This window comes from Dufourea novaeangliae, unplaced genomic scaffold (assembly GCF_001272555.1).
Source record: "Dufourea novaeangliae isolate 0120121106 unplaced genomic scaffold, ASM127255v1 scaffold60, whole genome shotgun sequence".
Taxonomy (NCBI): Eukaryota; Metazoa; Arthropoda; class Insecta; order Hymenoptera; family Halictidae; genus Dufourea; species Dufourea novaeangliae.
In genome coordinates this window covers 2059461-2124050 of record NW_015373935.1, presented here as the reverse complement: position 1 = coordinate 2124050, position 64590 = coordinate 2059461, and the positions used below count along the sequence as shown (strand labels likewise).

The 64590-nt window shown below is 41.7% G+C and overlaps 2 long non-coding RNA genes across 2 annotated transcripts; both read right to left on the bottom strand.

Moving 5' to 3' along the window:
- Nucleotides 1-9213: 9213 nt before the first annotated feature.
- LOC107185336 lies at nt 9214-9691 on the bottom strand. The gene is made up of 3 exons (XR_001516161.1): nt 9586-9691; nt 9455-9505; nt 9214-9355 (listed from the first exon to the last, which is right to left on the bottom strand). It is a non-coding gene; the product is annotated as an uncharacterized LOC107185336 (long non-coding RNA).
- Nucleotides 9692-11828: 2137 nt separating this feature from the next.
- LOC107185335 lies at nt 11829-12582 on the bottom strand. The gene is made up of 3 exons (XR_001516160.1): nt 12461-12582; nt 12325-12375; nt 11829-12224 (listed from the first exon to the last, which is right to left on the bottom strand). It is a non-coding gene; the product is annotated as an uncharacterized LOC107185335 (long non-coding RNA).
- Nucleotides 12583-64590: the final 52008 nt, after the last annotated feature.

The following is a 64590-nucleotide window of genomic DNA, read 5'->3' as shown; positions in this document are numbered from 1 at the left end:
GGCACTCTGTCGAGTTTCCACCGCCGGCGCTCTCTCCTTTTTCGCTTCTCTCCTCCAGTGTTCTCCGTGGCGTGTCTCTGTTGTTACTGCTGTCCTCTTTCGCCTTGGCGCCGCGGGCAAGGGGGAGGGGGCTTCCCGGATAGGGTCCGCACCGAGCAAGACCAGGCGACGGCGTTCACGAGTCGCGGGAACCGGGGACGCGCGCGGGAGAGAGAATCACGTGACCCCGGCGCGGAGCAGCGGCACGGGGCTCGACCAATGACGGGACGGTATCGCGACGACGGCGGAGGCACAGCCCTCCGGGCGTCGTAGGCGGGCTGCGGGGTGGCCTGTGAACGGCGATCGACACGGAGGGCCACGGGGACCAGCAGGGTACAACACACAACCGAACCGTTTTGCACAGCCCGTTCCTCGCCGCGACAGCGCGACCGGCCGACTCTCTCCACTTTCCGTGGCCGGTGTGCCACGAGGCCGACTTGGGCGGTCATGGATCCCGACGGCGCAACTGTGGGCGGGGACGCGCGAGCGCGCCGCTACCGTCGCCGAGCCACTCTGGAGAGGGAAACTTCTCACGTGCTCGGCCACGCGGTATGTACACCACATTCAAGCTACGTGCACGGGGGGAACGGCCGATGAAAGAGGTAAAAATCTTATTCTTTCGATCTTGCGTACGGAGGCGACCCTGTCGCGGGTAGGTATGCGTTTATGGCCGGGGATGGATAACAATGATCGAGCTGGTTGACGGCGATTCGAAGAACTGGGAATTTTTTTGTGGAAGCGGTCGTGTAGACTTGCTTGGCTGACTCGACGTTTGTAATTGGGTGTAGTAGGGGTGGGCGAGTTCTTTGGCAATGAGAGCCACGTGGAATATTTTTCATACATTTTTTTAATGGTCAAGAGCAGGAATAAAATATTCTGATATTGGTACATACTATACTACTATAGGTTATTAATATAAATGTTTGGGGAAAGTGGCAACGAAAGGCAATATTCTGTCGGGACGACACAGAGTAGCTTTAGAAGCGCAGTTTACCCACCATTGGGATATACAGACTCGTCTCGATTATTGTCCCGAACTCGGGTCCGCGCCAGGACAATAATCTTATAGGAAGAAATGCTTCAGATTCTCGTAAATTCGTTTTTTGCCCGAAGCCCGAAGTCGATCGAAGGAAAACTTGATTTATACTCATTGTAATTATTTCTTACCGAATGGTAGTGAAACATATTTTCAGGGTGGATAAAAAATCCGCCTTAACTTCATTACAGAATCAATTACGAAAGCATTGGAATTTAAGAATATAAAATTGTAGTTATGGTCCGTCCAACGAGACGAGTCAGTATAAATAACCAAATCATTCGTGTGCTAAACCCAGCTGTTACCTAGTAACTGTCACTGTCCTTGTCCCACCTAAATTGTCATCACCTACCTTTGTTTATAGAAATTGACACGACCCATTGAATAAAGCATAGAATGATACAAATGTATATTTACGCGGTTTTAAATATTCCCGTGATGGTCGCGGGAATCGTTCGAATTTTCACGGACGTGACGGAACGATGCAGTAAGTCCGTTAGCAGTTCGAGTGTGCCGGTGGGATGCGCGTCGAATGCACCGATGTGACGTCGTCGCAACGGTTTTCGGCTGCTGGGGGCGCCGGCTGGTGCTACGACGACTTGCCATGGGGCAGTTTTGATGACAGATTACCCTGATCCGCTTTGTGGAGAAGCTCTCATTTAGACAGCCGGTTTGATTGAAAAGTTCGACGATCGCTTAGCGGGACAGGAAAAAAAAGAAATCTATTCTCGCGCCACTACCCTCGTTCTGCGACCTACGCCCCGGAATGGAAATGAACCGTTTCTTATTCTTCCCTCGGTCTCCCGTGTGATGGAAAGCTTTCAAATTCCCGCTGAAAAAGAACAATTGTGTTATATAATTCTTCATGGAATCTTGACAGCGACGAAAAATTGTATTCTTTTTTTGGTTGGGTATCCTTATTGTAATTTTATTCTGTAATGTCGTGTGTAAGGTTCAGTTCATGAGGAAAGAATAGTGGCTGGTCAAGTTTACCGCTGTCTTTAATTTGAAATTTTGAGTCAGACTATATGGAACTTTATTTTAAGTGGATTATTCTATAAAATTAATTGTCAGAAAATTTAGAGGTGCATCAGAAACATTGAGAAGAGTTTCGTGTAAGCTTTTATTCACGCAGGAAAAACAAATTGCAATTCTTTTTCTGACAGCCACATACACAATGAAACTTCATAATTTCCTTCTCGATTTCAAGGGTGACAAAACAATTTTAATAACCCAGTCAATTTTCAAAAGTCACAAAACCCAATTACAGTAATGTCTCGATGAGTACGACATACTCGGGTCCGTTTCGGAGCATTCATGGCAAGGGTGAAGATTTTTCAGCCCCACATAAATTTGTTTTTTGAACGAAGTCGAGTCTCTGTTTACCTCCTCTTTACCCAGTGGTGGGAAAAACGTGTTGTTCATGTCGCAATCATCGAGGGAACACTGTACCACGTCGCCTATAACTCAAAGCCTCACAACTTCCTTCTCAATTTCAACGATGCAGAACAATTACCTACTAAATTTTTCGCAATTCTCCATTAATCCTATACACTCCACAGTTACATTTTTAACGGAAATAATGAATTTTTGTATGGCTCGGTGTCGCGAACGGATGGTCCGTTCCGTCAGATTGAATCGCGGCGCGCAGGGTTAGAGCGAAAATTTCGAGTGCCAGCGGCTGGAAGGGCGGCGACACCGGCTCGCAAACGGGAACGAGGGCGCGCGCGGATGGCTCGGAGCGAAGAGAGCAGTGGCGAGAGAGCGAGAGATCGCGAGAGGGGTTTGGGAGGCAGAGCTGCCGCCACATCTGCCGCCAGATTTAACTATACATTACAGACACACGATATGTCAAAGTCCTATACTTCATATCGACTCCGCCATTTATTAAAAGTTTCATCGCGCGCGCACCACCGTTCCCGCCCCCGCAACCCGCCGCGACCCCCTTCTTTCCGCCAGGCCGTGAAAGAATATAGGAAGGATCCACGAAATATACGAACGAAAACTTCCACGGAAGAATATGTCGATGGGGTGGAGGAGGGTGGGTGGTGTCGCGTTCCGATCGACGATTTTCCCGCGCCTCCTGTGACACCGAGCTCTCGTCCGATCATGATTTCGTCTCGACTTGAAATATTCAATAAATTTTACTACGGTTTCTCTATGAGCCGGCGTGTTACACGTTTAAAAAGACGTATGGTAGTACAGTTGTTACGGTATATGAATATTTGTTGATAACGTAAAGACTTGATCGTAGATCTTGAAATTGGAGCAAGTTGATCTTTTCCGGTTTATGGATTTAATTCTTGTTCGAACCGTCGTGTTCCTTATTGAAAAACACATAGGATAGCTACTTTAACGCGAGTCTACTGTACTTATGACCAGTAGCGTATATTCCCAGTCGTGAAGTATCTCGAGCTAAAAGTGTTAATAGACACGATAGCATAAAATAGTAAAAATCAAACAAGATCTGAAATCTCCACGAAACCCCCACTTTGTTAAGGTAAAACAAATGTCCTACGTGTCTAGAACCATGTTGAACGCATTACAAGACATTCACGGAACAGCCATTGTCATTTCCCTCGTGTTCACGAATTCTGTTCTGAATTTCCCTCGTCCTCTTAAATTTCTGTTTCTCGCAGGCTGGTATGCTGACACTTCGCAGCCGCCTCTTATCTTATCTCGGTGTAAGCTTAATACTAGAAAAATGGGACCCCGTCGGGTTGGGGGTGGTGGTGGTGGTACCGTTTCCCGCGACGAAACTGGAATTTTCTGTCTGTCAGTTCTCTCCTTTTCCACTCCGGCTGCCACCGATTGCGAAATGAAGTTTTATATTAAGCTTCCAGTTTCCTCTCTCCTTTACCCGCTCGTCCCCCGCCCTTCACCCTTCGCCAGCCTCCCTTTCTCGCCACCCCACCCTTCGCTTTTTTGTCGACGCCCTCCTCCGATCCACCGCCGTCCTCCTTCCCCCTTATATATTTACGTACCGATAGATCGTTATGTCGGCGTTTGCATATATATTGACATCGCCACCCCCTACCGCGGAAGATGCCTAATATATAGGCTATCGTGTGGCGTAAGGAAACTCGTGTACAGAACCGTCGAGTACTCTTTTTCAATACGTTCGATGCTCATTTTTCGTCATTCCATCCCTAACTTGGGCACATATTTTCTATTTTTTTTTTGTTATATAATTTTATAATATTCCTGTATTTACCTTTTAACGCATGCTTTAATACTAGAGCTACTAACGGGGGTGTACATTCGTAAGATCTTACAGAAATTATCGAAATGTTGTTATAGCGCATTTCCCAAGATTTCTAATGACGTTCATGGCAGTAACGTAAGGGAAGGAGTCTAATTTGTAAATTTGTAGATTTTCAAAATACTGTCGGTTTTACGATCTAATCAAATTCTACCGTTTATCATTGTTCGTGTACTTAAAGCTTTGCTTTCTTATGTGGTCGATGTGCTATTTGAATGAAAGTTTGAAGTCGAAATATATTCCGACGAATTTAACACAGTTATTATTAGATTGCGCAAATATCCCTTACTTTGAATGTAATCTGGAGACTGGGAAATCTGTTTATTATAAATTGTATCAATACTTTGTTCAATGGATGCCTTGGCTTTGCTTAATGAAGTCTAGTAATAATTTGATAAAACTACAGAGCGTCAGAGATGAAACTTCAAAGTTTTATCGGTCAAAATTGTTCACCCCCAACTGTTATCCACCCACGAAACCGGAAGTGGTGGCGTCGAGCTTGACCTCGTCGAACGAAAAAGGAAAAAACACACGTATCGCCAGGTCTGTGGTGAACATCCGCCATTAAAAATAAACCATCTCTCGTCGCCATTTTAGCATGCCACCGTCCCCCGGCGAGTGGGGCTCGATCTGTCAATCACCGGTACGAACTTTTTTCTCCTTCGACGTCTGTGAGGTAAAAGCGAACTCGTTAAAGACTCCAAATAAAATCGCCCCCACCCCTCCGATGGTCGCAGGAAGCGTCCGAGTCGCTTTCTTCGGTCGAGTTGCGGGGGGGTTCATCCCTCCTTGTCGAAATGCGACGCCGTCGACGCATTTTAATTGCCCCTGGAAAAAGTGGCTGGAATTTGTCGAGATTTCTTCGAGGTTGCATTTATTTAACACTTCGATTATTAATGTACATTTTCGGTGGTTATGCGTGTAATATCTTCGGTGGCTGAAGAAATGAAAACATGAACGTGGGATTGGGCATTTCGAACTGAAAGAATGTTCAATTGTCCTGGGCCACTTTCATAACTTTATATTGGTAATCTTGTATTACTATATAGGTACGTGTTGTTCATCAAGCTTCAATATCCCCTAAACTGTGCCCATTTCAAAACTTCATTAATTCCATAATCACTTCGTATGTTTACCGAATATTTAATAACTGTCCCAATATTTAGTCTCCAATATCTATTACCTCCTTTGTGATATTTTTATCATATTTACAATTTGCAAATCAATTACCTTTCTGACATTTCATTCGAGTAATCTCATACATACCCTTTAAATTTCTTCATTTCCAAAGATTTCGCCCCTTCGAGATACCTCCGCGTGAGGACTTCGTCTTAAAAACCGGGTATTACATTGCGCGACGGTGGCTTATTCCTCAATATGTTCCGATCTGAAAGATCCCGAATCAACGTGGAACAAGTATAGGGGAAGGGGGTGGCGGTAACGGTGACGGAAAGGACGGAGAGGCAGACAGAAAGACGGAGAAAGCGGCCGTTGAACGGGAGTGGCAGTTCTTGCGATTAGCGAGCGACTAGGGGAAGCTCCGGTTGCCGGAGTCTGAGGTTTTAATTAAGCATTCACTGCGGATGATATCGCATGCCTCTTTATACTTCATAGCAGCCAGATGTTGCTACGAGGTCCTTCCTCGCCTTAGGTCCTACGAACCGCACCAGCGCGACGGAAGGAACGTCGCTATTTCGTTTTAATTATGCATGTTTAATTTGCTTATATCCTCGCCCCTCCCTCAACCCCCCTGCGCTCTGATACGCGCCGCGAGTAGACGTTTCTGGTAGAGTCACTCGTTTCCTTGCAAACCCGGTTTACTCGTATGAAATTTGTCGTTGAGGAATCCTATCGAACGCCCTGATAGTTCACGATGATCTGTAGAAGGCATAGGTCATCTTGAATCTTGATGTAGAATAGAATAAAATGATAATGTGTACTTCGAATTTGAGAAAGTTATTGTTACTTTGTGTACTTGTTCCATTAATCAAGAATTGGGAGCTACATTTTCACCATAACTGAAACTGATCCATTATTGCTGGAATCATTACGTATCCAAGGATTAAGGATTCCGTCAGATTCCAAATAAATTTTATCATTCTAACATTTAAACGAAAATGGGAATGTATGAATATGAAATTGTTGCTAAGACAGTACACTTTATACTAATATTATTTAAAATTATGACACTGGCAAGGTGTAAAATGAAATTCACTTGAAATAGCACGAAAAATAATGATCACGCACCACATACAAATTAATTACCTGTTTCACTGTTCTCGAATCTTTTATTTCCGCTCCTTAAATCAATATACCCAACGAAAAATCTGTAAATATATTTCTTTACAGAGATATACAAATGGTACAATATAGGCAACTCTCCTTACTTACACAAGATCGTCGTTTGGACGTCACAAACACCGTTTACCACAGTTTTCTGGGCTTGCGATCCACAGACGAGTCGGACCCAGCCCCTGTCCCAGCCTTCATCACCCCGAGTCCGTCGTTTCGTTGCCCAGGAATAGACTCTCTTCGGGATCCTCTCGCGTAGAGGGGAGGTAGTGGTGACTGTTACAAAAGAGAGGGATCTCCCTGCGAGAACGCTCCTCTGGAACAAATCTACCCCGAGGACCGGAGGTATACAGGGCAGGTCTAGGGGGCCGACACTTGGCGCAAATTGCCCCAGTAAGTGTAGTGCATTAATCTTTGGTTTGGTTTGCTCTCTCGGCCACCGCGTGTGTTGCGGTGGCCGCGTTTCTCGTAAACCCTCGACACGCCGCACATCCCGAAAACCTTTTCGGGGTATTCAGCTACCCCCGGCGGACGCCACCGCCACCGCCGCGTTTGTTTCCCGGGCGCAACGTGGAATCTGATGGGACATCCATGGTCTCTTCGGTATTTCAACTGTATTCGATTCTCCCTGGATAATTATTATTTATCTGACAATATTTATTTACCTTCCCTTTCGTTGGAAATGGTTCGTATGAAATTTTGCATTTGGACCTTGAGATGAATTCTGATTTCCTAGGGTACACTTATAATTAGACTGCAGATTTTATGCATTTATAGCCTGTACCAGTTTTCGATTTTATTCTGAATGCAATAAGATACTCGAGAGGGAAAATAAATTTCTGCATTTGTTCCTGTCTTTGAAAATTACTTTAGAAAATGTTATTTTGCATAAAAATCTGCAGTCTACTTTTAATACTTAGAAGCATTTAAGTGAACATTTATTTGTAAAGTAGGTACATTAGGGATAACAGAATACAATAGTACTCTAGAGTATACGTCGAAAGATGCCTGGCGACACCCAAGAAAAGACGATCGAGAAGAGGAACTCTTGATCGTCATTCGTGTGACATTGTAGACGATTGTACCGAATGTCTAAATTAACTGAATATTTGTAGTTTGTTAATTATCACATCGACACCACTGAGTTGTTTCCAATATTAAGCACCTTTAGACGATGTAACACTTGGTCTGCTATAGAGTCTAAACAATAGAGCCTAGTCTAGAGGCAGACAAGGCTATAGAGCCTAGACTAAAGGAACACTAGACTCTAGAGTACTATTGTATTCTGTTATCCCTAATGTACCTACTTCACAAATAAATGATAACTTAAATGCTTCTAAGTATTACAAGTAGACTGCAGATTTTTATGCAAAATAACATTTTCTAAAGTAATTTATAAAGACAGGAGCAAATGTAGAAAATTTTCCCTAAAGGAACACTAGACTCTAGAATATACCAATAAAAAATAAAAACCAAGCCTCTCAAAATCGTTTTCTCGTTAGAACATCTGAACCAGTGTAGTATAATCTACACTTTCAACAAACTATAGCTCCAAATTTGAATTTTCGTGTCCAAGTCCGAGACCAGTGGTGTCGTACTGTCACGAAAGATCCAGAAGCAAAGGGCTCCCGTGGAATCAGAGTGTCGGCCCCCAGCCCTCGAGACCACCCCTCTTCAAGTTCCACGCCGGTTCTCCAGTGGTCACCGAATCCCTCGAACCCTTTTGTCCTTAACCGGTCACCTTAACCGTAACGCCCGTAGCCAGCACGGAAGAGGCCAGGAGGAGACTCGGCGGTGGTCTTGCGTAATGCGAATACCGTGTCGCATTCCAGGAACTCAGGGTCCCGTGGAAACCCTTCTTTATTCGATTAAATAAATTGGTAGCGATTACGTCGACGAGCCTCCGGCTAATGGAACTCGATAGCCGGGTGATGAGCCAGGGGGTAATTAATGATGGCCGATCCGGGGCCAGTTTCCTGTTTATTCCCAAGGATTGTCTCGTACCTTTTTTTTATTCTTCTTCCAAACATGATTACAACGAAGCTCGTCGTTAGAACAAGAAAACAGTGTTCAGAAGGTATGTAATTCGAAGTTTCTCCGAAGATCAGGGATCTCGAATAGGAACCTCGAGATTGTTAATAAATGAATTTTCTTCTTCGATTGGTAAATCACGATTGTCTATGGAAATTCTATAGAGGGTGATGGAAAATGATCTCTGCAGAGGGAATTACGAAGTATCGCGATAGTAAAATAATAGGACGAGATAAACAATATTGGTGCTATACAGTTTGTAAATTTCTTTCGCTGGAATGTTCTTATCAGAACTCACACTTCTGTGTTTACATTGATACTGAGCAAGGTAACGCATGTTTCATGTACAGTTCGTTAGCTTGCAACGAACTTGTGTCCTCGAAAATTATAAACTCGACATGTCCCAGGTTCGTAGGATTTAAAAATAATGGGTAACATTTACTGCACAATGTAACTCGAATTTGTAAAATATAATTGGATATATTTCAGTAGAATATTTATATTTTTAATGATATTATTGTCGTTAGTATCACGTTTTATAATTATTCCTTGTTTATACTTAATACTGCGTTTTCGTAGAAGGATCAAGAATTTTGTAATAATCCAGTCTTAATATAAAATGTGCAGTACTTCCACGTTGACGTCAATGACGTAAACTTTCAAGCCTCTTCAAATCATTTTCCTGAACATACAGTCTAAAAAGCAAGAAGCAAAAAGGTACAAATAAATCGACTAAATCAAAATACTAAAATCATTATACCACTACGTGATACGAAATGTCTATGTTATTATACCGGGCAGAGCACTCTCATCAAGGGGAAATCACAGTTTACTTCACGAGCACACTGAAATAGGAAATAGAACAAGTTATGCAAACATTCTAACAAATTCGAAAAATCTGACAGTCTGACAATCTGTTACTTACTGCTTCAGCGGGTGTTATAATCCATCCTGACATGCAAATGACAGTAATAAGAAGGAAGAAGAACTCAGCTACTCGAGACATGTCTACTTCGATTCTCTTTGTGGTCTGTTTGGTTTTAAGTTTTGTCTACAGTGTCCACTTCAGCTCTTAAATACAACTGCTGTACAAATTTAGTCTTCGTATCTGAAAACGTGAGTACTTAAAAACTTAATGTGCATTCGATATGACTATCGAAAGTATTAAACCTTTCTTTGAGATGTTATTTTTATGTTAATAAGAAACTTAAAACAAAGTACGATAAAATTATTTTCACTATTTTACTATATTATTTATAAGTAGTTCAGGAAATACTAACAAGGTGCATTTGATTACATATTGCATTCACTGAGGGAAAAATCCCTAAAACTAGCTTAACTGTTTCGACCGTCAAAGTAGAATGACCCCTTAAGTTCCTCAGGGTGAAATTGGTATTTGTAACCAACAGTTGAGGTTTTTCAAGAGCAGAGTCCCGATGGTTAGGTCATTCAGGATGGAGTCAGAGGGCAAGTGATTAAAGAATTCATGATATCGCGGTTGGCATGATGCGGTTCACGATCTCCATGAATCGCAACGTCCCGAGTGAATTCGAAGCACCGCTGCAAGCGAGTATCGCAAAGTGCGGTCAGGGTTAGATATTAGGCGAAAATCGCTCCACGGTCTATCCACGTTGCTGTTCCCCAGATTGCAATATAATGACGTCGTAAGTCGACAAATAATTGCGGAAATTTGTATATCCAGCCTAGGCGTGACCCGCAGTGGCCTCGATAACACGTTCCTCGAATCCAATGGAACCCTCATGTTATACCTACCACGTCTGAAGCTTGATCCTTCCATGCGAATGGAAAATTTGTGTACTTCTCTCGTAATTACATTACATTCTATTTATCGAACTAAAATTTCACCCCATTCATTTATCGAATTTTAAGTAACTAGGAATTTCAGTTTCTTGAACTACTGTCGAGCGTCGTTCTTTGGTAAGCTTCGTAACGTAATGTATGATTTTCTGTTATTAATGATTGTTATATGTGGTATTTTACTTTTGGACGATAACCTACTCTCACAACGTTAGTGCAGGTCTGAGTTTAAGTTAGTAATCTAACCCAGCCCATATGAAATCTGAATTTAATATTAGGTCCAAAATCACACTGAAATATGAACTTCATAGATCTAACTTTTATGTCTATGATTATTATTATTGAGCGTTGGGTGTTTATACGAATATAGACGGTCAGACTAATTTACAATACAAAGACTGGAATTTACTTCTTAATAGTTTTATCAGATATCCCAAATACAGTAAAAAATCTGCAGCCCAGTTTAGGCACATCTTATTAAGCTATACACCTCTTCACGTTTGCAATTCTTTATGTACAATAATATGGTGCTAACAAATTGCCCAAAATATAATTTGTCCCTAACAAAAAAATTTCGGATCGAAACTTCGAGGGGTGGTTTCACCCCTTGAAGTCGCGTCTCAGCCGATAAAAAAAATACGTATCCTTTATTTTTTACTACTTAACAGAAATACGAAGTTTCATAAAAATCGAAGGGGGACACTTTCAAAAACTTAATATTAGCAACATCATAGCAATCATCCTCCAAAGCTTCTGATCGCTAGAATTTTCTAATAAAAAATGGTCCAAAGACACCCCTTAAGTTGACCACATCACTTTAGCCCATCGTGATTAATAGAACACCGGGGTAGTAATGACGACACCTTCGATCGCATGATTTTATTTTGTAAACGTTGGATAAATGGACCTGTGATCCTGTCCGACAACGAGGTCGGGGATGAAGCGCAAACCGGGCGACGTTGGCGCGCATCCACCGCAGGGGTGCGATGTATCGGGGCCGCCCTAGATGCCGAGTCACGAACGTGCAAGTCACCGACCCCCAATGAAGGGGGATGATGAGATGACTAAAGTTAGAACACTGTCGGTCTAGTGTACGCGGATAACTTGATACACCTAACGTATACGGCCCATGATTGCGCGTATATCTGCCCATCGATCCGGGGAAAGCGTTGCTGTTCATTGCCTCGGGGGTGTCCGGCCCGTGATGTTTCAGGGAAAGAATCTTCGGCCTCTTTCATTGTCCGTTATGTATTTTTCATGTGTGACGAAGACTTGGTCATCAACTGCAGGTATTTAAGTACGTAGAGCAAAGTAGCCGAATATGAGACCCATTTTTTTATGCACGCATAATTCTCGATTAAAAATACTTTTATTGGAATACGATACACGTTTTAAATGTAAGTGTACATTTTTACGATATATCAGAAATTATGAGAAAACAGATAAAGTTCCATCGTAATAAAATAAAAATTAAAAGTATGCAGAAATATGATTCCAAAACTGGTCGCCTATTATGAGACCTAGGTTTCATCTTGTCAAAAGTTATTTTTACTGTCAAATTAATTGCGTCTGTACCTGAACATGTTGTTATGTTATTATATTGAATATGTATTATTATTATTCGTTGTTTTCACATTATACAGCGTTTTTGTAAAAAGATCAAATATTCTGCAATAATCCAGTGGTAATATAGAATTTGCAGGGCCTACTTGCACGCTCTTCAAATCATTTTCCTGCACATTGTTTCTAAAAAGCAAGAAGCAAAAAAATTACAGATAAACTAACATAATGAAAATACTAAAGTCATTATACTACGACGTGGTACTAAATGGCTATGTTACTATACCGAGCAGAAGAGTTTCATTAAGGAGTCACGACAGATTCCTTTTCTAAGACACTGAAATAAGAAAGAGAATAAGTTATGCAAACATTTTAGTGACGAATTCGAAATATCTGACAATACCATCGAATCCGTTACTCACCCCTGTAGTCGATGCCATAATCAACGCTGGCATACAAATAGCAGCAATAGCAAGGAGGAAGAGCCCGACAACTTGAGACATGTTGTTTACTTTGACTTCCTTTTGGATCCGTTTGATTTTAAGTTTTGTCTACGATGTCCGCCTCAGCTCTTTATATGCAACTGCTGTTAAAAATTTATATCTACTTCCTACCGAAAACGTGAGTACCTAAAAACATAACGCGTACTCGATATAACTATGGATAATACAAAAACTATCTTTTCGTGACTGATATAAATTTACGAGGGTAACGTTTTATTTTCCTTACTGACACGTCGTAAAATATTTAAACGTTCTAAAATATTGCAAATATTTTCCAACAATACATACCAAGATAAATCGACCGAAGTACGACAGAACCTTAAGGGTTCGTTCCTTCGGAATTAGGTCAAAGGAAAGGTCTGTCGGTGAGACAAGCTCGGACTCAAGGTGTACAGAAGTTTCGGGGCGTCCCGGTCGATCGTTTCTGGCACAAATTACTTCTTTAACGAAAGGTTACCTATTCCTCACGGTGGATCGAGCTCAAGAGGAAAGATGGAACGGTCCCAGGGGTGGTGGGTGGAAGAACGCCTCGAGTAGAGGGTGTCTGCTCTGGCCGCAGAGCGTCGGGACGCCCTTATACCGTCTCCTAACGGAGAGACGTCCACGAAGCGGACCAAGTGACAAATAGATGTACGCCGGCGATCGCACGATTTACTCCTCGCGTAGGGATAAAAGCTTCCTGACAAAATCCTGCTGTGACAGCGGATCTTGGCATTCTGACCGTGTTGCTTCTCCCGCGACTAATCGTCTCGCCGAAAAAACAAACCTGCGACTCGATCCCCGCATACCAACTAAAAACCGTCCTTCGTCTCTGTGACCGGACTTCTTCTTGTAGTTCAAGTTTTTAGACGGAATTCCGCTGATTTCGGCGGCATAGAAACTTTGAATACAGTCGATTTTGTATTTATATGATTGTTTTTTATTCTGATTTATGATTTCATTCTAAAAAATTCTCTTGAACCTTTGGAGGACGGGCTGGATTTTTCATGACTTTTTATATTTTTGAATTAGAACTTTTATACATTTTTCATAATATATTTCTTTCTTTTACATGGTTATTTTTTGGAAATGGACCTATCCCGTAAAAAGTAGATTCTCATAAAGTTTCGTCTACAGTGTCCACTTCTGCTTTTTATACACAACTGCTGTTCAAATTTATAACTTTCGTATCTGAAAACGTGAGTACTTAAAAAACGTAACGTGTATTTCATATTGACTATCGATGATACCAAACAACTTTTGTTATTGATATGCATTTACGAGGTACACAGTTAAAAAATCGCAATAATAATTCCATAATAAAAAGATAGGACAGAAAAACACAGTAATGTTGTCTGACTGGCGCAACAAACAATGTCGATCATATTTCATTTACTAGACTGCCGAGTTTTATGCAAAATAACATTTTCTAAAGTAATGTATAAAGACAGGCGAAAATGTAGAAATTTATTTTTTCTTTCGAATATCTTATTGGGTTCAGACTAAAATGGAAAACTCATTAAATTCGATGAAAGTTTCGCCTTTATTTTATTTCACAGATTATTAAGTATATTCTAATAATGGCGATGGCATGTAATATAACCTAATACTAAAGAGAAAATTGATATTAAAAATACAAGTATACCCTAACACTCATAATTATGTGGACACATTGCCTGTGTGATAATTTCATTCCCAAACAATATTCATTCCAAACTTTTAATAATTTCATAATACCTCGTAATATTTACTGCATATTCGATAGATGTACTCATACTTATGAACGGAAGTGTACAATTCAATAAGAGATTTTTCCAGTGAAATTTTATCGATCGTAGGCTGAAGTAATCATTCCAAGTCTGTATAATTCACGTCCAAGATTGTTTAAAGAGCCACGTTCCAAGCGTTGAACAGGAACGGGGAACGATTAACAGGAACGTTTTCCATTTTCTAAATAAGTCTCCCTGGGCGGATTCCTTCGCGGCGATAAGTTTGACGTTCTCTCTCTCTCTCTCTCTCTCTCTCTTTCGGGCCGACTACGGCCACGAAGGACCGGGCGTCTCCTTCCGGCACTCCTATCGGTTATATCACGGCCGCTCACCCTTCCCCGAAACCCACTCTCATTATTCCGAGGAAATTAAATATGTCGTCTGATTCTTAAAGTTAATTGAACTTCGGCCGCTGTCTCGGACGCACGCTGGATCTCCAATTCATTACGATAATGCGCTTGGGATCGGCTGGCGAACGGTTTCGATAAGTTCGGATCAAGTTGATCTTAGCAGTTCGGTGTGTTTTAATATTTTGTGCAGTGCTCTGTGTGATAAAGTGGTGTGGTTAATTTGTATTAACAAAGTGAAAGGGTGGTGAAGATACGGGAGGACATCGAAGTGTAAGTAACTTATTTTGATTGATAAGTATTTATTTTCGTTAGTTCGGGCTTTGGAAGTTCAGTTATTTGTTTATATGATAGGAGGATTGTTAAGAAATAAGAATATTGTGAATTAGTAATTCAACAAGAGAACGGTTTTTTAAATAATAATGTCACAACACCTCTTCAACCATGAATGTCTGAAGAGGTCTGGAATCAAGCTTGATCTACATTTTCATGGATTCCATTAGCTAATTGATCAATCGACGAATTCATTACCTGATATTCTGAAAGGAAGTATGTGTTCATATCTTCAGTTTGTTCCCAGAAACTGTCACTAATGCAGTACTTTATTGAAATACCAATTACTTCAATGTCGCATCAACTGCTTGAATTAGTTATCAGTGTCTGCCACTTGTAGACTATTTATTAATTAAGTTATTTTGTCAATTAGTTTCGTTTCTTCGAGAAATTTTACTCTCAAATTCATTACTTGGTAGATCTAAATCGAAAATGTAAGATTCATCTCAATTCGCTAATCAGATATATAATTCCATGCTTCTTGGATCCTCCGTTCACCAATTTCAAAATGGCTGAACTGAAGTGCGTTGAAGAACGACCTTTCCTATACAACCATCAAATATACAATTTCAAAACAAAATCTCCAGGATACTTAATATTTTTAAGATGCAACAACTCAATATGATTCCATTGGCAATACAAAATTCGATCAGTTTCGAAATCTTAATTCGTTAATCCCCATCCGGAGAACACAGATCTCCGATCCTGATTCACGTTCGGATCACTGGAAACGATTTACCGAACCGCTGATTTATGGCATCGAAACCGGAGTACCGGCTCGCAATAAACTGGAGCTGCGTCTAAATCCCTATTTTACTTACCGGTCGCGCGACGGTGAGTCGAGCGTCGAGGAGGTTGGGGAGGGGGAGAGAGTCAGCCGTGTACTAAATTTAAAAGTAAAACCTCCGCCTTTGTTGCCGAATCCCCGCGCTGAAAGAGAAGGTTGCTCTGCTCCTTCGAGCCATTCAACAGATTTAAATGGGCCCAGGGCTCCGCGACCGCTTCTTTTGGTTGTTTTAAAATACAGAGCCTGCGGGTTCAACGATACCGCGGCCTGGATTTATTTCGTTCGACGCTTCCTTCTGCACGGTTTTCAACTCCATTTTCATTTTTTTTTTTGTCTTACAACTTCATTTGATTTTCTCGCTATTGTTTCTCGTAGCAAAAATATTCTGATGTTATTAGTTTTTTCGTCAGTGGACGCTTAAAGGTCATATAAAGGTCAACTTTGTTTTTTTTAAACATAATGAGGTATTTTTTAATACATCAATCGATGCAGCTGGACATTTATGTATGTCGAAAAGTTAGTAGTTCAGGAGATATTTCAATTTAAATAATTCTAAAACACCATTACTGTCGTACTAAGACGTCAGCGTTTATTTACGAGAATGGTAATAAAGTACGACAGTAATGATATTTTAGAATTATATAAAATTGAACTATTTCCTGAACTACTAAAGTTTCGACATATATAGGTTAGTACTTTTTTATAAAGAAAAAAATACCTTATTCTATTTAAAAAAAAAACAAAGTTGACCTTTATATGACGTTTACACATCTACTCACGAAAAAACTAATAACATCAGAATATGCTACATTCGATACCAGTCCAGCCTCCGGTGAAACATTTTCTGCTACGAGTAACAATAGCGAGAAAATCAAGATGTCAAGATGTATAGATAGTACCTACCTTCACCTTAAATATGCTTGCAAAAGCTATAAATTTAAAAAATTCTATCACGATATTTCCGCAACATTCAGCGACCAGTTCATCTTCCTTCGACTCCGAACGAATCCTCCCCCTGCAATGTCGACAAGCATGGCTCCGTTATTCTTTCGAATTAATCCCTCGTTTATGATTATAAATCTACATCCGGCCGCGAGGGATCGCGGGGCAGGGTCACCGGGGTCCGAGGTATTAGTCAAAATTAGCGGGGGCCAGCGAAAGTCGGAAATGCCAATTTGGCCGGTGAAGTGAGGATTTAATTATGATTCTTTTATGATTCGATTTAACCGATCCCCGGGGCCGAGCCAACCACCGGAGGGGCCCCCGCGGAATATCGCACAATGTACGCCCGGGGAATTAACGGACTATTAGCGCCGGAACAATGGAAGCCTTTTTCTTGCTTCGTCGGCCCGTCTTTCGGCGACAATGGGATCGATGTTACGCCGGATCGTTGGAAATCTCGCGGTGTTCCCCGTTTGATTGTTACGAAACAGACTTCGATTCGCCTGACTTTGGAGCTTGAGTTGGGTTTAGACATTTTTTCTTTTTGCATTTGTTTACTGGTACGTGGATCATCCGTCTTTAGATCTAACTTTTGAGGAAGTTGAATTTTGAGACGAGGTAGGGGAGAGTTGCCTATTTTGGATCATTTTTTTATTTTTCTCTCTTACACATGCAAGAGAGAGGGTTTTTTTCTTCTCTCTACAGCATGCGTGTAATACTGTGAAACCCCAGTATATATTTGAAAGAATGGCTAAAATTATCTATTGTATCCCAGTTGATCTCGATTTGCCTTTGTTCCATTTTTTCGTAAGTCTTCAGTGAACGTCAGATTTCTCCTATTACGATTTCTCCTGTTGCATTTTAATTTTCGTTTCGTCGTCTTCTGGGGCAGTTGCACGGTTCCCGGGTTTTATTGCCGGTCGCACGGGTAGCGCGCGGTCATCTTGCAATTAATTTCAATTATAAAAATATCATTGCCCTTTATGGCGTCGGCAGGTGGTTCGCGGTCAGGGGTGGTTAGCGTTTTTGCTCGGTGTACTCGCGTAAGTTTCACGTAAGTGTGGCTTGGATTCCTGGGGCTCGTTGCCTAGATTAATTCTACACGCCTCGTTTCTGAAAAAAGTGGCACACTCGTGGGCACGTTTGATCGTTCCTGGGAAAGAAAGAAAATTTCCGTGTGTGACGGTAATTTCTACCTAGGAAATAATTTGAAGCTCTCATATTTGGCAAAGGAAGAATTTGTGTTTAATAGACATCGATATTTTTCAAGTGTCATTAAGCTGTACAGTCAACATGTATTAAATGAATTATAATACTGACAGTGTATTCTTTATAATGATGGAAAAATGTTTGAAGAAATTCTACAGTTTTCGTTATAGCAATAGTGCAATCATAATGTGAATAATGTTTCAAACGACCACTTTTTGGTCGATTAATACATTGGAAATGTTGGATATATCTGTCAAGTAATAATGATCATTCGTTGAGTCAAAAAGGAGGTGTCATTTTTTAAACGATGATCTAACGTTCAAAATTTTATACATAGAAATGGTCAAACTACATAAGTATCTCAATGCACAAAATTTCGAATGACGAAGAAAAAGTAGGAAACTATTTGAATACTCATAAGAATTTCAATTATAAGAAGATGATATTCCTTGAAACGTCAGTACGAAATTCTTAGAGATTCTATCTACCGACTTCTGGCCTTTCATAATAAACAAAACTAGAGCGACGATCCCATCGTCTCCAAGGACAAGTGTACCGAAAATAATAAAAGCACTACTGTCTCGAAGCAAACACAAGTCTCCTCAAAGCCATGAAATAAATATATACCAGCATCGAACCACACCGATCCCCGATTAAATTACCAATCAAATTCCTCCAAAGTGAGAATCATCCAAAAAAACCTTCCCAGCAACTGGAACCACATCCAACAAGAAAAAGCACTCCAAAAAATGTTCTCCAAGATCTCCAAGCATCAACTGTGCGAACGACAGCGATCGTCGGTCAGATCGGTGATAAAATTCCTGAAAAAAGAAAAAGCAATGGCGCATCATGGCGGGAACGTGTAACCAGAGAAAGAAAAAAAAAAGGAGAGAAAGAGCCACGGTTAGGAGTCCGTCGTGCACCCAATCATCAAAGTCGCATTTTCAGTGTAATGGGTGTGTTTAGCTCGTGGAAGACCGACGGAGAGGGACGCAGGAATGGTGGAACGATCGGCTCCGTGGCCGGGGATCCAGGGTCTCGATCGTGATCGGCCCCCTCCGCCGCCAATAATCATCGTACGGCCGCAATTACGGGCCTCGGGGCGTCCAATCGGGGCCTTCTCTTCTTCCACGACAACGCGTTCTCTACCTTCTTTCTTCCTCTCTCTTTCCGTCTACTTCGTTGCTTTTTCTCTCTTTCTCTCACGGTGGCCACTCTATTATTAGGGTGTATTATCGTAATGCGGCGTCCAGCATGTCCGCTTGGCCGGGGCCCAAGCGAAATGGCTTCCATAATAGGGACAGACGCCGTAGAATATCCGGCGTTTACCTCGCAGCATCCTCTACACGCGCGATGATCGTGGGATGACGACGGGGCTTGTGAAAAGACGGCTCGATGCGTGACCTTTAGAAATTTTGCGGAGCTTTGGTATTATTCGCTGTGGTGTTTAGAATACACATTTTATGCGTTTATTGGGCCTTGTGAAATACAACGAATGATAAAACTTTTGACAGGTGCAACGAATTTGATATTTTATTCGGAACTAAATAAGATACTTAACCACTTGCCTTACGAGTTTTTTAACGACTGTACGATCAAAAATTACTTTATCGTTAATAATTTCCCAGACGCAGAAGGAATTTTATTCTCAGGACAAGTGTAACATTTACTCTAAATCTTAAATATTAATACCAATGAAATAGAATTTCACTTCGACTCAGAGAAAATAGTATACATGTTTATTAAATCCAGTTTGAAATCGTCATCACGTGTCTGACTCGATGTTACAAGGCAAGGGGTTAAGAGGAGACAGATATTTCTGCATTTACTCTTGTCTTTGTGAATAACTTTAGGAAATGTAATTTTGCAGAAAATTTTGCTGTCTAGCTATGGTAGATGAATGTGAGGATATCTGGAGACGGGAGGGAGGAAATAGCTCTACATCCTCGTGTGCCATTTGAGGTTCAAACGACACCTTCTAAAATTATTTTTTCATATTGTATTGGATCGTAGAAGAATTCTTGATAAATCAGTTCTGTTAATTGGTCTCTGTTTCCATTCTACGAAACTCTGTATTTCTTCTTCTAATTCGTTGCCTCTATACAGAGAATATGTCTCTAAACAATCAATAAATGAAAGCATAGATTTTGTTAAATTCAAGTATATAGAATTGTTTTCAAAAATCGAGATCCTCATAGTAATTATAAATGCAGTTTCATTTCGTTTAAATTTAAATAATCGAATATCAGTGTATTAAGTACGCTGTAATGTTAAAAGAATTTTGTAAGACGACTCTGGAGTAGAGATTTAAGAGAAATCTGGGAATGGGATCGCGCTACCCCCGAGTTGCCAATAAATGGCTGCGAAGGACTTCAAAGACACATCGCGATTCTTCCTCCGCTATCCACGGTTTTCAATATGGATCGAGCGATAAACGCTCCCCAGGCAAACTCGGAAGACGTATCTTCTCCGGGAGATAGGGGAACTTTATAACTTCGGTGGAAGCAACAGCGGGACAAATCGCGGGACTGGATCTCGCGAGACATCCGGTCCTCTCGCTCGACACCCTCCAGCCTTCTCCCTGAAATTCGTCAAACTGGTAACCGCTGGTAATACAGTCGCCACAGAACTTGCTTTTTTCCCTTTGTTTTTTCTCATTGCTATCGTGATCGTGTTCGTAGGTGAAATATTGTCAGTTGAATGACAAAAGAATGACAGGTCTCGAATGCACTGTCGATAGTATGATTCTCTTTGAATCGAATAAAGGAGGATCTAGGCCACCGAGCACCGTTACACGGTTTTCCACAATGCCCGAAAGACCTTCCCTTTCTACTTTGCAATATCTTCGGTAAAAACTCGAATCCTCCCTATCGATTCCCTGGTAACGACGCTAGATTCCACTGCAACGATGATAAGGGGATGATATTTCGACGCTTTCCTCTTGCACGTTTCGACGAATACTTTTGTACGGATCATGGGATAAGGTGAAGAAAAATGAAGTGTCGACGTTAGAGAGTAGAATGACAAATTTTGCAATTAGATCGAACTTTTCGTGCATGTATCGATTTTACTTCTATGTAAAATATTTTTTAGGTGCTCATGTGTGGTCAAGTTAGTCATCGAGTACTAGAGCCTCTATTATTTTTTGTTTCTACAAAATCCCTCTTTCATTAGTTCGTCACAAGGTACTAATAAGCGCAACATTAACAAAATAAAAGAAATGTAAGTAGATATGTCTGCCTAAAAAAGATTTGCTTATATTGGTTCCTATCAAGCAACTGTCTTTCGAAGTACATTTAAAATGAAACACCTAAAATATTAGAAAGCTATTGAAAACAAAATTAAAAAGAATTGGGAGTTTAAAGGGTTAACAAAATTATCTCTATTAATTACATAGTAAAACTACAATCGAAGGGTTTCAATCTTATCGGGCTTGAGACACACCGTCCCAGCCAACTGATCTCAAAGCGTCCAATGTAGAAACATAATAACATCCATTATTAATAAAATCATCCTCAAATAATAATATTCACCCTAGAAAAAGTAAGACAAAAATTCCCTCAATAATAAAAGCGTTCTCACGAAACGCTTAATTTTTCACCAAGACCCATCAATGTCCGCCAAAGCGAACGGACCACCACAGGCAGAGACGATTCCCACCCCTGTCTGCTCAATAAACAAACGAAAAACATTCGGACTGTTTCACCGGAATCGAGGGGGTGGGTTCGAGGCTCTTGCTCCACGTCTGTCACGCGGACAAGAGAGAGAAAAGGTGAACGGTTGGGCAAGAGGAACCGTGTCCCCTTTCCCTCGACGGTGCTGGCTGGCAGAAACTTGGGGGTTGGGGGAGGCGAGAGTATCGAGGGCGCTAATGTTCCTTGGGCAGGAAACGCCGTCTCCATCCTGCACCCTCTATCTCGCCGCTCGCTCGCCTATTTTTATTCGTCTTTATCTGAGACTTGAGTCGGTTCCTCTCCATTTCCTCTTGAGGAGTTCTTCCTCCTCATCCTACCAACCACCCTTCCTCCCCCTTCCTCCACCTCTTCTTCTTCTTCTTCTTCTTCTCTTCCACAACGGTTCCCGCGTGTCCCCTCCGGGTACCAATGCGGTGACAACAACATGCAAACATTCTGGTATTTGCAATTCGAATGCCGCGAAACGGGGAAGCCGCGACGAAGAATACCCAGACCGCAGCCGGTTCTCGCCGGCCGTGTTCGTCGACTTTCTCCCCGAAGGCACACAGCAGCCTCCGTCAAAACCTAGCTATTCTATTAACCCGCCGAGAGATAAGTTCCTTTTCGGGTACCGTGGAGCCTGGTCCAACTCCGAGGAACGTGTCGTCCTTTGAATTTTTGTCGGTTCGAATCGCGATTGCGTCGTATGGAACTTTATTGTTGGACCTCAGTTTAGTGTGGCAGGGGTGAGACTTTTTTCGCGTTATTGTTGGATGGTCGTGGAGTGCACGTTTGGTATAGTGGTTTCTGGTTGGAGATAGGTGAGCTTTGAGGATGGTTCTTTCGATATGAAAACAGTTTTGTAGGACTTTTGCAATTGGTGTTTATGGAGAATGGTGAAGAATTCGGAGGGTAGGCTGTTTTTTTATGAGTTTAAAGTGTAGGAGACTAAACTAGGTGGAAGATATGTGTTTCTTTTTGGCATGTTGGTTGTTGGGTAGTTATTAGTGACACGTATACAATGCCTTCAAAGAGGATGAAGATGTTTCTTAAGGTAGAACCGATGAGATAGGTCTAATCTTTTCAGAATGCATCGATGAACGATTGGAGATTAATTATTTACTTTTTTTTAAGTTTGGGGTTCTTCTGCATTCAATACTATCAGCGGATTTGATTGAATCTTAAGTGGATCGATAGCTTAAGGAAATGAAGTTTATTTTTACAATCCTCTGAATTATATCCTTGGGCAGAACTTGTTCTGCGGTAAATAGATTGTGATAGGAACTATTTCATTAAATTATAAATGTCCATTGAATTGATAATGCTATATCTACGAATGACTTGAACAGTTGGATATACCGATAAATAAATGTATGTACGATGGCAGAATTCGTCGAGAGGAATGTTTTACAGAATTTCTTGTTTTATTTTTTCCACGAAAAAGCGCTTTGAAAGGTCATGATTCTATTAATGCCTATACAAGATTATCTGCCATTTATCAGGCTGACGTTAATACGCGGAGAAAATCACGCGAAACTTGGGATACGCGGAATTTCTAACGACGTGCAGGCTTAAATTGCGATGATACGTGCCCGGGAACGATTACAACCGCACGATTATGCAATCAGGCAGGCAGATGCTCGGCATTAAAAATTCATAGGTCGATTAACGACGGGAATCTGTACTTATAACGTCGATATAAAGATAGCCCTTGGCCAGAAAAATGAAGACATCTGCGCTGATGGGGATCGCTCAGGGCCGGCGCCGCGTTGAAGGGAGCGAACCTTTACCTTCCTCGGCGTGGATTCTGCAAAAAAAAGAAAAAAGACGCGTACGCTGCAGCTAGGATCATTAAAAGCACGGTCTATATTTTGTCGACCTCACAATAAAAACCAGTGAGTTCTTTATTGCTAATGAATTTACATTCGAAACGATAAAAGATTACGTAACGAATACAGAAACTACAAAAATCGCATAAGACGCTCAGATACACAGAATAAACGATAATCGAACTAGTAAAGTATTTCTTCAAATTTTAAGTGATTTACGAAATCTATCGGGATAAGTTTCGAAACGTTTTATTCTATTTAACCCCAGGATACAAATAATCAATTGTCCTGTATAACAAATTACACACGATCTAACTGAATTATAGACCATTTACAACCGATAGGACTTCCAAGTACAGTAAAGCATCGATGAGTGTTCGGAGGCTCCTCGACACTGAGTGTCCAGTCGTTACCTCACCGCTAGAAGGTCCTCCGTGGAATTCAGTGCCAAGGAGCCTTCGAACACTCATCGATAATTTACTCTACTCAGAAAAACAGAAGAATAAGAAAGTCCACAGACAAAATGGGTCTCATCGACCTTTCATGATAGAGTGTTCTACACACTACTCTACTCCAGCATCGCAAGAACATAGCCTGAATAACTAACCGTAATTATTCCGCTGGAAAACTGGAAATTATAGGTGGTATCTATAACGCGTATTTTCGGGGGTGGCGGTTCACAAGGGCTGCCGGCTGAAAAATACCTACCAACTTCGTGTGTAGATCGCCCCTCTCCGCCGAGTGCAATATGTTCGGGCGGAACCTTGTTATTAGGTCGTATCGCTATCACGTGATCGACTGTGCTGGTTGGTTCTCCTCACGGGGACTGAAATTACACGAATAATAAGCAGCGCTCGCTTCCGCGGGCAACGATGGCGACCCCTCCGATCGCCTCCTACCGAACGGGAACAACCCCACGACGATACTCGCGGTAATTATAGAGGTAGCACAAGGTTCCCACCCTCTGGCCCTCGCCACGAATACGTATTACGCGGCCACGATCCCGAAAAAGAGATTATTCCGGAACACGACTCGTTGCCGATTCGAGAGATAACGGCCAAGTAGAGATGGACGTGGCCGGGTCTTAACGAGCCGACACCGCTGACAGCTTGACCTTGTCTAGCTGATCTAAGTCCATGCATTGTTGGAGTCGCGAATATTAGGTAGGTTTCAATGACTGGGAAACTTGCACGGAGTCTATCCTTAACTGGACTGCGAATTTTGTGCATTTATAATTTCGTTTAAAATATATTTTGAATGAGCTATTAATTAAGGGTATTTTTAATCAGATTAAATTAGTAGGGAACAATTTACTCTTGGAAATACAATAAAATACAGAAGCTTCCGTCGGATGGAACGAGTTTTCGATTTTATTCTTAAGCCAATGAGATACTTGAGGATAGTGTAAAATTCCTGTTCTAGCCCCCCCCCCCAGGCTAGATATGATATTCTATACATAATCGGTATTTTGAAAGAGAGTTCAATTTGGACCCACTTTTGACATAGTATTTCGGAATGAATATTTGTTAGACACTGTTGAAGAGAAACATTTTCACGAACTTAGAGAACTGATAATGATGGCCGAAAGCATAAGGAACCAGTGTTACTTTTTGTATGTTGCCTTTTGGTACTTTTCGATATACACTCCCGAGCCATAAGTATTAGGACTCTTCAAAATTTTTGTACATTGTAGAAACATATTGTTTAAGGAATGTTTAATACATAATCTCTATGAAATACCACATTTTCTATAATCAGAACTGGTGTCCTAATACTTCCAGACGAAAATGTGTATAAATAGCTCCATAATGGCGTGCAATTTTGTCGCCCCTAGGACCCATGTCAACGATCAATCTGGAACACAAAGTCTACCATTATTGTACTTCAGCATATGTCATCCGACACATTTTTACCCTTTTATCAAAAATTCTCTACCTTCTCGTTAAACCAACAATAGAATCAAAATCTCCAACAGATTTAATACACGCGAACCTCCTCCACGTATCCAGGATTTCAACGAGGGAATAACGGAACCAGCCAAGAGAATTCAACCCCTTCACGAACCGCGGAGACAAAGACGAGTGGCGTGACCAGAAGGCGTGCCAGGTGAAACGGTACGTGTATCGCCACCTCGACCAATCGGCTTCGAGGGGGCCAGTTTCGCCACCCGCGTGTACACGGTTTCTGCATAGAGGTGCTTTGATGTATCCAGTCACGTGACCCGATATCAATTCGCGGCGCTAAGTACGGGTTCGCGTGCAGGCCTCCAGAGTTCCATTCGCGGCTCGTACGACCTAAGGGCACCTAAGGACACCGTTTCCGACCGTCCCCTTTGGACTCCACCGCTCACGCCGAAAATGTCGCACCGAGCGGTACGTTAACGAGCTTCTCGCGGTGTAATCGTCGAGACAGAATTTTCGGTAGATCTCGGCCAGATAGCAGTACGGACGGTCGTTCTGCATGGTTTCTTATCGGTTTTCCTTGCCCCGACGAATCGCAGGGAATTTCAAATATTCGTACCCAATTCGATGGAGTAAAAGAGATTGTTGATTCTGGTTGAATGGAGGGTGAAACAGTGGGTCTCTAAATGTGAACAGTGGATGAGTTTTTCATTTGAATAGGTAAATTTATAATGTACCTTGCGAGGACAGCGAGGCTTTTGTTCAGTGTGAATATTTAAAGCTTGATACCGAGGAAATAGTTTCATTTGGTGATTACTCGTGTGGATAGGAAAATACGCTGTCGGTGGACGATGTTAATTATAATGCTTTTGTTGCCTCTGTGTGGGAACGATAGCGGTTTTAAACAGCTCTATTAAATTAATTATGTACAAGCTTTCATTACTGTTTCCGAGGGTGTACTAGAAAAGCATCGTTGTTAAGGGTGGTTTTTTGCTGCACGAGGTTCAAGGAAATATTCTTTATAAAGTTTTAACCAGAAAGACAACAGATTTATAGTTTTTTAAATTGAGTACTTAACAATGAATATATTTAAAAATTCAAATTAAATATTCGTGTCTTTACGACCTCTAGGCTGCGTGGCATAACTATAAAACCACCCTAAAATTTTCAGTCCTTATGTATTGAGGTTAAAATAAAAACGGACCACTTTTTTCCTAGGGAAGCATTATTTCTCAACACGATTTCAGACATGGCATACTTGGTTCCTCTTTATTTTTACCAGAATATATAAGAATTCAAAATTTTAGGGTAGTTTTATAGTTATGCTACGGTGTATATTAATTGTAAAAAATTTATTCACGGAGGATCGAAAGTTAAACGAGATTAAAATAATAATATTAGAATCGTCAGAAATTAGTTTTTCGCAACTTCGACATATTTCATAATTTTTAACCGAATTCCTCAAAGACCTATATAATTCCAAGTCTTACGTGCGTCGGACGGAGGATCGATTCGAAAGGTTTTCTTCCGATTCCTGGCCGGCGATCCCCGCGGATAATCGCGATCATTCGCAAGATAAATCGTGCATGATCATCCATAAGTGGTTACGCTCTCGATAGTGTCAACAGGAACAAGTTGTTAGCTCGGAAGGGCAGCCTCGCGTCAGGCCCACCCCAGGATTCCGGAGCGTTCGTGATGGATGATCGGAGATATGCTGAAAAATGGTGATGGATGAAATCTCGCCGGCCTATAAACATTGACGGAATCTGTTACGTGAATTGTAATAAGTTATCCCGCTGCGCGTCTTAATAAAACAGACATTTCGCAAACGGTATCGCCGTGGTTTGATCCTTGCGCGCTGTTCGACGCGATGATTCGTTTAAAATTAATTTATGAACGGTCCACGCAAATGCAAGTCACACGCGATTAGAACAGTTCGCGCGTTTATACGCTGCAAAGGTTAACGATGTTATAAAATCGTGGCGCAACGAAGAAAACTGAACGACGAGGAATTAGCCGCTAGCTGTCTGACTATTGTAGTTTTAAACAGCGTTACAACCGTTTTTTATTGTTGATTATTTGATTGATGAGAGATCCACACCTTTATTTTCCGCGAAAAGAAATCATTAAATACTTTAGAATTGCTAACCATCTATCCTATGTTAGTTTCTCTACAATTCTTCTTACAGAGAACAGAATTACACCTAAAGATTCGACAATTTCTAAAATTTAAAGGTGAACCCATTCTTATATTTATTGAAAAACTGCTTCATCAATCTTACTGTCCCCATATGTAACATCTGAAGACTAAAATTAGACAATTTTTCATTAGAAGATAATACCTTAGTCCCTTGCAAAAGACCAAAATGGCGTCCGAGTACCTAACCTCGTTAATTGGAACTCAACACTAGAACTACTAGCATCGAATCTATATTCAATTGTGTAATATATTAATATGTTCAATATACAATGCAATACAGCTCAGTAACTGTAATATAAAGTGCATAAGAAACTACAGGTTAACATAAATTCCGATGAAAGTATCTCTAGGATTTCAATAATTGTAAAATAAGAAATCTGGAATCCGTCATTTTGACAGGTGCAGTAGTTCTGGTGTTAAATATATAACTCCCTTAATTCAAAATGGTATGGTATATAGCTCACGATCAGAACTCGGATAATCATCAGCCCACTGTATGTATTTCTTCTTGATTCTTCGTTATCATTAATCATCTTAGTTTACACGTATAAATTTCATACGTGACAGTTAAACCTCCATTGCTATTGCGACGCTATAATTTCAATATTCAATAATTCGGTATTTCAGATTAGAGTCTAGCACTGTAATGTTATTACAACCGCGTCGAGATCACTCTAACGAGATCACCGGGCCCGATCGAACGGAATCCTCGCCGCGGAATTCTCGCAGGTTCGGGGAGCGTGAACGATGCGTGCGCTGGATGGCCGCAAAAAATCGGCGCTGGGCGGACGAGATTTGATTCCCGGTTGACGTATTAAATGTGTAGTAGCAGCCAGTGGTGTCAGGGGGATTGCTTTAATCAGTGGATTAATTCGTCATGGCCTCCGCCGCGTAGCAGCGTCCTTTGTCGGTCGCTGGTAAAATATGAGCCAACGTACATAATCAACTATTTGTGGTAATGAATATTATGCGGCTTGGCCTCGCGTCATTAATAACGCCCAGCCTGTACCGAGTAATCTGTTTCTTTTCTTTTTTTTTTACTTATCACAACGCTCTGAACGCGCGTTATGTACGCGCGTCGTTGTCTATTACCGAAAATCTGGTGAAAAAACGGACACACTTTGCCTGCGCGTGGCGTATAAACTCTGTTTCTTTTGATAATGTGCTAGGCGATGTCGTTCAATAGCACTTGAATCATATAATATACTATGTTCTTTTTTAAAAGATTTAGACAAGAATAATTGAAAGTAGAGTGTCACTATGGCATGATTTGTTATAGTTGGTGTCCTGTTACATATGAAACGAAGACCAGATGATGCATTTGACAATTGTACACGATTAACCTTCAGAGGACGGGATAGTATTTTCATGACTTTGTGTATTATCTAGCTAGTACTTTTACATAATTGTCATACAGTAAAACATCGATGAGTGTCCTCTGCACTGAGTGTTCAGACGTCATCCCCACCACTGGGGGGTCCCTCGTGGAATCAGTTAGGCGTCCAGTAGTGGGGATGACGTCTGAACACTCATAAAAGCAACATACTTTGTATATAAAATACGTTTTCAGTAATTTCTTCCCAGTTTTAAGCCCCTTAATCGAGATCTTACTGTACGCCTATAATACTTTACAGAGTTACTAGTCCCCCAATTACCCAAATTACAATTCATCAAAACTCATTTTCCCGACCCATAAACCATATCCATCCTCACAATTTCTATCACAATTACTCGATGGAAATAATTCTTCAAAAAATCCCACATATCTAGTCCCCGCGACAACGTTTCGTCCGGCGAGTGGAGCGACGTGAATCAGCCGTCACTTCCGGCGAACCGACTCCCCCCTTCCTAACACGCTGGAAGTTGCAAGTGAATAGCGGACAAGCGGTTACCGAAGCGAGTGGCTGAAACGATAGTCGGAGAGGTTGGTTGGGCCGAGAGCTTTCGGTACCTCTCTACGGAATAGTCTCTCTCTGCTCTCTTTTCCTTCTATGGGCTCTCACCTCTCTCTCGGTTGAACCCCTCACCGGACAACACCCCGCGGCGAAAAGACAAATGAGCCTGAGGTGAGAACTTGCCCGATAAATACCAAAGGCGACACAGTGTTTGACCAGGGAGCATACAGCGTGGACCGGGCAAGAAATACTGCTACGACGGAGGGTCCTTTCGCCCTTTCGGATCACGCAGCCCGTGTCCACGCGCCCATGCCCGCTTCCGTCCTTCACCCTTTTGCTCGACGAACCCCTCCGCCCCTCCACTTGGCCCAGTCTAGGCAATGTTTCGAGTACCGTCGATCGTTTAGCCGCGTGATTTGTTCGTGTATCTTCAATTCACTTTTTCCCCGCTGACCCTTCGACTATTTAGCTACATCGTTCTCGCGATCGCCACGATATTGATGGATTTTTAATTAGATTTGTTTCACGGGGCTGAGAAGGGGTTCTTTCGTGTATTGGAGACCTGCCTAACTAACCACTGGGGTAGTTGGGTTTCGACAAGTAATGAAGGAGCTGGTAATTTCAGTTGGATGCTAGGATTTGATGTTCTTTATGAGTAAATTTTATCTAGTTTCTTTTATGTTATTTTTTATACTTGTAACATCACAAATTCATAGGGCACAAGTTTCGAAGAGTTCCTTCTTCCACGAAAGTAAATTCACTGCCGGGGTCTGTTCCGCAGATATGGGCAAATTCATTATCTAGATAAAAAGTTTCGAATAACGAATAAAAGATGAAAAAAATATTTCGTTATTTTTACTTGATTGAACGTGGTAATTCCAATTTTTATCATAAAATAGTATTTCTTCTTGATTGAGTAGACACTTTGCAAACAATTGTTTAATCTCATGAACTGTTTAAAAGTCAGGATGACGATCTTAGATATTGCTGTTTCTCACTATGTATTATTCGAATAAAATTTTGCCCATCTCTGCTGTCCCGCGGCCAAGCAAGAAGATTCATGTACCCTCCTCCATCCATGAAAGCTTCCACGAAGTGCGTGCCACGGGGATCTCTTTTCTTCCGGGGCAAACCGTGTCGGGGCGCCGCATTAATTTCGTGTATTTAACGGGAATGAGTTAAATGTCTGTCCGGAAGGGTTCCCCGTACACCCGAGAGTCATTTGCGGCCTCGCGACTGAACCAGAAGCCCGACGGAGGAGCCAACCCTCTTCTCGTCTTTGTTTCCATTCGGCCCAGTCAATTTAAAATCAGCTTAACCCACTTGCAACCGTAAGCAGAGTATTCTGCAGCGTGATGTCCCTGAATCAATGTAAATGGGTCAATTAGCTGGCGAAAATACAAGTGACAATTGTCGATTAGACGGACCAATCTCCGACCATGTGTTTATGACGTATTTATATGGTTAGTTTGAGATGTTTGGACTCGTTCATCGTGATGACGGTTACCAGTGACCGACACTGAACTTTCTGTTCAGATCTTGACGGTTACTGATGACTGACAAGTTTTCCTTTTACGCCTTGACGGTCACTGATGAGTTTTTGACACTGAATTTTCACTTTACACGTCGACGGTCACTGGTGACTGACGCTGAGCTTTCCGTTCACAACTAATCGGTCACCGGTGACCGTCATTTTAATGTACAATAATCTTTGGTTAGTATAAAAGAATTCTTGAAACGTCATCTTTAGAGATACATACTATTGTACACTCCAAAGAAAAGAATAAACCTGACCTAACTTAATCTTTTTGGCGTAAATGGATGGTCATGTGAAATACATCCAGCGATGAATACGTTGAACTGTTCGATTGAACGGGATTAAAATCGTAAACATCGCGAACCTTTTTCTAACATTTATCATTTACATTTCCATTCCGATTTTAGAATAGATTTTGTAAGATTGGAAAAAGTGGGGGGTTAGAAAGTGACGAAATTTCGCCACGATTCGAGAATACCCGGAGAAAAATGAAGTGAACGATCTCACCGGGCAGATTCAGGGTCGTCGATGCCCGACAAAAAGCTGTGTTTTTCCCGTGAGTGAAAAACTATTTCGTGCTTTTAGCCGAGCCACGGACAGCGGCGCATCATTTTTCAACGGCGCCCCTGTCAGAGGATTGGAACAGGAACACTGTCAGCGGCCGCTGGCGACGTCGAACGTCAACGCGGCCTCGACCCTCCTCGCGCACTATAGCCTTTTAATCTTTTCATTATTCTTCGTTCAATCTTTGACCATCGTTCGCGGTGCATATCTGAAAGTGTACATTACTTTCATACGTACAGTATATGTCTAATGTACAGTGACTAAAAAATCCGAGCGACTCAAAATATTCAACATCACTGTTTTTCCACTTGTATTTAGTATATAGGTATTTTTTCTTTAAGGTGGTGTTTGATATGCAATCTATCAGATACATCGTATTTTTTTTCAAATGGTGTCCTAATATTTAATACGTTCGCTACTACACTACCAGCCAAAAGTATGAGACCAGGTCTGATAATGAAACAAAGAGAAAAATATTGTTCTGGACAGATTTGCTAAAAGTAATGCGCCAAAACTGATCGGAAATAATTTTCATACGAACTGATATCGTAACAGAATAATTAGTTACTGTTCCATCAATCATGAACTCTAGTCCCACACATTTCCCTGGTAGTGTCCATATGTATGACGCTTCGATTTTCAAGCCATCATACATTCTTAGATACAATCAGAATTCACTTTGCAATATTCACCTATATTTCATACCAGTCTTTATCTCTGTTTTAATATTTTTCACATCTAATGAAAAAGATGAAAACACTCCGTTGCATATAATTATTTAACCTTTCCGAAATAACGTGATAGTGGCGAACGTGTTAAGGCCCAAACTATATTCATCTAAATTATTGTTATTCCTTACATGTTCTTAACCGAATCCTAACAATTTACACACACATCAGTGTCCTCCGATCCTTCGTGTTATGCACAAAGCAATTTTGCAGTGTTTGTCCCGCAGACACCCCTTGCTCCGTAATTTTCAATCCGCTCGAAAGGGGAACCGGCAAGAAGCCGTGTCGAATGGAGGATCACCGTACAGGCAGCCTCCGAGAGGCGTAGGTGATGGATGGGCTTCTGCTCGAACAGTTTCGTCTATACGCGCCACGTACAGTTTCCCCAATTAAACAATTGCATTCACATGCATCCATCCGTCCGGGTCGTGAGACCGTGGGCAAACGGAACCCTCTCCCTTCAGTGCCGTCTTTTTTTTTCCCTTTTCCCATCATCCCTTGGTCCTGCTTCCGCTTTCCTTGCCCTCCTTCTTCCGCGTAGAAATGTCCCATCCAACGGAGGATCCCCGAAGCGTTTGCAATTAAATTGCGCGCTGGTTACAATACGGCCGCAACGTGACCACCGATCGGTGCTGATCCCGTAATTTCTCCTTGGACGCCGCAATCTCATGCAAATTCCCGTCTTTCCGACGATTTCGGAACGTTTCGAACGTTACACCGTCCTGGAGCGTTTACGAGTTCGCGGAATCTCGGTCAAACGGTGCGCGGAATTTCGAATGATTTCCTGGTCCTGGTCTTTTATGGAATTCTTCGAATTGAATCAAGAAATATGTTTTAATAGATGAAAACTACTGAGATTCTGAAGGGCTATTCAAAGTGGCTTAGATGGTTTAGAATAGGTGAGTAAAAGTCATCAAGTAGTTGCAAATGAAGGATGAAGATTTTTAAAGGACGTTTAAAGGGTTTGACGAAGGATTAGCAGAAGTGATCGAAGATGGTCAGAAAAATTCAGAAAATTGGGTAGGGGCTTGAACGTAGGAAAATAACTGGAGAACTGAGGAGAGCTTTATCGAGCCGTAGACCTCATCGGACAATGACAATCTCCAACTCGGTGACTCTACATATCTTTTTCAAATATTCACCAAAACTACACTTTCCCCTAAATGCGAAATTACACTTTGAATGAGCATCGTTGATGGTTCATCCACAATTCATTAACGCTAAATCTACCACGACCGATCAAATGACCGGTTCTGCCGTTCTAATTTCTACCTTTTCGAAGGCTTCGTTAGGTTTAGGTTAATTTCATCAAAAGTAGAGACTGGTTTTTGTGGTCACTTTGGATAAAACGCAGATAAAGGTAATCTTTCCACCTTTCAATGTGGGTGAATCATCCACGTTACGCATCCAAAGTATAAAGTCTAAATTCGATTTAAGTAAACATTGTCTACCCTCACTGCACCGATGATCTTTTACTAGATACATCTCTATTAGTAAACAAAGTCATAACATAAACATCCACTGTACAATAAAACCAAGCACCCAATTCATCCTGAAGCCTCTTACTCTAAGCTACCAGATTACCCTAAATCACGGGTCTATCCAAAAAAAAGGAAAGATGTCCACCGTCACGCAAGAAGGGTGTATACGCAAAATAGAGGAAACAAGGGTGGGTTGGATGGGCGGCGCGATGCAACGACTTGTAATTCGTAATCATAATTCAAGCCAGCTCCGTGCTACCGGTTCCGTAGTAACCGATGACTGCTCGCCTGGTCCGTCACGTCTCCCCGTCCATCTCCTGGAATCACGGCTCTCGCCGGAATTTTATGTAAAATCCGATGCGGCTGTTAGTTTATGCGGGTAGCATACATTGGCGTCGGTCCCACGGACGTGCCCTACGTACCAAACCCCGCGCTTTTCCTCCCCTTTTTCTCTTGTTTCTTTCCCCATCCCCGACACCCTCCCATCAACTTCTGCGCCACCTTCGGCAACCCCAATGTGGATCCGAACCGTCCTCGATATTTCGGCGCGCGATTGCCTCCCGGCAACGAGATTTAACGACGTTCAAAAACGACAACGCTCTTGGAATTAATTGATTTACGATCTCCATTGATGGTGGTTTCACGTTGATTAACGATTACATTTTGATAGTTCGTTTGGCTTTGAAGTTTTTCAGGTGTTTAATGGAAGGAAGAAGGGAGGTTCACCCTGGAATTATTACTAAATAGCTAAAGGTTGGATGTCTTGAAGGACTTATTTATAAGGATGAAGTTATTTATTGTTTATTTCAAGTATTATTAATTTTGATGTTAATGAAATTTTTTACCAACAATATTAACAGATCAAATTATAGATCAAAGGGAGAATGCACAGTTGCCAGTGAGAAATTAAGGGGTTAATAAGTATATTTGTAGATTGTGAACATTTACAGGTGATGTAGAATATACGGGCGAAATATTATTTATTAAAAGTGCAAGAAGTAGTCTAGATGAAGGACTTACTTCGCTCTTCTAATAAATTGTGGTTACTTGAGCTACAGTTAGATAAATACTTTAAAGAATTAACTGAAAAATCTTCCATCACGTATATTAGAGCACAGTACTACTTGTCTTAAAATATCTTTGTCCCAAAAATATTTTATTGGAAGGATCACCAGAGGCTTCGCACAATGTCGTTAATATTGCATCCAGATCCGACTGCTTTATTTGACTTGTAGATACTACTGTTAAATAAAGTCTGAATGCAACATATTATTACATTTTATGAAAGTGCACACATTTCCAGCTTCATGAATTTTTATCTCACAAAATTATCTAGAGCACAGCCTAGCGAGATAATTAATCAAGTTCAATAAGATATTTACTTAACTTCCAATCACTCGAACCTTTGGTAAAGTGATCCCATTCGACTCCACTACTCATAAATCCTATTACTTCCTTTCCCCTGAAACCTTATCCAAAACCGCAAATTACTACACACATACACGTATCCCAGAACTTACTTCCTGTCTCTATATCATGCAATCATTTCACAATCACAATTCTCCGCTTACTGCTCGACACACAACGCACGCACGAGCGAATTACTATCAAAACTTCCCAACTAATATCAACAACCAGCAGCAACAGCAGTCCTTAAAGCAATCGGAATTTTCCAATTATCGCGGCAAGTGTACCATATCGAGGGAAACCGCCGCGCGAAGCTCACGCAAGATCAACGGGCTTCCTGTCCACGGTGCGCAATTACGATTTCAGCGGGTCTCGTTGCCCGTGAGAAACGGAGCCGTCGTGTATTCGCGTAAAAACGCGTTACCTGCCTCCGGTTTTTTTTCTCCCCTCCCCCACTCCTCTGCCTTCGGTGTGCCCCCCCCTCCCCAGTGATTATTGATAATTACGTAACCGAGTAGTGTTCCTTTGACCGGTTACAAAAGGTCGAACCAGACCGCTTTCCTGCGTGGTCGAACAGAGGCAGTGGCGGTGGGGGAATCCAGAGGGGTGACGGGAGGCCGAGACGGTCGCATTTGCAAGTAGATTATCATTCCGAGAAGAGCTGGTAGAGACTTCCTTCTGGCTCGAAAACAACCGGGCAAGGTCTTTGCCGCTGACGTTTGACAAATAAGAAACGGGGTCCAGCCGTATCATTACCCATCCTTCGCGGTGGTGGAGATTCGTCCCTGGACAGGGGGGCCGGGGCATCCTCAAAAACTCTTTCGGCGATCTAATAACGTCGAGGACGCGCCGCCTCATTAGTCAAGTCCGAGAGGCTGCTCTCTCACCCTACGGGCTTTCTCTCTCTCTCTCTCTCTCTTACCCTGTTACAGGCGGCTGCTTGTAACCGGTACCACGACTATACAACCTGTATACCTACCTATCCACCATCGAGACGAGAGCAGGACACGAGATCAGCTTTTCCTATTTGGGGGACGAGGGGGTACTGATACCACTCGTTGATCCGTGTGAAACGATCCTGTATACTCCTGGTTGGTGGATTTTTGTTGGTGATGGTATAGTAATGTCTCGATGAGTGCGACGTACTCGGGTACACTTGTCAAGGCGAAAGGTTTTCGGCCCCTCATAAATTTGTTTTTTGTCCGAAGCCCCAGACTCTGCTTAGCTTCCGTTTATTTTGTTTTAATTGGTTTCACGGTGGACTCCCCTAGCGATGAGAATAACGCCGTTGTTGGTGTCGCATTCATCGAGGAATCACTGTATAGAGAGATCCATGTTTTTCAGGTTGGATTGGTAGGGAAGGTTCATGGTCTGAAAACTGATTTCTGTGTACGAAGGTGTTGGGTGGTTCGGTTCAACACTTTTACATATTCTGTAGGTACGTCTGATGGTAATTGTGCAGTAATGTCTCGATGAGTGCGACGAACTCAGGTACGCTTCGGAGCATTGGCGATTTTTTAATTTGAAATTTATTTATAACAGTAGATCCACTTGTATGTACAGTCAGATCTAAGAAGTGAACTTTCTAATCATACCCAACGCTCGTATTACCGATCTAAACGTCAATAAATGGGAAGTGAAACGCGAACATGAGCTCTTCGTTCGAGATCGTGTACAGGGACCCCCGTCGAACATGGAATACAGGTGAAAGAGTCAGAAACGGCGAAAGATACTGGCTCGGAAAACCAATTTAAGTTATCCGTCGAGCGTGACGTGGCTCTCGCGAAAGAGAAATTAGCCTGTTCCACGACGGCCGCGGCGGCGACGACTTTTAGAGCGAACGGCGAACGCATGTTCACCACCGTGTTAGCAGATAAGGACACGGTCTCGTTCTATTAAGTGGATTTATACGGAAATTAGCTTTGTTAACGCGTATCTCGGAGTGGAACGGCCGCTGTTCATACATGAAGGATACAATTAGAGGCGCTAATTACGGCGGCAACGTTCTGCTCGCCTATTTTCCAACGCGTAATCTTCTTTTTTTCTCTCTCGTCGCTTTCCGAACGAGCGAACCGACCGGGGGCCCCCTGTCTGATGGAAATTCAAGTGAAATGTTCTGTACCAGGGTTTCTCAAACTATGATACCCTATTGGTGGTAAGAATATATTTATTTTTATTATTAAACCTCACCAGTGAACCGACCAGGGGCCCCAAGTCTGATGGAAATTCAAGTGAAATGTTCTGTACCAGGGTTTCTCAAACTATGATACCCGATTGGTGATAACAATTTATTTATTTTTATTATCAAACCTCACGAGCAAACTCGTCTTCAGCTAGAGGAAAAAAGCAGCGTATGGGAAGGCCTCCTACCACTTATTTCAAGTTCTGTAAAAATGTTAATTTCCCATAAATTTTCAGTAACTCCGGAGACCAACTTGTAGGAGGCTCTTCCACTATTTGGATTTTCTTTTGGATTAGTAATTTTAATTGGTGATGCGTGACTATTCGTGTAGATATTTGCGGTGGTACATGAAAAATAAATCGTGTAGGGCCAAGGACAGAAGGTCTTTCTTGGACGACGGAAGGAAGTAGAGAAATCAGCGGAAAAGTAAGTACATGTGAAATATGAATTGCATTCACTGTTAACGAGCCCAACGCGGAATAAATTCATAAATTTTCTTTATTACATTAATATGTACGGAGGTATGATATGTTAAAGTTGCGTGTGAGTACTTTAAAGGAGGAATTGCTGAGGGTACACGCATAATACATTTGCAACCATAAAGATGTTTATATGGAAAGCAATGTATCTGACCTTGATCTTGTAAGATAAAGGGCGCATCAGCAGGTGCGTCGTATTAAATGGAACCGTGAAGAATATTACCTGGTCTCTGACGAATTATTCCGAATAACTGACTGACTCGACTGTGTCAAGAAAAAACATCGAAAACGAAATCCATTTAAACAAAGTTGTATATACAATGAAATTAATGGAAAAATGTGAAGAAATTCTAACAAAAAAAAAGTAGTACATTATAGAATATGATATAAATTGAAAAATATAGATAGTAACACCGCCTTTGAAAATGCTATTAACTTTACGAACAATTCAATATTAAATTTGAAAGTCTGTTATTTTTCACAATCGGTCAGGACATCTGAAGAGATTATGCGCAAGGAAAAAAACATTAAAGTAATTTTCGCCTTCAAGTATTCTATCGGTGAATGAATTCTTTATTACAAGTGAAAGTAGGCCTTCCAAAAAATACCAGCTGGTTATAAATACCTACATATAAAAAGTCTGAAGTTTCTAACCATTTCCTTTGCCGTCTCACCACTCACCGCTCGCCAACGGAAACCGAGCAGGAACTTGTTCGCGATCGGCTGGACATGATTTATAAAACCGAAGCTTCGCGTAAAAAAAGACTCTCAGCTTCCCCGAGCGCAACGCGTTATTAATACGTTTTAAAGAAATGTCCGAGATTAATTTGCGAAACCGCTAGCTATCGAGGTTCTTGCCCGCGGCCTCATTAATCTTATCCAGGATAGAGAGAGAGAGAGGGGGGGGGGGAGAAAAAAAATTATTTTGTAGAATGTTCCGGTGTAATAACAGGGAATCCTGTCGCCGGCACGCCTAGACGGGGAACACCGTACCACTATTAATTCATGTCTCAAGTTTTCAAGTAAGAAATTAATGTCTCCATACGTGATTCGGTCCCAGCGTCCACGGTTCCGTTCCTTCCCCTTCCTCGAGGCCGTTTGCTCGCGAAAACTTCGGCCCCCGAACGAAATTAATAAACCGAGATTGCGTTACGGGAAATTTCTTACCAAGTGGAAAGTTTTCTTCGAGGATCTTTGCTTGGCGAACGAACCTTTTGTCACTGGAAGCTTGATATATACAGCGAACGATACTCTTTGAACGGATGAGGTACTTAAATATTCACTGTACAGGTGAAAATTGCTGAATGGTTACGTGATTCTTGCGATATTAATGGGACCTTGAGATGTGGAGAATCTATTCGAAATGATTATTTGTAATGAAAATATTGATAGTTGTTTTAGCTTAGCGGTAGTCGATTGGTTTCGATGATTTAGGAATACTGTCGATTTGTTAAATCTTAGAGACCACATTATAGGAAATCATCTATGAGTGGTCGAAGGCTCCTCTGTATTGAATGCTCAGACATCATCCCCACTACTTGACGCTTAACTGGTTCCACGGGAACCCCCTCAGTGCCGAGGAGCCTTCGAACACTCATCGCTGATTTACTGTATATTATCCCACCGATTCAACCACACATGGGTTGGTGTAACCCAGAGCGTTCTTTTATCTAAATCTCAAGTATGTATACATATAAGTAATTTGGTCACAAATCATTTGATAAAACACCACAGTTCTAACTTCCCACCCTTTATAGTTCAGAAATGCCAGGTGTCCTTCGGACGGATTGGGTTAACCCAGAAGTGTGGTCTTCGAGGGTTAACTATCGGTGCATCCTAGGCATTCTCTCAAGTCACACAAAACATTTCTCAAAATACTCTATATTCTCTGAGTGAAAAAGAGAAGGAATAATAAAATCAGGTGACTCATCGTGGGACTTACCGTCAACCCTTAATTTCCTCAACAGACCCAAACCCATAAACTCGAATACAGATTCACTATAAATAGTTCACAGTAAACCAAGATTAATATTTCTCATGTCCCACTTTACCTCGATACGATATATCCTGTCGCGAACCACGATACCGATACCCTTCGAGTAGCGACTCAGACAGCATCAGGAATGCAGCTGCGAGAGGGATGTCTGGTAGGGGATCGGTGGGCATCGAGGGAATACATTGAAGTGCAACTAATTCGTGCTATTACCGGCTGGCAGTAGTACGGTTAACGTAATTACAAGGTATGCGCTCGGGATTGGAGAACCGCGAAGGACTCTCTCTTTCTCTCTTTCTCTCTCTCTCTCTCTCTCTCTCTCTCGGAGGCAGAGAAGAATGATGATGCTCTACGCGCCTGTTGCTCCAGCACAGCGCGCGGATCGTGGACGCGTGTGGTTGTTGGGCATGGACAGAAGAAGGGGGGCCCCCGTGAACCCACGGGAACCGGTAAATGGGAGGAGCCACCGAGAGGAGCTTTCAAACGGCGGATCTTAGCCGGTGCACTTGACTAATCGAACGTCAAACGCTAATAAGCAACCACCGATTGCCCGGGCAATTTCATTCGCCGAGGCGAAAGCGGCTCTGCCACAGCTGCCCTTTTGGGCTCGGTTCGCTCTTTTTCTTCTGGTCCGTAACCCCCTACTACCGTCCCTCATCGGGGCTTTGACTTTCGCGTTTCGTGTGTATACCTTACTTCTTGCCTCGCTGCTTGCCGTGATTGGACCGATCTAATAACGCGTGTCAAGTGGAATGGACGGTGGTGCGCGGGTTATCCTTGAAATTGATTTCGTCGAATTCTTTTTGAACCTCTGGGTATATTGTAATATTGTGCGGATGAATCGATTGTTGCATTCTTTGTACGGAGAGAACGATTCAATGGGGATTATAAATTTGCTCGGTTGTGTGTATAGCAGAGATGGGCAGACTAATTGTCTAGATGAAAAGTTTCGAATAACGAATAAAAGATAGTAAAATGTATTTCGTCATTTTTAATTGTTTAAATGTGGAAATTTCAATGGTTATAATATAATAATACTTCTTTAAGAAGGAATCGACATTTGTCGAACAATTATTTAATCTCATTGACTGTTTAAAGCTCAGAACGACACCCTTAGATTCTGCTACTTATTTCACTGTGTATTATTCGATTAACATTCTGCCCAACTCTGGTGTATAGTGAGTAACGAAAATATTTTGAATAGCAAGGTAGTGAAAGATTCATTACATAAGCATAGAGTAATTTATTGTAAGAGATTGCGAAAGTTAATATGTTTCAGTGAATGTTAAATAGATGTGTGAGAGCTGAATGAGAAATTAAATACGTAACAGGTGAACATGTGTGGAATTTCTATTGTAACATGGTATTGCATGCGTAAGGGTATTTTCTTACCGTTACAAAACATTCAGGTGTAATGTACATCTCGAAACTAGCGAAGTAGCAAACTCTACCTTTCGTACAATTTTATTTTTCAGGAAGATCTTCATACAAATATCTAATTTTATCCATTTAAATCAGTATATGTATTATATTTCAAAACTTCGCGATATTTATCCTTTCAGTTACGTTAGATTACGTTCTCAAACTTATTTATTCAAGCTATGGTTTATATGGGAGTTCTTCAAGCTAATATAATAAAAGTTTACCCCACCGACAGGTAAGCAGTAGAAGTTAACAAAGATATCTTACAACAAAAACTCTAAAAAATAAAAATACGATAAGAACAAGACAAAACAATAATAATACGACAAAACCCCGAAAATTACAAGATCCACGATTTCGAAATATAGTTTTATTTCGCTGTAAGTTTCCAAGGCACCGCAGCCGGAAGTCCACGCCATCGGCGTCGATTTCTTTTTCCCCTCGAGCGTCGGAGGAACGGGGAAGGCGGGGAGTCCTCGCGTCGTTAATCATCTTTCGTTGTCTCTTCAAAGACGTTCTTCCTTTGTCAACCAGCCGTATTTATTCGACGGAATAAACACCGCGGTAGGTAGATCCTTGTATAGGTGGACCCGCAGACTCGACGGAGGAACGATAGTCGTCGGGGACACGTGTCACGGGGAAGAGTTTTAATTCCGCGGCGGGACGGACACGTCACGGGTTTATGTACAGTTCGCTCCGTTGGCTTTCTTTTTCAAAATGTGAATGCGAGATAATGGAACGTAATGTAGCGTGAGCGGAGGACGACGCTACCTCGCTTCGAACTTCTAGCTGGGCTCGCGGTTCACTACACTGGGTGTCCTCGAAGTCGATTTGGAAATGTTTACTGCCTTTAACCCTTTAACCGCGGCACGATCATTCTTATGACAGTTGGTAGAATCGGAAACGTGCACGTGATTTACGTCTGCACGGGTTTAGGGTAATTGTGGGAGGGATACCGTACATTCTGGAAAATTAAGATTTCTAAGAATAGATATTGTTAGTAGAATATTTTATGATACTATTTTCATTAGGTAAATTATAGTTTCAATATAAATTACCTTTAAAAATTTGAAATGAAGAAGGCTGTCTTTCAGGGAGAGATTTGATGATTAACATGTGGCAATAAAAATGAATTTACTGATAAATTCGTTATACTGAATGCAATTTCCTCGCCGTATAGTGTATATACAATATAATATTTATGTGTGCAGCAGATAAAGGGTTAAAGAAAAGCGTCCATTTGTTCAATAATATGTACAATATTGAACTGAATTTTTCTGAAGTTCTTTAGGTAGTGATAACAGATAGGACGATTAAGGAAACTTTTGAGTTGTCCAGAATGTTAAAAGGAAACGTCTATGTTCTTTAAAAAGAATAATAGTATTCGTTGAATGGGGGTTGTACAGTTTGCCGAAGAAAAATATCTCGATCAAGTTGACGATAGCAAGAAGCTTCAGAACCTTAGATTCCGAGCACTACTATTTCTTCACGAAAAAACATATCAGATTTTTACTAATACAATCTTTAACTAATTACAATAGTCCAGAACTGTTCTCTTCAATAGAATTGATGTAACAATTACTTTCTACCCTTACCTTCGCAACGACAGGTGCTTATTATTTCAGATAAATCTTAACTACATAAACTTCCAATAGATCCTCAGATTCGTTGATCTCATCCCCTCTCTTCATCATAGAAAGTATGCAAATTTCCGATATTTTAAGAATCACAATACCAGATTTTTATAAATCTCCTGGACCCTGAAATGTCGTTCCAAGTGTCGTAATACGTTCGATCCCAAGAATCACCGTTCCAGAGACCTTCTTAGTCAAATTCTTTCTTGCCAAGTTTAATTCCATCGTGTACCGCGGAACCGGTTCTTTTACCCGATGATTACAAAAAAAGCTCCGAGTTTCTTCGTCGTCCACCCGGTAGGGAGAGTTTCACGTGTAGGGTACCTTAATGATGCACCCGCTAGGATCTCACGAAAAGCCCGCTCTCATCGTGCATGGTGACCAGACATTGACCGACGTTTCTTGCGTGGCACCGAGTGAAATAAAGAACCACAAAAGAGACGGGAAGGTCGATACACCACTTCTGCGACCGTGTATTCCAATCTCCTTATCCCTTCTTTTTTTTCACTGTGCATTAAAGAAACTAGAAATCTTTTCGTTCGTAATAGAGGTAAAGCAGAATCTATAATAATTATTTATTACAAGACGGACACGGTAAAGAGAACGGTGATCCAGAAGTCGTGTAATCATCTTCTTTTTCGCGAAAAACGGTACACAATGTAGTGCAGCATCATCCAGGAGTTTAGGATCGCTACTTCGGTTTGTAATCTTCTGCGAATTCTCAATATACGATGAAAATTACTTCTACAATATTTTTTTTACATCATTATGTTTTGTAGAGAAGATGGTTCGAATACAGACTTGGGTCTAAATATAGGCTAATTAAAAGTGGAGGGTCGTGTTAGGTGCTTCACCCTAGCGGAAATAGTATAAAACTATTCAAGAATAGAAGAAGCTTATTTTAACTCAGGATCATAAAGCAAACGTGTTTTAGGTGTGATACATTCAAGTATTACATTTTAAAAATCTTTAAATAAGTTGGGCAAGAGTCCTGAAGTAAAAGTCATAGTCCATATGAAGACTACCTCCTCTACTTAAGCCCCTGAGAACATTTTGAATTACACATGATTCTACACTTCTGGAAATAGTAATTGAAATCATCAGGTTAGTTTATCCCTGAATCGAATTTGCTATGAACAGTTAAAGTCCATTACAATCTACCGATAAGTGAACAAATTCCTTCGACCCAACCTTGACATTAGTTCACCCTAATTCAACACTCAGTGAAATAATAACATTCCAAGCAGTACACTAGGACAAATATTATTTATTCAATTTACCAACTGTCCTACCATCGACGTCGAGCTTCTTTTTCAAACTCTGAAATCTCCCCTTTTCCACCATTCATCCGGAAGAATCCCCAAAACCGTTCCAGCTCGGGGAGGAACGGTTCCAGTCCGTCGGCCATTTCTCCGGTGGCGAAGACTCACGGGCACCGAATCGAAATCATAATTTTAATGAAAGCGGTACGAGCTCCGAAAATAATGGTCAACATTTCCTGCTCGTATTATTTTCCGCGGCGGGGCACGGGGATTTACGAGAAGCGAATGGAAGCAGAAAATTAACGATTCGAGGGAGTGAGAGGTGGAGGAGGGAGGGTGGGCAGGGGCTGTGTGCTGGGCGGCCCCGGGTGGGAAGTTTTTCTTAGTATTTTAATATAAATGCGGCGGCGGCGGCCGACTTGGCCACGCGCGGGGAGAGCCGGTTGTTTGCGGCAGTTTGTGCCAAGCTAAATGAAGAATGAAGCTGAAATTATTTGGTGGAAAACAGTGAAACAGGATGTGGAAACGACACCGCGTAGATTTACAGAGGCTGGTGCACGCGCCGCCGCCGCCACTGTCAGGGAATTGGACGACAAGAACATTTTTAAACGCGGCTCCTCTGGCAATTATAATATCCAGCTAACCCGATAGATTCCTCGGTAATTTCGATCCTAATTTTACGGGAAAGGGGACGTTAATTCAGGAGACGTTAATTCAAGAAATGGCTACCGCGAAGAATCGACAGTCCTTCTTCGTTTCTTCATAGAAACAATTTATTTTACAGCCGATTTTTAAAGTTATGCTGGACGATATTCAATGTATGTGAAGAATCTGATATTTAGATGATTTCTATGTAGGCGTTTGGTGTATTTGTCGGTTAATGATCGTATGTTTTGTAATAGGGTGGTAACACAGTTTGAACCATATGTCTTCCCGCTCTTTTACTTGATAAAGATGGCGCAGGATTTTGAAAAGAAAGAAATGCATGTATGAAACTACTAGTGTACTGTCTTCTTTAGGGGATACTAAAATTAATTGCTTAATTTTTAATACTTATATAAAATCATGAAAGCAATACAGAATGTGTAGTTTGTACCAAGTTAGTACAATCACTACTGGGGCCATTCCCAGCAGCCGAAGTTCATACATTGAACGGACCCTCGTGCAACCACTCGAACGCACTGTTACATTAAATATAACTACCAAAAGTATTTGAAAATTTGATTCATTAATAGATTATAATAACATATGTAACCCCACATACCATCGAATTGGAAGAAATTGGAACCTTGCGTCGGCCTTGAAGGATTAATCGTAACAACCGTCCAAATGCATATTCCCCCATCAAATTCCGTCTCTATGCAATTCTGTAGACCTCTAATCATCGTATAATTGCCATCAAACACACCAGAAAACAACAAGCAAATAATCATCTGCCAATGGAGTTCCATCACTTTCAAATGTCCACAGACGTCGTCGTCGACCAGAGTATTGGTGTCCATAAAACCGAAAGTCTTCGATCCCGTTCCGTCCATCTTTCCCCGCAATTGCACCGTCTGCAAATTAAAAATCACCATAAAAAAAAATTCCCACCTCGGTGCATGCGGGGTGCCGCTAAGAAGGGTATGCTTCATTCGAGAAGAGAATTCCTGCCCCCATCCTTCTCGAAGCGGCCGAGGTATCCGTTATCAGCGGTGATGAGAAGAATTGACGAGAATGCTCGAGACCGTCCCCTTTCTCTCTGGCTTCTCATATTCTCGTGGCGGAAGCCACCCTTTCCAGGCTTTCTCGAGTTAAAGGGAAGAAGGAGTCCTCGATGGTGGTGGATCCTAGGCCGCAGCTTTTTTACGGGGAACCAATAATGAACTTTTTTTTTCCTCCTCCTTCGGTATAAAACTTGATTTGTAACGGACTCTCTCGCTCCTCACCCCCGTTTCTCGCTCTTGCCAGGGAACAGTTTCGTTCGTAGCCCCTTAGAGGCGGCGAGAAGTGTCTCATTCTCGGTCGCTGATATCACTCGCGGCATTGCTCATTACTCACGCCGTCTTATCGTCCTTACCCCCCATCGAGGCACCGTTACGCCAGCTTTCGCTACACCCTTGCCTCACCTACACCACCCCCTTCCGGCCCCTTCCTCCCTATATTTTTTTGTAGGCCGTGGAAAATTTTATTACAACTCCTCCGGAATCGTGGAACACTGAGTTTTCTTCTAAATGATCGAATTGGTGGATTTGAATTACTAGGGTAACAATACTGATCTATATGTAGTAGATAGTAAGCTCCATCTGCTGTTTATTTTTGTTTTTTTGTACTTATGCTAACACACATACGATTATTGTAATCTGTCTTATTCAGTTATACAATCTGAATTGTTAGGTTATACAATTTTTCTTTGGGAAGTTTCCCAGTCACAGTATCATACCCAAACTTGCAATACTAGAACAGTTTTATCGCTGATCGTATATGAGATTACAGAAATTTTTATAATTATTCTAATTTAGAAGGAAAAAGTGGCGATTGTGTTGAAAAAAAAGGTATGCAGAATCAATATAATTTCATCATATTTTTCTACGAGTCGCAAGAAAGAGATAGCTCGCTGGTTCCCTCGCCACGGTTTTCCACCCCTTTCAAGACTCTCGCGCCACCCTCCCCTTCTTTCGAACCATATACCACCTTCTATCTCAGCCATTACCAGATTTCGTTAAGGTGGAATCCAGCCTCTTTCCACTTTCATCCACCGTTTGGTCGATAGATCAATTGACAATGTTAGCCGAGCATTACCGTAGCATCGGCTCCCCCTCCTCTCGCCGCCTTTCATCCCTATCACGGGCGAATCGCATTAAATTTACGGCGTCGTTGATAAGAAAACGGAGCAACGCACGCCCCGTGATTGTCTGCCCTGTCGAATGTGCTTGTCCCACGACGACAAATTCTTTACATCTCTTTTACGACGGGCCTACTTTATTTCCATTTCTCTCGAACGGCTGCTCGAAGGTCGGCGTGATAGAGAAATTATTGAATACGTTTGATTTTACAAACCAGATTTTTGTTTATAAGATAAAAATACTTGGCCAATTACAGAATTTGTACTGAAGCTCGGAGTGGTAAAACAAGAGTCGACTGTGAACATTTAACATTTAATTACAAGTACCTACAAAAAGTTCACTAAAACAATTTTTTTTATTTTATTACTTCCTGATTCATTAATCCCTTGCCTTATAACATTGACTCAGATTCACGATGACGATTTCAAAATGAATTTAACAAACCTGAATGCTATTGTTTTCTTTAAATCGAAGTGAAATATTATTTTACCGGTGTTAATAGTTCACTAATTAATCAGAGTACACAACCTGTACAGAGTTATCTTTCTAACAGTTTGTTAACAAAATTTGGAAAAATCTTTCCAGAAGACTCGATAACCAAGGTTCAAACCCAAGACAATACAACCCCCGGATATTTTTTTTCCCAACCAGATCGCCGTCGTTCGGTTTACAGCGACGCCACTGAGGGGTAATTCCCCCGGTTTCAACCCGCTATCGGAGTCCACCGGCCGAGATACGAACCAATAAGTATTGAGCCGGGGAGAGAAGCCGAACGAGCTGCTGGCTGAATGTTTCTTATCAGTAAATTAGCAGTCTACGGTGGCTGGTCGCCGGTAGACCCGATTGCCCTCGTCAGCTACGTTGATGCTGATGAGGGAGAATGCCCAGGAAGTGACAGGTATCAATCACCTGGCATCTACGCCGACGCTGTGGATGAGTTTCTGATAGAAAACGAGATCTTCCTTTTTCCCCGATAACCGCGACCAAGTAATTTCGAATCGATATCGATTTTGGTCGTTCTGTTCGAGATACCAAAAAAGGAACTATCCCCGAGTAATATTGAATTTTTTTGTATTTTTTACCTTTTTGGATAGGTAATTGAATCGCTTGAGATAATAAATCGAGGAGTTAATACCGTTTATTTTCTAATCAGATGATGTGCCAGAGGAAATTTGGTAGATTCAGTGCCTTTCAAGAGAATTGACTCATACAAAAGTTAGGTATGTTCGATGTATAATTATTTTATTCAGATTTCTGTCTGAAATCTGTAGACTTCATTTCTGAAAATTACACAAAAGTTATACTGGAACGTGGACAGTAGGGTTCATCCTATCAGAATATCGTAATGTTACATAATAACTTCTATTCTATTTCTTTTCTATCTTAACTCTATTACACAATAAAGTTACTATAATAACGACCTAAGTCGATGATAATTCGTGTAGGATTCCAGAACCGATCTAACTCAATCTATGCCCCAGACAAGGTCATATAAGCCAGACAGGAAAAGTAAACATAACCAGACCTCAATCTACTACGATAATTACGTAACTGTGCTACTTATCATAAATACATCCCATTACCAAAATCTTCAAGAACCCTACAGTTTCATCTTCCCCAACTCACTTTGCAAATATACCATCCACGAGCAAAACATCGCCAAGAAAGCCCAGTTCTCCAAATAAAACCGTAACCGTTATTGATCAACCCTTTCTGCCACTGACGTCCACGTCTCCGATTCGGTCGTCGCCACCGTACGGTAGAGCCAGCGTTGAGAAAAATCAGGTCATATCGCGTCCGTTCTTAAAATTCTCTTTCCCCTGGGCGCGCACCACCGTCACACGTCTCCGCTGTCAGGCTCCATAGAATTCGGGCGGCAGATAATCTGAAAGAAGACGAAAAGGGATGGCTTTCCGCGCATCATCGGTGGGGAGATGGTTGGGTGGCTGGCCTAGGCGGGAGCCGCGCACACTCCCGTGAACAGTTCATTTATTATGCGGTTAGTTATCGCGCCTTTTCGTCTGATTTCCCTGCCAACAATGCGCCGTCACCGGCGCAGACAGGTCCCCGTCGTTCTTAGAGGCGCCCCCCGTTTTCTCTTTCTCACCCCCTGCTTCCATCCAGCGTTTTCTCATCCGCCACTCTAAGTGACGTTCTCTGACGACGCTCCATACGTCACAGCCTGGTTCTATCTCTCTCTCTTATCCACATCGTCATCCCCTCCCCCCTGACACACCACCCCTAACCATCCGTCCTCGCGTTCACCTACCCCTTTCGTCCTCCTACGCTCGAGTTTTTTTTCACATCCACCTTCCTCGAACGTTTCGTCCTTCCAACCGACTAACGTCTGCCTCTTTCTTGTACCCTCGCCCTGCGACGTCCCGGCCGGGCCTCGACGTTCGACGGGGTTGACGACGAGAGAAGTCGTTCCGCGTTTGAGTTACGACTCGCTGGGGTGAAGCCCTGGTTTTCGTTTATATATTTCCTGGAGGAACAGCCGCGGATCGCACAGCTGACTCCCAGGATTGACTGAGCTACCCGTGGAACAGCCGATCGGATTTAATAGAGGATTATTTAAGAAGTCCTTTTAATTTTTTCAAGATAGCAGTAGGTATTTAAGATATTTCCATTTATCTATGTAGTATCGTATTTAGTATTCTAACAAGTCCAAAATAAAATGAAAAGCCTTTTAAAATTTTATCACAATCTTTACTGATTTCCAGACGAACCCTTGTGCTATAGATCCATAAAATCCGCCAAAGTTTTTAATCGCAGTAGATTAGATCGATACGTTTTCATGGATAGCTTCAGGATGCAACAGCCCTCGAGTCCACCAACCTCCGCCCGACTCGTCTCAATATCATCGACTCCATGCACAATACAATACCATCGGATCCTCCTCTGGAAACACCGATCTCAACCGTAGCTCCAGAGGATCCTATGGCCTCCATAACGGTGCGCCTGTTCTCCACGAGTGTCCCAACCATCGCAAAAATGGATGCTTCGGCTAAACTTTCCCGTTATACGACCAGGCCTCTCGGCCACGGTCGGTTCTGGAAAGCACCAATACATACGTATATACTCTGTCCGTTCGCGAATAACGTGAACGAAAGGGGGGGTCGAGGGGTCGCGAGGAAGCGATGGACCAACGAAGGAAGAACGTAGGGAACGGTCGAGTGATGGATGAACGCGCTCAGCGCCTGGGCCCCGTTTCTCGGGACGAGCCACGGCGGGCTGACATGTTTATACGTGCGGCTGTCTGTCTCTGTGAAGGTGGCCGTCGCTTTGCTTACCTCTTTTGTGCTCTCTTGGTTCCACGGTTCACATCGTCGTGGTCTCTACACCGTGGACCAGCGGCGAGAACGAAAAGGGAAGCTTAAACGGGAAATAATACAGTCGCCGTGATTAATTAAAGGTGACGCTCTACGTTCGCCCACCTACGAAGCTCTCCCTCCCCTCTTCAGCTGGATCATCCTCCTGTCGCCATTGTCCATCGCGGTTCTCTTCGTAACCTACATATCCAGGCTGGATACAGTGGGGCCTGGGTCGTATTGTAACCATCCTTGTTGAGTAATAACCGGGCTTTGATTTCACGAAATTTAGCGCTAGCTGATGGGACAAACTCGACGCGATTAATAACGGCCATGGGGAAGAGCATGCGACTGTGGAATAACGTTCGCTCCCGCCACTTGCGCGCGTCTTCGAGCTCGAGACTAGCTCGCGGATTAGGTTGATTGTGAACGGATCCTCGATGGTTTGGGTACCGTGAATTGAACCGGAGAGGAGCTTGGAGAGGGATTAAGTTCGAAGGGAGGCTGGGAATGTTGAGAGTTTTGTATGTACGTTGCTCGAATTTCAGGTTCGGTGAGGGGCGATCCTAGCAGATGTGGAGTACGATTTGTAGATTATGGACGGTTATGCAAATATAAAAGTGGAATTTAAATGAGATGTTGTGGTTTTCAGTAACTTTTTCGTTATCACTGTTCTGTAAAATTTCGTTTCTACAACTAATCAATGGGGGAATACTGTGTCCAAATACCAGCCGTCACATATGTGTGCCAGTTTAAAAGAATGTTTATTTTACCTTTTTAGAATGTTCTAAATATAAATACGTAAAGTCTATTTCAATTGGTGTCATATAATCCCGAAAAAAAATCATAATTAATGACTCAACGCAGGATCGAGAATAAACTATTATTCAATCGTCGTTCGCCACTACACTAGATCGCAATAACGAGGGTGAGGGGAGGGTTAATAAGATATTGAATCCTGTATTGTTCCGCTCAATCATTTTTTATTCAAAAGTTAACACCGAGGAAAGGGTAAAGGCGATCCGCTTACGCGGTTCCTTCCCCAGGGCAAACACACCGCTGTGTTTGAGCATTAGTGTGTATTTACATATTCACGTTTGCCGAGTGGACGGATCCCGAACTGTTTGACGATCATCGCGTCAAGCTGTCCGCGACGTTTCAGAATTTATATACCGTCTACGCTTGACAGACATCAGGATTCTCGAATTTCTTACGCATTTACCTGGTTTCGTGCAACAATATTAACTGAACGCAGTAATTAAGTGAAATCTATCGAAAGATACTCTCTTGGCCCCACGCGGACAACCTTTTTCGTAAAGCACGAAATAACGTTACCGTAACTTCTGCGGTGGGCGTGCCCACTCCCAGGCATGAATAGAAAGCACCTTTAATTAAAAAGGAATACTTACGACCTTGAGGAAGATTACGAACGCACACACCGACACGGTGGTCCCGCGTCTTACGATCCTTCCTTAGCTTACATTTCTTTCCGATTGACACGGGGAATTCTAATGGCGATGATCTTGGGAGAATTTGTGGAGGGTCCGAAGACGTGAATGCTGTTTAATATCTTGTCTCTAAAGTGGATTAACCCTCTTGGTACCCTAAAATTCTTCTGTGTACCATGTAGAAATACCTTGGACAATATGCATTTTTAAAGATATCCATTAAAATTAATACAATTTTTCCAAAAATAATCTACTTTAATGTATTTCGTTTTACATAAAGAATCTGGAAAGCATTATATCTTGGTCACGTTCTGTGTCAGAATTTATAATTTGTATTGCATACGAAAAGTCGAAATATCGGCTCAAGGTATTTGTAGAAAAGACCTCATTGCCGATATCTCGACTTGTGGATACCAAGAGAGTTAAACTTTGAAACAAAATCGATCTACATATCGAACATAAATTCTACCGCGACAATAATTCGGCAGAATAGATTCGATTCAAGGTTCTTCCTACAATTACACTTTTCCCTCAACGTATTGGATCACAATGGGATAACTTTACGAAGAAACGAGGGGGCCATTTCTGTCCGTGACGTCAGGTCTGTCATACGAGGCAGACAGGTGTTATCTCGTTCGATGGAACATCGGTTCGATCCACGAAGGGAAATCGCGACGAAACTCTCCAGCGAACTGTCTCGCAGTGACCGACTTCCAAGAAGCGTACGGAGGAGCGAGGAGGTTCGAGGGTGAAATTTCGCCGGGAATATGAATAAATTTATCGAAAGCCCGAAGACAGCGGAGTGGCGGGCGTGGGGCTGGTCTCGATGGAGGGCCAAATGGTGGCGGGCCAGGAGGGGTGGTTTGGGGGAGGGGGCCAAAAAGAGTTTGAAACTGCTCGGGCACCCCTATATTATAAATATCACCCATGAAAGATGGCGCAGACAGCAGCAGGGAGGCAATGGGTCTGGGGGACGGTTGGGTAAAGGAGTGGAACAGAACCGGAATTAGCATAATCAGAATAATTTCCACCAGCTGACAGCGCCCTCATTCTTTTTCCTGCGACGCGATTCTTCCGCTGCTTTATTTTCCGTTGTTTTCCGCCTTCCGCTGTTTCACCTATCTCTCTCTTACTCTCTATTCCTTCTATCTCCGATTTCTTCTCTTTCGGTCGTTCCACCGAATTCTCGCGCCGTTTCAGCGGCCACTCTTCGATGCATCCCACTTCGACCGGAAGAACTAACGGCCACATTTTCCTCCGTTTTCCCTACGACCGGGAGGGAACTTACTCCCGGATTCCCACCCACCCCCGTTGATTCTTCTGCCTCGGCACTTCTCCCCGCTTCTAACCGTGTTTAAAGATCATCAGGCTGATTCAGTGTCCCCTTGGAAATCACCCCTTCCTCGGAGTTTTCTACCGATTCTTCGGAAGTTTGGTTTCGCGATCCCGTCGAACAACTTGCCGTAGTTTTAATACAGTTTCTTTCGACTAGCGCGTTTTACTTCGGCGATTGTCAACGCTATCACTACGACCTCGAGAATGGATGCTTGAGTACCTATATACTGGGTATACTTTTTTTTAAATAGATTATTGCTATACATTATTTGCTACATTTGTGGTTCATGCGAATATAGAAATTGAAATTGAAATAGACATTTGTTATATTGTTAAGACTAGAACTACCGGCGTTGTATGCATAATAAATTAAATTGTATATGTTCATATATGTACTATATAATACGGTATAGCAGTGGTTCACAACCTTTTTTAACTTGCGTACCACTTGGCAGCCAATTTCCCTAAATTGTACCCCGTGATATCAGAAAAATGGTTGTTATTTATATAATTACTGTTTTTTCAATTTTTTTCGCTCTTCAATTTAAATCCTCTGAGCTTTCCAGCAAGTGATCTCTAGAAATCGCTGATCCCAAAAGGGTTAAGGTAACCTCGAATTTCAGGATCACATCGTTCGAGTCACGAAAAATAAAAATTAAAAATTTCCCGAACATAGAGAGTACCTATCATCGATTATCTCGATCGATCTCACGGCGTAAGGTGCTACCAAGAAGAATTGCAGGTCACGTATAGTTCGGATACTTGCCGCGGAATGGCGTCCCCCGTTCCCTCGTTCCTCCGTTACGGGATTCCACCCCCGCAGCCGGCCTCTCCATCCCCCTTCGAATATATCAAAGTTCATGCGTTTCTACCTAATATCATTCGCGTGCACGATGCCTCGCCCCTCTTGGCCACTTCCATGAGGCAACCGAGTCGCTGGTTCACGTGTTGCCGAGACACCCCCCTTTCTCTGATCTTTATTCATTCTTTCGCCTCGCCCATTTCAATTTTTCTACAGTTTAGCCCGAAGAAAACTCAGCACCCTCCCACCTCCGTCGTTGGCAGGGCCCGTGTACGCGTGTTCGATAAATTTCGCGGCTCCTAATGTTTAGCCCTTTTATGGCCCGCCAGCCGGCGGTTTAAAAATCTCCCCGCGCCTCCGAGCTGCAAGGTTTATTGGGTACGCTTATCTCGTCTGCACTCGGTGTTCCTTGCACGATTTCAGCGGTTGAACGACACGAAGGACTCGACAAGCCATAGAAAATTTTAAAATGCGTTAAAATTAAGTGTAGAAAATTAAAAATGATATAAATTACACTGTTACGCCTCTTGTACGAAAAAGTCTTCTATTTCTCTAAATTCTTTTACTCGAAAAATGTTTTTTTTCGTACTAATTATCCACCATTAAAAGTACAACTGCCTTGTAAAATTACGAAAAAGGGTATGGCCTATTCACGGTCCGAATTTTTAAGATTCAAATAGGCCTTTAAAAAACATTCTAAAACTAGAAGAAATAAAATACACCCAATAGAAATTAAGCTATTCTGTTTAAAAACAAATTCTTCATATTAAATTTGCTCCTGTTCATTTCATTGAGGTTAGCTTTCTGCATGACTTGTCCCAACAGTCCTTCATCTAGGGTGAAATTTCGTCAATCAACCCCTACGCTCTCCTAACGTATATTCCAAAAATCTCAGGTCGCGTATACAAACAAAATCTATAATAAACTTTCAAGATTTTACGTGTCGCGAAGTATATATCTGAATTATAATAATTTCACCGCGACAGATTCTTATTAGATATTCGATCCATCGACTTCAAGCGAACCCTTCGATCTTTTCTCCCTGGGAAAACTCGCCTCGCAGAGTGGATCCCCAGGCACGGGAGAGAATCTTGTATTATATACCATTTATACAAGTAACAGCCGGCCCTCTCTTAATATTATCCATCCATTATTCATCCCGGATCAACGGGGAATCTTTCGGAATCGTATCCAGTGGCGGACGCGAATGGCGAGAAGTGTCTGATTCAGATTCAAATGCTCATAGATCCCGCTATAGATCCGCGACCATCCCGGAACCCATTGTATTTATTGGCGGAGACAGGCTATCCCGGATCAGGGACAGTCCTGCGGCAGTTACCTATACTTCGAAATCTCGAGAGTGAGCACGCGTCCCGCTTGTAACCGATTGTTTCGATGGGATCGAGATCGGCAGACGATCTTTCTCGCTGAGCTTCCGATTCGAGTGTTCGAACGATTCCCATGCAACTAGGTACAGTTTCGAGACTTTTATTCGCTTCAAAGTTCAGTTTATAGACAATATTTAGTAATAATTAGACTATTAGTAATAATAGTAAAAAGTTTCCGAATGTTTATTTCCGATCAGTTTCCAGAAATCAATCTATATATTTGGTTATAGTTTATAGTTTTATTATTACAACACTTTTCTGTTCTGGGTCAGTCGACGTTCGTGATTTCGATTATAAACTTTTTAATTTATCTCTGTCGTACCTGTATTATTTATATTAATGTACTTGTATGTCTGAAGTGTACTTATGTTGACATTAGCCCACTTGCAATTATTAATATTTTTTTTCACAGTTTAAATACTAATATTATATCGAATTCAATATCATGACTACAATCTTTATGCCCTCCAGCTTTATGAAAATGGCATATGCATACCGGAGTAATAACAAACTTTTCCAAGAAAATCCTCGATTTTCACCGAAATAAATATTAACCCTACTACCCCCCTCACTTATTCCCCAAGTTTCTATCCCCTCGTTTGTTCTAAAAAAAAATGGAAAATACCCAAAAGTAGACGTAAAATTTGGGTACACTGTATACTAAAAAAAAAATATTTAAAACAATATCTATTGAAATATAATCTTCGCACAGACCCGAGAAAAGCAACAGGGTAAAACTACCTAAAAACCGAATAACAACCCTGTACATCCCCAGAGCTCTAACATCAACAAGGCATTAAACAAAAATTATTAACCTAAATTTACCTTCACTTCGCTTCGCTAGAGAACCACGAACGAATTCCACGGGGTAGATCGGTGTATCGTTCGGCTGTTAAATCGTGAAGGAAGAGAGTAGGAATACAAAAAAAACCCACGGACGAGGCCGAAGCGATCTCCTTGCCTGGCGTATTTGTATTTTAAAGCACAAAAGACGCGAAAGGGGATGATACGAGATCGAAGCGCGGAATAACGCGGGGGTGGCGGGTCTCTCGGTATAAGGGTGGTCGCAAACAGAATGGAGGGGCTCCTCCATCCCCTTCTCTCTTCCTTGATCTAGCTGCCTCTCTTTCTCGCGGTGGAAGGTTTCAAAGGGGGTGTGGGGTTGGGTTTCAACCATGATTTCCATTCGCCAGCCATCCATCTTGTTTGAGACTGGAAACTGACAGATAGACGCGGATCCGAGTGCCGGTGACGTGGCAAGTCTTGCGCGACTATGCAGCCGTTCGTACCACACGCGCATGTATATATATGTATGTATATGTATGTACATATGTACGTGCCAACGAGCAGTACTGTGGTACCAACGGCCTCCAACTTCCGTATCCGCGTGAAAAATTCATTTTCGACGACATTAGGCGGCGAGAAATTTCTTTCGAAACCTTGAATTCTTAACGTTCGAAACTCTAGATAGATATTTTGTTGAAGACAGCCTTTCTTTTGGAAATCAGTGGTTTTGTATGGAATTTAAAGTATTATATTGGGGAAGTTTGATTTTGGAATTTGGGTAGAAGCTGTGGAGAGACTGTTGAATTGTGGCAGTTGTTGAATTTCTATTTTTAGTCTAAATTTAATCAAGTTCCGAAAAGTCTGTTGCATTAAATTAAGTAAATGGAATTGTTACGAATATGCTTGAGTTATATTTCTTTCGTGGTCGTTCGGTAGTTTCCACGTAAAGTATAGAATTGTTTAAATCGTTATCATATTAAGGAAAGTAGGTATGTATAAATAATAATTATCGTCTATGGATTAACGGAAACGTATTAAAATTTCGTAGAATATTCTGAAGCTCAATGTACACTAAAAAATAGGTATCCAACGAAACCTAACTCTAATTATTATGCTTAAAGTTACAATGAATCTAGAACATTACTGAATTTTAGTAAAATAATACATTAATATATTTACATGTGCTGTTTATACATGATACGGCAATAATAAACTATTTACAAGCATACATCCATTTATAAAAATATAATTCGCCGTAGAATATATTCATATTTTCCGATAAACTTCTTAATAATGTCTCTATTTCCGGTTCCAATTAGTCGAAAATACCGTACGTCGAAGCGTCACCGGAAAACCCCCACCATCGAGACTATTCGTAAATGTGGAACGATTAACGCACGTATACCCTTCGGTCACTTAAAGCCCGGCGGCGTATCGATACACGTCGAGGATAAAATCGAAAATGCGCGTCGTTTAACCGTAAATTGCCTATTACCGCGGTCGGGAGAGATTGTCGGTGCCGTTATTCGACGTATTCGATGACGTAACCGCTCATTGTACCTTGCGGTGCAATTATTACTGCCCTCTTAACGAGTATGACTAAAGTCGTGAGCCAGCGATACGAGACGTTTGCCTCGTTCGACTTTACTAATAATTAGCAAAATTTTTGATAATTATCGCAGTACTTCCTCCCTTTCTCCTTCTTTTCCCCATTGCACACCACTGTATTCGACATTTTTCTATTCACTTCGCGATCCCAATTAGTGAAATATTTTTGTTTAAATATTTACGGTATATCTAACTTTGCTTCGACGAGGATTTGAGTTTTCTTGACAGAGGACGATGAAATCTGAAGTTCTTTAAATTTTTCTGCAACACGTTTAGTGAATCCTTGTAATAAAAAAATGTGTCTATTTTGATTTCTTAGAGACTTTTAGTGCTCTTTTGTCTTTAGAATCAAATTTAATACGTTCACTGCCATTAAAGTATGTTATATTCTCGAAATCACTTTTTCTGATGGAACGAAAATTATCTAAGTTATAACTCATGGAAGTTTATACTTAAGTAGATATACTGGAGAACTTTGCAATTTCTTCTTTTGGAAAACCTGTTCGTCGTTGTCTTTTAATTAATAATTAACTAAAGGAACAAGTCGAAACAACTATGACGTAAGAATATTTTCGAAAACTAAATAATTTAAACCTCGACTCGCTGGAGTCCGATTTCCCCACGAAATTGAATCCCAGCCAGAAATCCTAAAACCCGAAACCCAAATCCCATCTATAAATAATAAACTCTACAAACATTTACAGACTCATCAGATCAGAGGCTATTTCCTGATAGTCAAGCGAGAGGCTGCTGCGAACAGCTTCGTCGAAACTCCTATTAATAAGCGTGGACTGTAATTCGCACGATCCATTGTTCGTGCAAAGATTCAGATCAGCTAGAAGCGATAAATTGCTCGGGGTCTCCTGCAGGCTGTTATCCAGGTTCGATTTGTGTGTCTCCTGACTGATTCCTCCGCAAAGATTCACTTCCTGTCTATAAGAGCTGTATCCGTATCCATCGATCTGATACGAGTATTGGTTCGGACCGTTCCATTGGTGGAAATAATCGCAGGATTGTTGCTGATTCGTGAATTGATTCACAGTCTGTTCCATCGATCCTTCGTACGAATGCGTTCTCTGCTGGTCGAAGAACATTTCTTCTTGCGAACCGTAGCTCTGGTGCATCCTGTGCGCCGCCATTGTTGCGTTCGCGCAACTCTGGCCGCCATATTGGTTGCAGGTGAAGCCCTCCCGTGGGATTTCCTGCAACTGTTGCACGGTGCTCGGAGCATTGTTGTCGTAAATACAGGATACGTTTGGAATGTTCTGGTTGAGTACAGAATTCTGTTGGCAATTGTTGTTAATCGTTGACCAATTTAAAGGGGATGTCGAGGGCGACACGGTTCCCAGCTTCTTCTCGTTGCTCTGACTCGGAGAAACGGTTTTCCTGCTTCCTGGCTTGGTTGAACCGCCGGGTTTCGAATTCTGCTCCTTCTTGTATTTCATTCGTCGGTTCTGGAACCAGATTTTGATCTGACGCTCCGTGAGCGACAGCGAGGCTGCCATTTCGATTCGACGGGGACGACAGAGATAACGACCGCAGTGGAATTCCTTCTCGAGCTCCACCAGCTGGGCGCTCGAGTACGCTGTACGGGACCGCTTGCCTGTCTGCTTCTTTTGCGGAGCTGAAATTGGAAAATCGGAATTGAATACTTTTGTTTCTCCTCGGTGTCCTTTTTCGAAGTGCACGTTGGACGAATGCCTATCGTAGAACATTCACCATACGTATAAATATTATACTAAAAGTAAGAATATAGATAAAAAATTAGAAATAAAAGGGTTATTGTAGAGAAGCGTAATGCAGATAAATTTTTCTGAGTATTCAGATAATTTGGTTTCCGATACATTTCACTGTCTGTATAATAGAATATCATAGAATAACTGATGCAATTTTTAATATAGATCGTAAATTCGTATACTGTCTTAATTTTGATAAATTCATTCCTAAATGCCTAGGTGGCCATAAATATTCGCAACCTACCGATTGTACATTTCTTGAATTTAAATTTGAGATATCTCAACAGAACGTTCGAAAAATCGTTTCGACGAATTTCGAGGCCGTGAAATGCCCAATTAAACGCCACCGATCACCGAGTTCCTAATATCCTCTCGTCGTGAAATCGCAATTTTTCACGAAGGATTTCACCTGGACGGAGTAATCGTCGGGACGTCGAGGGAAGGTGTCAAGGGTCGCCCAGTGGGAAACTTGTCGGCCCACGAGGTGGCCCGTTGTTCCCGCTGTGCGGCTCAAAGGCCGAACACTGGAGCCGCGTTATTGGATTAAATGGTGCCTGGCGTGAATTTACAACCAAACACGAGTCGTCGGGACGACCGATCGAACAAAGAGAACCGCTAAGGATTTAGACCGCGAACATTTCCCGATAGATGGATTTACGATGACGTCGTCGCAACTCGTTGTTGCACCCTCACTGTCACGGGAAAACCGTGGAAATGGAACAATTTGTAGTACGTGTCCTTTGGATACAAATTTTCCGGAGTATTACTGGAGTGAAGGGTGAATCAAGATGAACAACAAGTGATTATTTCATCATGAAGACTCGTTGGTAACCCATTGAAAATACAGATAAAACATTTGGCATAAAATATCTGGAATTATTGTTCTAAAGGTAAATTAACAGTTAACCGAAGAGTTAGGGTCTGACTACTATTCAGTAGTTATTAATGAAATGCTTGTTTATTTTGGATGTTTACATGAGAATGTGAAACAACTAGTTGAGCAATAAGAAATATGATTTGTGTAATAGGTAATAAGATTTCTACTTCACCAGTTAAGGGTTGAAATCAATAATGATTTCGTGTTCGTGTTGAAATGATTCATTAAAAATACTGATGGAATAATATGCGGAATAGCTCCTTTAAAGAGAAATTACATATTGCAAAAATTTTGAAAGACAAATTAAAATCAATAATGATAATAAGTTTGTTATATTTTTTGTAACTAAGTAAAAGTGTGAATAAGTGTTAATTATTCTTATCGAGAATGCTAAGATAAATGCGATGCAACGGATCGGAATTCGTCTACGTGACCGGACATACGTACGCTTCCCCTACTTTTTCCTCCATTTCGAACGAGATAAGACGTATTGTGACACGCGGATTGAACCATGTGATTCCTCAGGTATTTCAGGACGTATCGACGCCCGAGGGTAGTAGAAACATGCCGACTCGTGTCTTATCGCTGGAAATAGGTGCTCGTCGGCCTCGATTTTCACATTCTGATCAATCACGAAACAACGACAACACATTTGACGCGAACAACAGAGACACGAAACATTTTATCAGGGCTTCGTCGAAATCTTCGAAGCTTACGAGAAAAAAATGTGACACCTGTATTTAATTAACCTGAAAGTCAGGTTTCCTAATATTAATCAAATAATTAATACTTGTGGAAAAGGAAGTACTTTCGTTTCTAAATAATATATAATGAAATAAACTTTTAATAAAGTAAAACAACAATATCTAAAATTATCAACAAGAAAATCCAATTTTAAGGTATTTTACAGATTCGAAACATTTTTTCTTTTTTCTATAACCTAATGTAGAAATGAAATTATCGTAAGGCCAGAGTCGAGTCTTCAAGTTTTTTCTCTGTCCCAAATATTTGCCAGGTCTTTAATCCCTGATCTTGAACTACATGAGAGAATGTTAAAAATGGGATCGTTCAACCCCAGTTGGAGCATATTTCGCGACCGATAAATATGTCAGCGTTGACCCGAGGATAGCAGTCCATCATCTAGTGACTCTGTTTTATGTGAACCTATGTAGAGCATCGACGAGCAAGCGGGCCGCGCGTCGTTTTATAATCCCTCGAGACTAAAGTCTCCTAAATGGGCAGCTCGTTAATCAAACTTGATTCAATGATGTCTACGGGAACCCGTCTATTTGCCTAGAATCCGTGACGGCGGGCGGGACGTTCTTGTTTAACATTGTCGCGTAATTTTAGCCACGGGATAAAAACGTTCTCTCGCTTTTTTCCCCTTAACGCTATCTGAATTCATGCTCGCCCTTTAAAAATTCAATTTTTTTATCGATAATTCTGTTTATAAAATTTGTGTTGAAACGTGGGTGTGTGAATTATTCTGTTTATTAATACCTGTTACAGTATTTTTGTTAGAAAAAAAATTCGAGTGAATGTTCGTAATAGAGAATTTTATTTTAACGCGAAATTATTTGCTTGTACAAAATTATATGAAAACCTTGTGACCGCTTTTTAATGTTCTTTTATGTATTTCCACTACAGAAATTGGTATTGCAATTGAATATTGCTGTCTGACGTGATAAATAGAGAAATAGATATAATTGAATTCGATATTTATGAAAACATTGAAACGTGTTTGTTGGAAGTTAGTTGCTCGAAAGGACAGTCACTTGGGTGATTTCAATGCGTGGGAAGATCGAAAATTAAGTGGTAACGCGTGCCTCTCAGTGAATACTAACACGTTGATTGCCATAGTGATCACCAATTGGCGCCATTATACATATCAATACAAGAAACTATATTAACACTCGGACAACGATGATTGGATTATTTTGTTCCAACTTTCTAAGAACCTTATCCAACTCAACAGCTTCCATGAACAAATTCAAGTTAGTAATAATATATTAACTCTAGTAAAAACAAAGTCAATTCACGAATAAAATTTATTCAAAAATGCATTCAGACCCACGGCATCAATCCCTTCCAAAGGTTAAACGAATATACAATCTTCTCAAAACAAACTGTCCATTGATAATTTCTAAACATTAAATACTCCTTACTCAAACAATTTTCCACTCTCCCAAAATGAATAGCAATACACCTAACACTCCACCCCAGTAATCAAAGTACCCAACTATTCCCTGGACAAATACCTTGACTCGATCCCTGACTGATCTCAGCAATCGTCGATCGTTGCTCCCCGAAACTCTCTTGCTTCCTCTGGTGCTCCCCAAAGAGGATACTCCGTTGCTCCCCGTTCATCCACCCCATCTCTCTTTCGTTCACCCACGAACAATTCTCCGGCGTGCTCTGGTTCCCCTGGTAGCCGTATCCGTTCCAACTGGACGCTGAACTGGGCGAGTCCACGCTGACAGGTGACATAGGATAGTTCGTGTCCACCGTGGTCTTCGACAGGGTCTGATTACCAACGCACTGAGAGAACGCGACGAGCGTCATCTTCTTCGTGTATCGTGACTCAACTTCGCAACCGATCGCTTCTTCCTCGACTATGGACGGAACGTTTACGGGACAGAGCAGCAACAGCTGGTTCGACGTTTCACGGACAACTGACATGTCGCAGGACGATTCCTTGGCAATTTGTAGGGCTGTCCGCCGGTCAGTCTCGACCAATCGGCGCACGATCATCCGCCAACCACTATAAAACCCTTTTGTCCTACGGATTAGCTCACCCGCGTGAACGTAAGTCAGTACTACGGCCGGAGGCTTCTCGACCCACCTTGCGATCTTTGCCCGATACCGCGGACCACTGCGGTTTTCCCGGCCCTCGACCCCCTCCCTCTTGGGCCCAGCACAATGAGGAAATATCAAAGGCCCCGTTGACGATAATCCGTGGTCTCGTGCCCTCGGCGAAAGTGACTCCTGATTGGACGAGCCCAGGGGAACGTCACGTCCTCCCTTCGACTGCGACATCTTACGACAGTGTTCGACTTCGAAGTTTTGGGGGTGGTTCGGGCAGGAAGTGTACTTTTTTTTTTTTGGCTGAATGCTTTTTCGATTGTGAACGGTTTATGGAGAGAGTACTTGCTTTTGTACGGAACCATTTTACTATTTGATAAGTGATTCGAGGATTAGTTCGACGATTTAGAGATACGATAAATTGTGAATGAACTTTATAACTTGTAACTTATTGCATTCTGATTTTTTATATATTGTATACAGGGTGTATCATTTAATATGACCACTGGAAAAGTATTCAATGATCAGCCTTCCAACGATAAAAATATAGGATGAAGTTATTGATGTTGATATACATGGCCTTCTAGTTTTTTGTCCATTTACAATGCGTATGTTAGTATTAATATTCTTCGGTATTTTTTTGTGTTTGCAGAGGCAAATGAGACACACTGTATTATAAAGGAGTATAGACAAGTGATTAATGAGTAAAAGCACTGCACTTGTGTTTATACCTGAAGAAAAACCTTAAATTGACTTTAATTAGAATCGATTCCCTAACAACTTTTCCCGGATGTATTATTCCCGTCTTTTATCAGGACGGCGAAGACTGTTCCACAATGATTAAATACAATCACCGAACTACATAAATTCACAAGCTATAACGTGAATATATTAAACAAAAGAAAAACGAATATCAAAACCATAAATTAGGATAACTTACAATTAGTCCCAATGACAGAAAATGATCATTTTTAATTTTACAGCTCTTTCACAGGTATTCACGTTACAGTAAAAATCAGCTTAATTTAACACTTTGCAGAGCTACAAAGTCGAAAATGGTCATTTTCTGATATTGGAACAAAGTTAGCCCGATTGAGTCAAAGTTACCCCAACACCCGATATAAAAAATCTGTATCGAAAGAGAGTAAGTGCACGGTAAAATTAGTTTAATTTTCCAGCAGTCTGGCTAGAAATTCGTACGTGACATCGAGCTCGTACATAAATCCTTCACTGAATTCCGAGCCGTAAGCCTGTTAAGTCGTCCTGGGGGGGGGGGGGGCGTCTACGAGGAAGATACGAAAATAGGCTCGAGGAGATTTCGAAAATAATAGCTCCAGTTTCAGGCAACTCCCGTGAACAACAGGCACCGACTCGGTGTGTAATCGTGAACAATGAAGCGATCGAAATTCCCCGGAAGATCGACCGGCTTCACGAGGTGACTGAATTCGGACAGGTTGCTCCTCCATTGAAGGATTTGTGGCCCCGTGGCCGAGACAGGATCATAGCCCGCGTCCCCGACGTCCCGCCAACTTGGCGTCAACATAATACACTAATCCGTGGGGATCACTGACTTCCGA